This window comes from Phascolarctos cinereus, unplaced genomic scaffold (assembly GCF_003287225.1).
Source record: "Phascolarctos cinereus isolate Bilbo 61053 unplaced genomic scaffold, phaCin_HiC Scaffold_8;HRSCAF=390, whole genome shotgun sequence".
NCBI lineage: Eukaryota > Metazoa > Chordata > Mammalia > Diprotodontia > Phascolarctidae > Phascolarctos > Phascolarctos cinereus.
The window spans coordinates 53,157,097-53,229,185 of NW_027556291.1; the positions used below are offsets into that span (position 1 = coordinate 53,157,097).

General features: G+C 40.8%; 1 protein-coding gene across 2 annotated transcripts; it reads left to right on the forward strand.

Moving 5' to 3' along the window:
* Positions 1-1,202: 1,202 nt before the first annotated feature.
* CUL4B (cullin 4B) lies at positions 1,203-46,918 on the forward strand. Of its 2 annotated transcripts, XM_020975110.2 has the most exons (21): positions 1,203-1,293; positions 1,982-2,575; positions 5,848-5,963; positions 15,821-15,924; positions 16,406-16,475; positions 18,015-18,088; positions 18,782-18,944; positions 19,424-19,513; positions 19,807-19,889; positions 20,485-20,552; positions 21,827-21,945; positions 22,888-23,080; positions 31,313-31,417; positions 32,265-32,375; positions 32,827-32,912; positions 33,773-33,880; positions 34,495-34,608; positions 35,454-35,559; positions 40,301-40,473; positions 41,806-41,958; positions 43,731-46,918. In XM_020975110.2, the coding sequence occupies exons 1-21, from the start codon at positions 1,266-1,268 to the stop codon at positions 43,824-43,826; spliced, it is 2,754 nt and encodes a 917-aa protein (XP_020830769.1). In that variant the 5' UTR covers positions 1,203-1,265; the 3' UTR covers positions 43,827-46,918. The 2 variants fall into 2 exon arrangements, with proteins under 2 accessions (XP_020830769.1, XP_078004072.1); XM_078147946.1 differs by lacking the exons at positions 18,782-18,944; positions 19,424-19,513; positions 19,807-19,889; ... (10 more) ...; positions 41,806-41,958; positions 43,731-46,918 and adding an exon at positions 18,509-18,748.
* The last annotated feature ends 25,171 nt before the right edge of the window (positions 46,919-72,089 follow it).

The following is a 72,089-nucleotide window of genomic DNA, read 5'->3' on the forward strand; positions in this document are numbered from 1 at the left end:
GTGGAATTCAAATAGTTCAACCCCCACATTTTACAGATGAGGAAATGGAGACCCACTGCGGTGACTTGCTCAAGGTCATGCGTGTAGTTGAGATCTTCAATCTTGAGCTGAGAGGGACTTCGGAGGTCATCTAATCTATCTTTCCCCCCTCCCCCCCATCCTACCATTTTACAGATCCTTCACTCCCATTCTCTTAAAATGGCTGTCATAGGAATGAATTATGAGCCAAGTGAGAGTTAGTGAGAACAGGGAGGGGCTTAAATATTAAGTATCTTCTAGGTTTCTAGCCTGGCTGTAATTCCAGTGGTTTAAGTGCTGTCAAAAAACTATGCAATTCAACAAACATTTATTTGCTAATGATATCAGCCTTAGATTACTTCCTTGTGTAGGCTTGTTGCCCTGTGACTGATGAGTGGGTGACTTTGGAGGGGATCAATACAGACCCATTCTCATCTTTCATTATTTCAGCGAATCTGTGATTTCAAGCTTCTGATTGTACCTTCAGTGCTTAATATATTTATTTTCCTTCCTTCCTTTCTTTATTGATAGGAATACAGTCCCCAACCTATGTTCTGTCTGCCCCTCCTTATGTGATTGCTACATGATGAATTGTCATTGAGTTCCCATCCAGAGGTCCTATTCCCAGATCTGGGAATGTCTCTCACACTGTATCCATCTGCATTCCCCGCACAGCCACTTATTAAAGCCTTGTGCAAAGAATCAAGGCAATGAATGATGCTCTGTGGGAAAAACCTTAAACCAGGGGTCTGTGCACAGCAGTATGCTAGGTGATGTTAGTTTTAACTTGAAGAACTTGAGAGGAAAAATATATTCTCTCTCCTATGCCAAATCCCTTTATCTCAGCTTCCTTCCTTCCTTCTCCCTATCTTCCCTTCCGCCATCCTGGTCTCTCCTCATTGTAGAGCCTATTCATAACTATTGTATTTTGATGCATCCTTGACCGACAGCTTTAACCTCTTTCGCTCTTGCAAAGTTTCTAGACTTCTGATCCTCCTTCAACCCAGGTCCGCTCCTACTCCCCGCCCTCTAGTGCCTCGCTGCAGATGTTGTCCCCGCCCCTTCCACGTTACGCCACCGTATCCCCGCCCCCGGACTTTGGAACGGGCCAATACGAAGGCGTTTCCCGGCCTGGTCGTCCCGCCTCCACGCTAAGTCCGCGCCCTATTTCTCCTCCTCTTCTCCCACTCCGCCCCCTTCTCGCACGCTCGCCCTGCGGACCTCCGGGGTTCCGAGGATCGGGCGCTATGAAAAGTGTTTGCCCTGTCGCTGCCGGTAAGGGGTTACGGCGCCAGCCTCCCCTCGGGGAGACCCAGAGGAGTCTGAACGGTGGGAGGCGTGGAGGGCTACGGGGAGTGAATCTGAGGTTCGGGCGGCCGGCTCTGCCTCTCCTCAGCTCCCCTCCCCCCTCCCCCGCTAGCCCCCCTCCTCCGCCAGCCTGGGCGGGAGTGGCTGCTCCCCCCCCTCCCGGCAGGCCACGGGGCCGGAAGTGCCGCCATTTTTCGCCTTTCGTACTATTGACAATAACAAGCCCCAGTTTTCTCTCTTGAGCCCCCCCTTCCTCCCTCGCTCTCTCCCTCCCCCCTTCCCGGAGCCCAGCGTCTCCCCTCCCGGAGAGAGAAAAGGAGGTGGAGCGGGCGCTCTCCAAGCCTCCCCCCGCCGCTCCTGGAGCCAGGCGGGGAGGGGGAGAGGGAGAGAGAGAAAAGCAGGAGGGGGGACCAGCCGAGAGTCCTGGTCCTCCCTCCCTCTCCCTCCCCTCCTCCCTCCACCCTTCCCCCCCCCTCCCTCCCTCACTCACTGACTGGCTCGCTCCCTTCCCCTCCCTCCTCTGCATCTCTGCTTTTCCCTCCCCCCCATCACCCCGGTCCTGGATGGGTTGCTTTTCCACCTTTTCTTTCTCGCCCACCCGAAGGGCTTCATGTTTCCCAGCCTATTGACCCCAGCATTTTCATGTTTCCAACAGGTTTCTCATCCCCCAACCCCCCAGCTGCTGCTGCTGCTCCTCCTTCCCAGGAGGTCAGACCTGCCACTGATGGTCATAACAGCACTGGCCCTACTTCGGCCACCTCCGCCTCCTGTTCCAAGAAGAGAAAGTTAAACAACAGCGGCAGCAGTAGCAGCAGCAGCAGTAGCAGCAGCAGCAGCAGCAGCAGCAGCAACAACGAAAAAGAAGACTTTGATCCCATCCCTCCTTCCTGCTCCTCCCCTCCCCCGCCCCCTCCCAAGAACTCCTCTACATCCTCTTCTGCTGCCTCCTGCCCAGGGATTTCAGTTGCCACCCCCAACCATCACCACCTCCAGAAGAAACTGCGTTTTGAGGACTCCTTGGATTTTATAGGACTTGATGTGAAGATGGCCGAGGAATCGGCATCTTCTTCTTCACCTGGTCTTGCTGTATCTCAGCAGCAGCAACAACTTAAAAACAAAAGCATATTAATTTCCTCTGTGGCTGCAGGGCACCATGCAAATGGGCTGACCAAAGCTCCCACTACCATCTCTAGCTTCACCAACAGCAAACCTGGTTCAGCCAAGAAATTGGTGATCAAGAACTTTAAAGGTAACACCAGCTAAAATCTGGAGTATTTGGGGGGGATTTATGTTGGGATAAAAAACCAACAGAGAGTTAGTTTAACACTTTGTGAGCAGCTGTACGTAGTTTGCCCTTGGGGGCAGACTCACAAAGTTCTCTCTTTTCGGGGGAAGGGAATTCTTTTGGGTGGGTGGTTGAGATATTGTTTGCATTAATTGCTTTATGTCTCCTTGTGCTGAAAGATAGACTGTGCATTTCTCTAAAATATTTAATATTCTTTCTTCACAATTACTGCTAATGTTTGTTTTTACACTTAATCCGAGGTGGTTACTACTGTGTATTATATCTTAACGGGATCCTTAGTTATTGCCTCTTTTTTTACAATCGAAGAAAACTAAAACTTAAAAAAAGGTTGATTTGTTCCAAAAGTCATACGTAGTCTTGGTAACTCTTTCTGCTCGGGTCACATTTTGCTTTACTTCTGAAATGGTAATGCATTGATGCAGTTTTCTTTCTTTTCTTTGGTGGGCAGGTAGCAGGCTTTTGCTCTAACAAAATTGTTTAGTTTCTTGAGCGTGAAGGACATGTGTTATAGAGAGTCCACAGTTTAGTGCTCCCAGGAGATCAGGTGTTTTGAACTTAGCATTAAATCCTTTTATAAGTTGATATAAATCTGTGTGTAATGATGTAGTCTTGGATTTACAAGATTTAGCTTAGTTATAAGCTAAAAACCCCAATTTTCTTGAAGATAATTACATTTGTTTGGGGAGGAAGAAGGACTGTGTTTGTGTTTTAAGTACTGTATCCTTGAATTTGAAGTATACATGGGGAAAGGAGATTTTCTAGTTCTTAATTCCATCCCAAACATCTTTCCTAGGCTTGAAATTTGTGGTGTTGCAAGTGTTAGTTGTCTTAAGAAATGGAGTTTCTATAGTTTCTTTCCTTGTATCCTTAATAAAAATCTTTAGGAGATGTAGAGTTTTTTTTTTTAATTTTAGTAAGCCCATTTCTCTCTTTTCTTTGTCATGTGTTAGTGGATTTGCTAAACATGCATGAATCTCAGTCAACTGCCCTCTGCTAATGGTGCTTATTTTCAAGGGTGAACACTTGAGATGTTTTGTACCTCTTCATCATTTTATAGCCGAGCCAGCCATATACAACTCAATTAGTCACCCCTCTTAAGGCAATCCTCTTAGTCATTTTGGTTGCTTTTTCCCAGACTATCTCTAACATGAGCACAGCTTCATAGCATTGGAGTGCTCTGAACCAGACATGCAGCATTATTCTTCCCTCCCCATAGAACTGCAGAGTGCATCACATTATATACTTCACATAGAGGGTGCATAAAAAACACTGCTGAGTGTTTCTCTTTGAACATATCCAGTGTCTTGTCCCTATCACTTTTGCTCCTAGAAATGCAGGTAGCAAAGTGAGGCTTTCACACCTAAATGAACTGTAATTATTTATGATGTATGACTGTGCCTGTAGATTAGGCTCCCTGTTCCAGCCCTGAAATAATCTGCTTATTTTTCTTTTTATGTAAGGAATTTATTAAATGAGAACAGCTCCCAACATGTCATACAGTGTTAAAACTGGTAGTAACCTTCCAGTTCACCTCGTCCAACCCCCTATCCTGGCACATTACAGTTTTAGCTCAGTCACCTGTATCTATAGCTATATGGCAGTGCCAGATGCTGTGGTCACTGGTACTTAGCATCTGCTTACTTTTGAAACTTTGCCTTCCAAACAATATTTTGAGGGACCATAACCTTATCCCTACCTGCAGCTTTTTTCGGTACACTTGGTTTTAGAGGCATAAAATGGTTTATATTCACAGCAGTAGTGACTGCCCCACTAGTCTTAATACAAGTCAGGTCATCATATCTACTTTCCCATCTGTAAAATGTGGTTTATGGTACTGATCTATACCTGTTTGTACTCTTGAGACCTCTGCACTGAATGTGCGAATGTATTGTTCTAAAAATGAAAATCACTTGAATAAATTTCTTCAGATGCATGTAATTGAACTAAGCATTTTTAATATTAAAACTTGTTGGGTTCTTCACAAATTTTCTATATAGTGTAACAAGTTTTCATAGATAACATCATAAATACTTGATCTTTTCATTTCTCTGGTTATCAGTTAATCCATCTATAAAATGAGGGCATTAGCTGATCTATCTGGGAGGTCTCTCTTCTGACTTGTCAAAAGACTCATTCTAGAAAGTTAAGTTTAATGGAAAATTTTCTAAGTTTCTTGTGCTAGTTAATATTAAGGAGATTAGACTTTCCTCATGTTTATGTAGTTAGTGTTAGTGTAGAAATGAGGAATTCACTATTTCACGGCAAGATTTCTTTTTCTCAAACCTACATTTGTATTTTCTCTCATGCCTTTTCCACCCCCAAAACCTTTCATTTTTGCTGTAATATTTTTGCCTTAGGCAAGGAGAGTGACCTGTATAGTGTGTGTGTGGGGGGGGGAGAGCGGGGAACGTGGGGGGGTAGGTTTGACGAGTCTTAATGGTTTGTCATTTTCCTAAAAAAAAAGTCTTAGGCATGCACAAAATGATCTGTGAGTACTATGATTACTTTTGGTGTTTGCTCATTTGTTTAAGAAATAGGTTGTATTTGTTGTGGCTCTTTTTTTTTTTAAGGTGTCCATGAAGACTTTTGTTTTGAAAAAAAAAATTTTTTTTCCTCTGAAAATATAGTTTGACCTGGATTAAGGCCCTTTCCTACTACTGATAAATATCCGTATAGAAACTCATGTTGCTATTAAGGCTGTATATGTGATGGAATGAAATTAGGATTCTCATTTTGATTTTGGAGCTGGCTCATCCATACCTTGAATCTCACTTTAAGGATTATTGGAACTCTGTAGGAGGAAAAGATTTGCTGGGTGTCTGGAAATCGGGGAGGAACAGAAGAGAGTTGGTTCTAATACTTCTATACTGTATGCAAGGTTTGTAGACAATATCTAAAAGGTCTTGATTTGAGGTGATTTTTAAAAAGTTTTTGCTTGCTCTATATACTAAGCTTAAAGAGAATGGTTACTTTAATGTTTAAATAGGTATAACAGTATAGTTGGTGTTTACTTGGCATGATTAACTGGCCCCTAAACATAACATTTTTGCCCAGTTGGTTTACTAAATCTCTGTTACATTTGAGAACCACTGGATGAACAGTTAATTTGATTGCAGACCCTTCTTTAAAACATAAGCTGCTTGATGTGCTTTTTGGAAACTTGTAACCATGTCTCCTGCATAAAAATCTGATATCAACCTTTATTTATCTTCTAGAGAAACCTAAATTGCCAGAAAACTACACGGATGAAACATGGCAGAAACTGAAAGAAGCCGTAGAAGCCATTCAGAACAGTACTTCAATTAAATACAATTTAGAAGAACTCTATCAGGTATGTCTGAGTTTGAATCTGTAGATCACATTACCTCAAATAGAGTGGGGGTGCCTGTGAGTTTACTTCTCTGAAGTGGTTTTAAAGTAGATTTTTGTTGGTCTTCCAATGCCATTGCCTTTGCTTCTTACATGATTTTGTTCTAATTGTCAAGTATGAGGTTCTCTCACACACTAGATGTATCTGCAAGCCTTTGTGCACATGTGCCCATTCCTCACCTACACAAGGACATGGTTACTGAAGTCTTCATATGATAAGACTTGCTGTAGGCTTGGCAGATAGAGCATGAAGCAAATCCTCTGTGGACCCATTTCAAGGAAGTGCTTGTGAGGACTTTGACGTCACCCAGTTTCACTGTAGCATGTCCTGAAGCTACTAGGTTCTAGTGTCTTCAAAAATGGACATTTGCTTGAGGCTGTGCCTGAGTGTTTAGAAAGACTGGAGCAAATACATGATCTGTTTTGTTAGTTCTTCCTATCTGCTGATGCTCGCAGGACCTATAATGGCGTCTTAGAAACTCTTCTCTGCCTTACCCCCTAGAACGGGCGCCTGTCTTTCTTAGATTATAGCCCCCCGCCTAGTTTATTCTTACTTCTTTCCTGCCCCTTTGCTTCAAGTCTGTCTTAGTGAATTGTAGTACCTTTGAAAGGATTTTTTTTTTATTAAAAGTGTTTTCCTTTTATCATGAATTTGATGAATATGAACAAATATGACCATTTCCCCATACAGAGAAGCCCAGAAAGAAGACTGCATATGAAACTGTGAATCTCCACTACAATTCAGTGGCTTGTCTCTTTGAAGACTCAGCTTGTTAATTCTATACTGCTCTGCTTGTCTATCAGTTGTAGTACTTTGAGAGATTAATTCAAAATGCCACTTTTTGGGCATGAATTGATTTCATGTTCTTAGCTGACTAAAGAAGACTTAAGCTGGAGAGAAACAGCTTTTGTAATTAAAAACTTGTGAACAATTAGAACTATCTAAAAGTGGATTGGGCTGCCCCTCATTAGAAACCTTTTAGTCCGGGCTGGATAACTACTTGTCTATTATTTTGTAGATTTCATTCTTCTGATACCAGCTAGCCTCGAGGTCCCCTCTACCTCTTGAGATTGTGATTCTGCCAAAGTACTTTATGGTGCAGTAATTGATGGTGTTACTCTTGCACCAAACTGCTTTAGTGACTTAATATATAACTATTATAATTGGAGGAGAAAAATCCTCAAATTTAATATTAGTAGAATCCAAGGAGGAAATTTTTTTTAAAAATCAATATTTGTAGCATTCACCGGCACATTTTAATACTTGGATGGTTGATTCTCAAGTGACAAAATAGTTTTTTTTTTCGTACACAGCCTGTGGCTTTTCAAAATTTCTATGTTCGACTATTGTGTTATACCAGACTCTCTTAAGCACATAGGAGCTGTGTGGCTTTTTTGCCTAGTGGTGCTCTCACATGTTTCTCTCGTCGAATATATAATTGACGACTATTCCATCATAGTGTCTGAAGCATGTTATAAATTTCACTTTGGGGGAAGAAAAGATTCTTCCATTTACTCTTTTAAAAGTATATAACTTTAATATATCTTGACTTTTTCCCTCATCATCTTCGTTTTTTCAAATCCTTTTAACATTTTTACTTGGATATTATTGTACATGGGATATAGCCTAGAAATATGCATTCAGAAATTAGGCTTTTTATAACAAATGTAGACTGTTATCAATGAACCTAATGTACTTGGTCTCAAATATTTTTCTAAGCTTTTGAATTGAAATGTTTTTTTCCTACTACCTTAGTATACACACATTTGAAGAGATGTACTTGTTGATTCTAATTGCTTTGCTGTTTGAGGCCTAAATTTAAAACTTAATTTTTTGGATTGTTTTCACAGAAAGATTGTTTTGAGTTATTCAAGTGTTGAAAAGAGGAGGGCCAAAGCTTGGGTACAGTGTTTCACACCACCTGGCTTTCAGGTCCCTGTTTTGTACTCAAGGCAAATTTGTTGTGTTTTTGTTTGTTTGTTTAAAGATGAGCCTTTGGCATAGGTTGTTTGTGTGCTTTGCCCACTGAAGTTTTCAGTTTCTAGAAGAGTGTGTGCATAGAAGTTTTGTTTCTCTTAGCACCAGGAATACATATCAAATTAGCACATAGATTTTGAGAACTTGAGCTTAAGTAAGCACAATTCCATTTCTTTGTGTTCCAAGATGTTTTATGTGTTTAACTTTAGTATGTCAAAGCACTGTAGTTTTGGGTGGGCAATTCTTCTGCAGCTTGAAAACCATTAGCCATAGACAGTGGTTGGCTCTAGTTTTTGTTTGTCTTATTGAATATAAATTGTATGAGTGTTGTTTCGCTTGGCTATTGCATTTTTTAAAGGGCCCTCTTCTCTTCCTTTTAAACATAATAGCAATTGATTCTGTGGGTACAGTTTTCCCGCTTGGCTTCAGAATAGCTGGATGGTAAATGGATGGCAATTGAACAAATGCTTGTTAAGCACCTGTGTGCTAGGTTCTCGGTGAGATACACAGATCACTCGGTCCTGCCGCCGGGAAGCTTCACATTCCAAATATGCTTCAGTAGACACCATTAACCAGGCTGAGAGAGAGCAGTTCTGTTCCTTACTCTACAGAAGAGTACGGGCTGTGATTGTATGTGTATGACTCAAATTGCCTTAGCAAAGATTTAATTTCTTGTGTGTCAAGGTCTATTCTAGGTTTAATAAGGGGGATGACCTCTCCTTTTTCTGGTTATGTACCAGTTACATAAAAATATAAATATGAGTAGTAACAGGAGGAATAGTAGTAGTTGTGGTGGTGGTGGTGGTAGTGGTAGTAGTAGTAGTAGTAGTAGTAGTTGATGATGATGATGATGATGATGTTGTTTAGCTTTCTCGTTGGCTTGTTAGCTGGAAATAGACCAGAGAATATTACTCTTATTTTCTTTCTGGGAGTCTTTCTGTTCTCTGAAGGAAGAGAAGTTGAGCAGTCTAAGAGGGGGACATATAATCAGTCCATTCCACTGCCAGTCTTTTTGAGAAGGCCATAAAAGCAGGCATCTTGTTGGGGCATTTCTGTGTGAAATAACTTGTAACTACTGGGCCTTTTGGCTAGTGATAGTATTTCTGTAGTAAATAGAAGGAGTTGACTAGCAACAGTGCAGAGTATCTTTCCCTGGGTGGGGGAGGCCATGATCCCTTTTAGTTAAGGAAAGACTTTGGTGACTTCCTTGGTCCTGCGTAGGCACTGCCTATTGGACTCAGCTAAGATTGCTTAACTCTCATATGCAGGTGACTGAGGTCAGACATGAGGCTCTTTGTAAGTGTAGGCAAAGTTAGGTTTTTTAAAAACTTAGACACTTAGCAATGTTAAACATTGCAAAGTCCTTCCTCGGTCGTAATCATAGTGTAATTCTTGGAAAAATTACCTACAACTCGGTATTCTTATTTTTTAATGATTTCAATATGTTACGTGGGCCTGTTTTAAAACCATTAAGAGTTGTGTAAAAACTAGCTAGCTAATGAGAGAGTTCTGGTTGGCAGTGTGGAATTGTTCTTAGGTACATAAAGTCTGCAAAAAAAGATATTGCAGTAAGCAGGTATTGAATCAGAGAGAGACAACGATAAGGGTCAGTGCTTCGGAGAGGAAACAACAAAATTCTGTCTCTCCTCTGTTTCCTAGGTCTTCAGGTAGAGAAGTTCTGGGTTTCCTTCTACTGTGTTACTTTTATTTTAATCCTCCTCATTTTCCTTTCTCTTCTTCCCAACGAATCCCACTCCTTACCCCCTTTTTCTCCTGCTCCCACACAATAGACAATATATTTTGGGAGCACAAGATTTGAATTTTAGCTATAAAGCCAAGACATGACCTATAGTTCTTCCTACACTCCATTTGCTGCATGCTTCTGTTTTCACTGGTGAGTGAGTTTTTCAGGCAAGTAAGTGTTTGGGGTGGGTATACTTTGGAGAGGAGAGGCCCGAAATGGGATGAGTAAATCTAATAATTTTTCTTGTCATTAGCTTATATGAAAGAAATCAACACCTATACATTTTATGTAAAATCTTTTATGTAAAAGATTTGCAACTTTGAAAAATTTGTATTCAGCTTAAGAATAATTGCCAAGTGGTGAAAATCGATGGCTAGCATTGTAATTGAGAATGATTGGTAGTGTGAGGCAGCCAATAGGGTGCCAGTCAGACATGCAGTCAGGAAGACCTGAGTTCAGATCCTCTCTCAAACACCTGCTAGATGTGAGACCAGAGACAAGTCACTTTCTCTCTAAGCCTCAGTTTCCTCACCTGTAAAATAGGAATAATAAGAACACTGATCTTACAGGGTTGTTGTAAGGTTAAATCAAATGAGATAGTATATGTGAAGTTCAGTGAGAACCTTAAAGCCCTATGGAGATAGTATTAATTTTGTGTAAGTAAAGGGCTTTGTGAACTGTGAAGTACACAATAAATGGTAACCATTATTACCATTTATACAGTTAAAAAAATAGGATGTTATACCAAACTCTATGGGCTCTGCAAGTTGTTTTGTTTTAGTGGAATTTATGAGTAGAGAAAACAATGCTAAAATCCCAAAGCTGAGCCTAGCTCTAGCTTCGCTTTTCTTCTTTCACCAACCTGACAAATGTCAGCCAATGTGAACATTTCTCTATACGAAGAACAGAAAAGGAGGAATCCATATGAAGCTGTGAATCTGCTCTACTGCATGCAGCTTGGGTTTTTAAAAAGACTGTATTTCAGATTTAACATGGTGATTCCACCCTTGCCCTTCTTGTCTGTGTCCCTTTTTGAGCTGCCTTCTGCTGTCTTCAGTATTTTTCAAAATGATGCCTTGATGCTTTTCTCTTTTTTAGTATCTGTCAATAGCACTGGTACCTATGCCCCACCCCTTGCTTCAGTACATTGAATTGTATTGAATGAACACGTTTTATACAGGTGAGCTTGCTATTGTGATATTTTTGTTGTTGTTATTCAGCATTTTCTGGTTACAAAGCAGTTCTGATATCTTACTTATCTTCACAATGACCCTTTGCTAATGTTATTATCCCCATTTTTCTGGTGAAGTCACATCTTAGTGACATAGGTTTCTTTTCTACCTTAGTAGCTATGGAGCTATGGACAAGTCACTTGGCCTTTTCTGAGCTTTAGGCCTCCCTTAGGGCTTTGCAGGGAGTTTCTGATGAAATCTGAGGTCCTTGATCCCAGAAGAAGCCAAAGTTGTCCCATATCTCCCTTGGAGCCCATCTCTTTCTGGACATTGCCATTCTCATTTCTGTCACCACTATTGTGCTTTTAAAAAAAATTGTTGAGGTCTTTGGGGTTTTATTTTTTATTTTTATTTTTTTGGGTTTTTAAAAATTCCCTTGTAACAATGAAAAACAGCCAAGTCAACTGATAGTTGATGGGAGAGCTTTATAGGATAACTGCTACTTGATGGCTGAACAAAAAAACAGCAACAAGCATTAATTGTTGAATGTACTATCAAAACTAAGACCTTTCTTTTGTCTTAAATGTTTTCTGTCATCTATTGTAACTAAAATATGGAAAAAATTATCTGTGTCCCTACATTCATAGTTTTGAAGATCTGCGAAGAGGGAAGGGACATGTTTTCTAATCTCTTCTTTTTTTGTTTTGTTTTGTTTTTTGGTGAGGCAGTCGAGGTTAAGTGACTTGCCTAGGGTCACACAGCTAGTAAATGTCAGGTGTCTGAGGCCGAATTTGAACTCAGGTCCTCCTGACTCCAAGGCTGGAACTTTATCTACTGCCCATCTAGCTGCCCCTAATCTCTCTTCTTTACTAGCCCTCCCTCACCCTCCTTTTAAAATTTCTTATCTCTCTTCTTTGAGTCTAAGCTTGGTCATTATAATTATACAGCATTCAATTTCAATGAAAATCCAGATTTTTTTTAAATTAAAAAAAATTTTCACTTATCAGGCATTTATTTTTTCCCTCTTCTACCTCCGTCTACCCAGAATAAAATGAAAAACAAAACCCTTTACCAGATAGTCAAGCAAAACATTCTCATTTGCCGTGTCCATCACCTCTCTGCCACGAAATGGATCGTATTCTCAATCGTCAGCCTTCTGGGGTTGTTGATCATTGCCTTCAACAGCATTCTTAAGTGTTTCAGAGTTATTTGTCTTTGTAATATTGTTGTCTTTGTAGACATTGTTATACTGGTTTTGCCCACTTTACTCTGCACAAGACTTCCCAGGTTTCTCCAGAACTGTCCCTTTTATTATTTCATGTGGCATGATTCTGGCATGATATGGCAATGAATGTGGTATTCCATTACATTGATATAACATAATTTGTTTAGCCATTCCTCAGTTGATGGGTACCCCCTGAGTTTTATTTCAGTCACTTTTCAGTGGCACCAGTTATGTCTTTTCACAAATTCCCTAAATTTCAGTAAGGTTTCAAGGGACTTTATAATGTTCTTCCCTTTTAAGTCATTAAAACTTTGCCTCTACATTTAGAATTGATACCATGAATGTCTGAGTGATAGTTTAAAATGTAAATGATTGTCATCAAGTGCCTTTCTTGTGCACAGCATTACAATATCAGGGACATGAAAATTTCCAGAGCTCTGTGATGAAATGACATTAAATCTTTGATAATAGAAGGCTGAGATCTTAGGCATGCTGGGAATATCAGATGGTAAAGTGAAGTAGAGACTGATTTGACCCATTTCTTTGCTGTCCAAAGATATAAAACCTGGACCTTTCAGAAGCAGTGTGACTAACAGGGTCAGGGTCCAGAGACTTCAGCTATTTGCTAAGATTATTCATTGTAGAAAATTTGCTGCATCTAAGCCTTCAGCTTTCTGATATGAGAGTCTTTATAGTAATAGTATTTATTGTAATGGGATTTTACCATCTCAAGTATCCTGTTTGCATTGAAAGGACAGCTAAGATTAGAGTCCTTTCATCAAATCGCAATTATCCTTCAACTTTACTTATTCTTCTAAGTCTGCTTAATGACCCCTTCATAGAAAAACTCCAACTCCCAAGTCATTCACAGAAGCCATGGAACCAGACATACTGAGATATCCAGGGCCTGGGAGAAAGACAGAGGTGAAGCATGTATTTCATCATCAGTGGGCATGCATTGAATATGTACTTAGAACAGGGTACTAGACTAGGGCGCTGGGGATCCTAAGGTCCAAATACAAAAGAGCACGAGACAAAAAGGCCGAGTCCTATGAGGGGATTAGAATCAGTTTGGAGAGGCAGGACATTATCTCTCTCCCTTTTTCTCTCTCTCTCTATCTGTGATCACACATCTTACCAAATGAATGGTAGAGATAAGTGCTATAGGAATAGAGGGAGTGATGATTGCCAGCTGGGGTAGTGTGGGAGTGCTTTGTGGAGTCTCTGGAAGGCTTGAATACGAGGTGTGGACGGCTTAGACCAGAAGAGATGAGTGGGGAGGGTAGTCTAACCTTTTTGAATCGGTGAGGGAATTGCCAGGGGTTGGCTGCTGTAGGACTCTTAGAGGAAGCTTGTTTCTTCACTTTCTTTTCCAGGGAGATGAGAAAGAAGGTTTCAGTCTCGATGGTAGATGGGGTAGTTGCCTGAAAAACTTTTCTCAGCCTGGTTTGATCTCTAGACCGTGAAGATTAGAATGTGGTTTACAGTATATTCCTTTCACTTTAGCCAGTGGATTTGGTTGCCCCTTGGAGTCCAGCAGATATTTAGTGATCCCCTATGGTGTGCCTAGGTCTCTTCTAGGAGACTGAAAGAAAAAAAGATGGATAAGATAAGATCCCTGATTTCAAGGGACTTGGAATCTAGATGGGGAGATTAGCCATGCACCTAAATAAAATAGAGAATAGGGTGACTCCTCTGGCTGAGGGAATTGGGGAAAGCCAGGGGGAGGAAGGGGTAAAGAGCATTTCTGGGACAGAGAAGTCAGCAGCCAGGCAGCTAAGCTTGGGACATGTTCTGGCATTAGCCCGGAGTATAGAATGGGTAAAAAGAAGTGCTAGGAGATAAGGCAGCTATAAGCCAGATAGCAATTCTCCACTGCCATACTGTCTGGAATAGGCATTGGGGAGTCAGTGAAGGCTTTGGAGCAGGGGAATATTGTGATGAAGATTGCCACTCTTCTGTGATAAGGCCCTGAGCTAGACCACTGGACCTGGTTATGGAGAGAGGGCAGGGCTAGCAGATTCTTAGGAGGTAGGAATAACAAAGCTTGCTGTTTCAGTCTGGGGGTACTGGTAGGAGAAACCAAAGGTGGCACTATATTGACCCTGGGCAGAATGGTGATGCCATTACCAGAAAAGGGGAATTGAGGATCAGGTTTGAGAGGAAAGAGAAGTTCTGTTGAGGACTTGCTGTTTGAGTTGTCCACGGGCCCTTGATTTGGAAACGTTCATCTAGAGAATAAGAAAAGAGACTGAAGGGTAAAAGATGCAGGTTCATGAGCAGGGATATTAGAGAGGAGAGAAAGAGGGACTAGGGACTTCTTTTGCTGTTAATCGTGGCCTATAAAAGAATATTTTTTATATTCGTCACTACATCTGAATTCTTATCAAATTTTTTCAAACTCCTTTTACTCTCTGTGCCAGCTGTTTTACATTTGAAACGCATTTGGTGTACATAACCATGATACTCCTTGGGTGCACGAACGCATGCAGCTTAGAGGTTGTCCCTTTGTCGTCTAGTCCAGGCAGTTAGAGGAGAACGATTTAGCTTCTATAGGACATGAAATTGCAATCATTTGTCTTAGGATTATCAGTTGTACTGTTTTGCAAATTTATATTTGGTTAAATATTCTTAAACTGAAACCTTATGTGGGAGAAATTCCTCATAATTACATACTGTACCTCTTGTTAGAAAAGTCCTGGTGACATTCTCTACTTTTTTCAGTTGAGAAAAAATTTTTTTTAAATTATAGGAAGCAAACTTTTAGCCCGATGTAGGTATTAATCTTTTGATGGAGGTAACAACAGTACCCAAAGAGTTATGCCTGCGCGTGCTGAAGAAAAAGAAATTGGGATTTGTAACAAATCAGTGTGTAAGTAGATAGCTTTTGTATGTCACAGTTACTGAGAATTGAATCTCCTCAGGGCAGTGTCTTAATCTTATCTACAGATGTGTTCATTTCAGTAGAATACTTGACTGAATCTAGTGACTTTTATCTTGATGTGTAACTATTCTCAAGTATGCTAGTTAGCTTTTAAAATAAATATAAAAGGATATTTTGATGTTAATCATTGATAATATGTTCCTTCTTTTCTTTAAGATGGTATTTGTATTTTTAATTATTGTTTTTCCAATTAATAAATATTTCCTTTCTCCTCCACATCACTCACCAACTTGAAAAAGAAAAACAGAACCCTTGTAATAAATACGCATAGTCAAGCAAAACATCCCCATGTTGGCCATGACCAAAAATGTTTCTTTTTCTGCGGATTAGTCCATCACCTCTCCGTTAGGAGGCAAGGAACATTCATCATCCCTGGAATCATTGTTGATCAGAATTCTGAACTCTTTCAAAGAAGAACTTTTGGCCGAACAAAGGGTAGAGAAAATCATGGAAGAGAAAATGGGCAGTTTTGATTACATAACATTTGAAGTTTTTCCACAAACAAATCTACTATAGTGAAAATTAGAAGGGAAACGGTTAACTAGGAAAAAAAAAATCTTTGCAGCAATTTTAATAGTTTTATTTCTAAGATATATGAAGAACTGATTCATCTTTATAAGAATAAGAGCCATCTCCCAATTGATAAAAGGCCAGAGGGTATGAGCAGGCAATGAAAAATCCAAGCCATCTAGAGCCCTCTGAAAAAATGCTCCAACTCACTAATAATGAGAGATGTATATCTGTTTAATCTTACAGGCTGTTGAAAACCTCTGTTCCTACAAGATCTCTGCAAACTTATACAAACAGCTGAGACAGATTTGCGAAGAGCACATCAGATCCCAAATTCACCAATTCCGAGAATATCCTTTTTAAAGCACGAACAACATGTAGCACATTTGCGTTTATTTGCTTTTCCATTCTCTCTCTGCATTTTCAGCCCAGTTCCATTTACCCCTCTGGAAAGAGACGTAGAAGGTTTTTGGTTTTGGAACTGTATGTTTCTAATCTAATTTTACAGTGTGTGAGGTTAGTACCAATAAAATGCACTTTCAGCCTTGGCCTGTTCCGCTAACAAACTTCCCTTGGAGATGGGGCAGGGAGAATGAATCTTAAATTAGAAACTGGAAATATGGGACTTGGTGAATGGAAGTTCTGAGGGGGCTTCAACTCTGCCTTTAGGGCGGCGCCCTTGAGAGGAAACACTTGACATTGTCGAGTACCATCCTTTGGGGTTGTATTGTGTAGCTTCACTGTATGGGACATTCTCCATGTTTATTTTAAAAACTGCTTTCATGTATTACTTTGCATTAGACTGTTAATATTTTCTTAACATCCCTTCATGGATTCATTGGACAGTGTTCTGTTTCTAAAGAAGATAGATAAATGCTGGCAGAATCACTGCAGACAGATGGTAAGCTCCAAGAAGTCTTTATAGTTAAGCCAAAAATACTGGAGTAGAAACATCATTGAATGAGGCCAAGGAAGGAAAAAATGACAATTAGATTTTATTCAAAGATAATTTTAAAATCTTAGTAGGTATTTTTTCAATATTTGTTTTTGTTCTTAAATAGATGTTTTTGATGTTTTAAAATCTTAAACAGATAGTTGTTCATTTTAGATTAATTTGCATTCTTAGTTCAAAACCTCCACCAAAGTCCTACTTTGATACCCTATCTCATGGCGTGGAGGCGACCCTGGCTTCTAGAAGGCTGTGCCAGTGGAGGGTAAATTCTGGCAGGCCCTGATAGGCTCTGATGATGGGCCTGGTGACTGAGGGGATATTTGTTGGTCGAGACTTAGCCAGCTACATCTGGAAAGGCTCAACATCATGATGATCGCAGGGTGATGACTCTTTCAGCCACAGCAACTCCTGAAGACAGTCTTCTGATTTATAGAAGACTCGTGTTCAGTGTAGATGGAAGAAGTATCCACACCAATGAAATTAGAGATTCTTTTTTTTTTTTTTAAGTGGGGTAGTCGGGGTTAAGTGACTTGCCCAGGGTCACACAGCTAGTGTCAAGTGTCTGAGGCTGGATTTGAACTCTGGTCCTCCTGACTCCGAGGCCAGAGTGCTATCTACTGCACTACCTAGCTGCCCCAAAATTAGAGATTCTTAAAGAGCTGGGTTTTAGTGTCTTTTACCCAGTTGTTTTCTTAAAGCTCAGCATTTTGTCCCATCATAGAATTGGTAGATGTTCGCTATATAAAATCCTGTTTGTGTTTCAGTTGTGAGGCCTACCAGTGGTGTCTGGGTTTAAGCCTGGTCAGAGTCTAACCTTTCTGTCATCCTTTTGGATCCCAGTAGAGCTGGTTTTCTGTTAAATCAGCCTGGCAGCACGTGGTAGCCTTAGCCTGGTGTGTTAGAGCCCCAGCTTTGCCACTGACTGTAACCAAGGGCAAGTCACTTGCCTCTCTGGTACTTATATCCCCAAGCTGTAAGAAGAGGATTTGATTAGATGATCTCTGATGTATTTCTGATCTATCACAGATCCACGGTTTTAGAACTTTTTTTTTTTTTGGCTAGGCAATGGGGTTAAGTGACTTGCCCAGGGTCACACAGCTAGTGTTATGTGTCTGAGACTGGATTTGAACTCGGGTCCTCCTGAATCCAGGGCCGGTGCTGTGTCCACTGCACCACCTAGCTGCCCCCAGAACCTTCTTTACCTATGCCTTTGGCCACCAACCCACTTCCATTGAGAAAGAGTATTGTGTGTGTTGAGTGTTTGTTTCTGAATAAGGAATTAATAGGGTTATTCTATAAAGTTTCCCTTTTTGAAAAATGCTTATGAATAAGAGTAATGAATTGTTGATTTCATGTGTGTGTGTGTGTGTACTGCACATACTTCCTGTTTGCTTTTCATTCTCTTTAGGTCTTTTTATGAGCCAATGATATTTCTTTCAGTCTTTAAAAAATACAAAAATCAGTATGATTTATTTTCTTTCCTGGCAGATCATGATCAGGAGCATTTTTTTGTTCCTGGATCGAACTTATGTTCTTCAGAATTCAATGCTGCCTTCCATTTGGTAAGAATGCCCTCAAATAGAGAACTAGGCTTATCTGGTACAACTATTAGCACTGACTTTTGATGATCTGCATTGACGTTCTATTCTCCAGCCATTTCTGTTTGGCTTTGAACTCTAGTTAGCAATGTAACTTTCTTAATGTCATGGCTTGCGCATAGTAAAATCGTTTTGTAGTCCCTTAGCTCATATCAGTGGACACAGTTAACGTAGAACTGTGTGTTGGAGGAAGCTAGCCTTGTGTTAAAGTGTTTGCTTTGGAATAACCAGAGTATATAATTTCCACACTAAATAATCAATACTGACATCATCTGTACTTGGAGAAAGCACTGAAAATTCAATACCAAAAAATAGTTGTTTGAAAAAAATTAGACTTTAATTTGGGCCAGTTTTTATTGATCACTCCCTTTTATTTATTAATAGTTTGCTTTGAAACTGTGCCAGAGACAGCACCATAAGAAGACTTAGGTATGGAGAAAACCTGAAGTTTAGGTTTGTTTCTGGTTAACAACAAGAGGTATAAATGCATTCTAGTAGAATATGTTTTAAAAAATAAATTTGTTATTTCATTCTGCCCATGCACAAACTTTGTAAAGTAACTGATTCAAAACTAAGAATCATAATTATAATTTGTGGGAAAAATTAACATATTCAAAAGTTGCTGATTATTTAGGAAATTGTTTGGTTGACTTTCAGGGACATGGGTCTAGAATTGTTTAGGACCCATATAATTAGTGATCAGAAAGTCCAGAGCAAGACTATTGAAGGCATTCTCCTTTTGATTGAGAGGGAAAGGAATGGTGAAGCAATTGATAGAAGTTTGCTTCGAAGCCTTCTGAGTATGCTTTCCGATTTGCAGGTGAGTGTTTTTTCTACTTCCTCCACTAAAAGTCCTTTTCTGATGCCTCATCATAGTGTAGAGTTGATCCTAGGTTCTCAAAAGCTATGCCAGCAAAGTGTAATTTCTGAGCTGGAAAGGCTCCATCCGTATACAGGCCTAGTGACTAGATGGATGTCTGTGTTCTGTGGACCAACCCATCAAAATTCAAGGAACTTCATTCATCACCAGGTTGGCTGCACTCTCAAGGCTATCTCCTTGGGCTGAAAGGGGGTGGTGTCTGATCTGCCTTTGTGGAGGCAAAGTACTTGCCCTGGCAAAATGAATCCCAGACCCTTGAAGTAGAGAATGTTATGAGAATGTTACTACTAACCAAATAGAAAATGATTTTTTGTTGGGTACTTCATAAGCCAAATTTGTAATATGCACGTGGCAGTTTTTTCATAAATTATTGAGTCAATGAATGGATGAGTTGACTTGTTTTCTCCTTTATTTCTTAGATTTATCAAGATTCTTTTGAACAGAAATTTTTGGAAGAAACCAACCGGCTCTATGCGGCAGAGGGTCAGCGTTTAATGCAAGAAAGAGAGGTACTTGAAAAACATGGTTGCTCGTCAGACTCCTGCCTCTGACAATTGACTAGCACCTAGTGGAGCCCGTGTAGTCCTTGGAATCATCCCCTTCCTCCCCCCCCGTGTTCTTGTGACACATTTCTTCTCTGTGATGCTTGCTGAGTTCCCAAAGGCCATCATTCCAGATCATCCACCACTTGCAGTGTTATATAGCTAATGCTGCCTGTCAGCTCTGTCAGGGGTAGGCCAGGCTGGGCAGTCTTCTGGAATGTTCAGGGGGAAAATAGAGAGTGACAAATTTGTCTTTGCAGGTTCCTGAATACCTTCATCATGTCAACAAGCGTCTAGAAGAAGAAGCAGATAGATTGATCACCTATCTAGATCTGAGTACGCAGTAAGTATTGCTGCATGCTTCAGCCTAATAGTTTTACCATCTGCATTTGATTTCTCCAAGGCTTTTTGAGGCATAAAAATGTGCCAGGCGTTTGATTTTGAGGCTTTTTTCATTGGTTTGTATAGTAAAGTAACACAAGCCGCCAAGTGCTTTAATTTGGTCTAGTTGAGTGTTGGATCGGTTTGTGCGTCCAACGGCAGAAACTGTGATAAGAGACTGCCTTGATCTTTGAGACCTTTAGGCTAAAGTTCAGTGGACATTGCTCAGAGAAAGCCTGCTCCCATGATCCTCCAGTTCCTACCTACTGCCAATGAGTGCAGCACAGGCAGCTTCTTTGGTTGCCTTCCTGACAGCAGGGAAGGGCCAAGCACAGTGAGGCCACAGAATTGGTTACTTTACAGTGCAAGTGCACGTACCCAAGGCTGCGAGCTCTTCCCTCTTCTAGACTCCAGAAGACCAGGGCATTTCTGCTGGTTGTGATTTTAAAAAGTTGGGACTAACAGAAAATAGCTTATTTTACAGTTCTTTTCAGGAGAGGCTTTAAATCCCCAGTGTTGGGGAATGTCAATAATTCTAAACATATTTTTTTCTATAGGAAGCCACTAATTGCTACTGTAGAAAAGCAACTTCTAGGTGAACACTTAACAGCCATTCTTCAGAAAGGTAATTGTTCCAATATAAACAAGAAAGATTGTATTTATTAAAATGTTTGCAGCAAGTGGGAAATCTGGAAAAGATTTCTCTGTTGAGCCTAATACCATGGCCTTGTCTCTAAGGAGATACATGTAGGGGGAGGGCCCAAGTTGTATAACTATTTTTTTCTCCCCCTCAAGGCTGCATGTCCTACCATCCTTGCCAAAAGTCAGGAGTCAAAATGAGTTATAATCATGTAGAACAGAAATGCAAAATGGGAATTCTCGATAAGATATATCGGACCCCAGTGGAAAAGGCAAATGCTGGGTGGTTGGCACTTGCTGTGAAGCCTGTAAAGTTTGGAGCCTTGCCTGGGTCCTCATTTTACTTTCAGTACCCCCTGTAAATTTCATCTGATCACTGAGATTCCCTGGGCTTTTCAGATTTTTCACCTAGACAAAAAAAAAGCAAATGTTATTTGCCCACCTCTCCTAGGTGTTAAGGATCTGAAGCAGTGTTTGGAGTATGTTTAAAGACTGACAAGCAGTAAAAGTAGAAAGTTGTAGTTATGGAAAGTCTCTTTAATTGGCACCTTTGGGATCAGAGCCAGCTGCCGGGGAGGGGAGGAGGAATCTTCACTGGAAATCACACAAATCATAGAATAGGCTCTTAGTAGGTTTGAATGAGATTCCCTACAAAGCATTATTGCATAAGAAGTCTGTCTGGTTCACTAGTCACCAGTTCATACAAGAAGTCTTTTCTCAGCTTTTTGTCTTAACATTGTACGAGTGGAAAAGCTCCCAAGGAAGCGTGTTAAACTGACAAATCCTGAAACTGAGTGTACTCTGGTGTATTTGTGTATGTCACATGTGACTCTCGAACTTCTAAGCCTTGGTACTTGGTGTACCTCCTGGCTTTCAGTGTGCTAGAGCCACTGATTTGTGGGCCCCAAGCTTTAGCTCATGTTTCCCTCAAGTAATAGAAGAGGGTTTTAGTCTCTTTGGCAAGGGTTAAGCCTAGCCTCTGGCACCAGCGTTTAAGAGGATGCACTCTACAACGTCAAGAGAGAAACTGCCATTTGGAATTACTTATACCTAGTGATGCTCCTCAGTCCAACTAGGGTTAAGCCCATTTTTACTTGTCAAAGTGACTATTTTTTTAATACAAAGCAAATGTCCACCCTGATAGGGAGATGGTGTACACACCAATGTGTAGCTCATGAAACTGTCTGGTGATTCTTGTGTTTAAAATAAACTTAGTGGTTTTGTTCACTTTTTTAATGCTTGAATGTTTCAAATGTTTAGGTTTAAATCACCTTCTTGATGAAAATCGGATTCAAGATTTGTCCCTACTCTATCAGCTGTTTAGTAGAGTCCGCAGTGGAGTTCAGGTTCTCTTGCAGCACTGGATTGAATACATCAAGGTACTAACACGCTCAACTTGAATTTTCTTTTCATCTCATGTAGTAAAAGCAGCCAGTGAAGACCTCTTTATATATAGGTCTTCAGTACATTCCATATCTAAAACATTAGGAACTCTAGGAACTAGAAAGTTGGAAATGACAATGTGTTGCTTTGGCTATCCCTGAACCAAAGCAGCACCAAAGCTGTTACTCTCCTCTCGTCTCCTGGCTGGAGCAGCTGTGGTAGTGAATGTGGAGAGGGAAAGAAAACAGTTTCTTTTGCTACAAATGATTATGAATTGTGCTGTACCGCCCCCCCAATTTTCCCAGTCTTTTCCTGAAGGCTCTAAATGCTAATGCCTACTTCTTTAAAAAGCTACTAAGGAGATTAACTCTCTGACCTTTAATACAAAAGAGGCAATCTTGTAAAACATGCCCCAATCAATACCTTATACACTGTGAGTATGCTGTGGGTTAATATGTGGTAATGGGTTTGGGGCTACTAGCTTCAGCTTCTTCCTTTTTGGTTGCCTCATCATGGCATGGAGGGGATCCTGGCTCCCCAAAGGTTCTCATTCTGGCAGTTCTTCTAAAAGCTGAAAAAAAGAGAGACCTAGGGCCACACTTGGTACCTCCCACCACCCAGCTTTAAGGTCCTAGAGCCTAGGGACTGCAATATTGGCATCTAATAAGACATACTGCTCTGAGGCCTAGAGGGGCTGGGATCTGCCAGGAGAGAGCCCTGTCTGGGTGACATTATGTCTTCAGGGGGATTGAAGTGAAGAGAATGGCTAGATGGGGATACCATGTATTTTTTTTGAGATTTAAAAAAGTTGATTTGAAAATGGCTATGTTATATGTGTGCACAAAATTTTAAAGGAACAAAAACCTAGTGAAAATTCTTTTTTAAGAAGATAAATGTTCAGGTCCAGTGATTTCTTACTTTGAATTTTTGTTTTCTAGGGATTTGGTAGCACTATTGTCATTAATCCTGAAAAAGATAAGACCATGGTGCAGGAATTGCTGGATTTTAAAGATAAAGTTGACCACATTATCGATATCTGCTTCATGAAAAATGAAAAATTTGTCAATGCCATGAAAGAAGCATTTGAAACCTTCATTAACAAAAGACCAAACAAGCCTGCTGAACTCATAGGTATTTTTCTGCTCCTTTTTGCACCCTTCTTTTTTCAGGTCTCCTTGGTTTTCATGTTATTTCCATTGATTTCCTGCTGAAAAACTACATGTACATAGACTAGACAGTGGGACTCAGCACCTAATTATGAAAGACTGTTTCTTGTACCAGATACTTTGAACAGTTTGTGAAAGGCCCTAACATAGTGACTGGCCTCTCTCTGGGGCTCACTTCTTCAACCACAGTTATCTGGAAAATTGCCAAGAATTTGAGATTTAAAAAAAAACCAAAACAACAAAAAGGTTTTTGGAACTTTAGTCAAAGGAGAGTCCTCTTAGGCCTTCATTCAGAGGGTGTTTATTCTTATTTTTGTACGATCTTACTGTGTCTAGTATCTTTGCAGCCAGCATAATTGCAATCTTGGATCATTAAGCAAAGGGACAAACAGCCCTATACACCCCAGGAGTCCATGAGGGCAAGGGCTTTATCAGTACTCAATAACTCCGCATTTGTCCAGCATTATCAACGACTGAGGCATTTTTACAGAAGTGAATTGTCTCGGTAACTAAAGTGTTAACTGGGCACAATATTAGCTCTTCAGAACAGTTGACCAAAATCCATTGCCTACATCCCTGTCGTCTTAATCATGATAAATTGAACTAAATTGGGGTTGTCATGGAAATTTTAGAGCTGATAAGTGCACACTTAGATGATGATCATCCTGCCTTAGATTTGCCCAGTGGTGGAGAGTTTTTAAAGGGTTTGTGCATGCGTCATTTAGCTCTCAAAGCCATGGGAAAGAGGCTGGCGAGAGAATTGTGATTATCTCCACTCTACCCTGAAGGTTACGTGTTTAACAAGGGCCACGCGAAGCTGAAACTAGAATCCACTTTCCCTGACACAAAATTTTCCATTGCGCCATTCCTCTTTATTTTGATTAATAGTTATTGTGCTCAAAAGATGGAGTGGGAACATCCATGTAAAGTAAGAAAAGGGGATGGAAATCTTGATGATTGTCTGTGAGCGATAGAGGGGAGGAATATATGAAATAGCAACATGGAGCTCTCTGGATGAAAAGAATATGTGGGTGTAATTATGAAAAATATATGCGGGTATAGACATACACAGAATAGATTGGAGATAGAGGAAAAATTAAAGATGGATAGCAAGATAAAACTAATAGATTTGTGTGGATGGAGAGATAAGACATAGGGATGTGTGTTTTTATACATATATACATACCTCCCTATATATACACATGTAGACACGTTTTTGTATATACCTAATATGTATTCATTATAGATATTATCTATATATATTTTTACATGTGTTCATTCATATATATTTGAGAGATATATAGCTATGTATCTCTGAGTCCCCATTTGTATTTTCCAATAATTGTGACTCTCCGCATTTGTGTATGTGTACATGCTGTTTTTCAGTGATTCATTCCTACACACACACACACACACACACAGACACCCCTTTATATTTTGCACGCATAATCTATGAGAGGCAGCACAGTAGAGCGGATACCGAGTCAGCCTTGAAGTCTTATCCCCAGCTTTCAGAGAAGGTGCCAGCCCCACCTTGGTAGATAGGGATTGTTCATGCTACACTGATGATATCACAGATCTGGGCCCTATCCCTGTATAGCTAGATCTATTTCATATATGTAACCAGGCCTTTTATTTTAAATTTGTATCCTTATTTCTTATCTATAACCATTCATATATACATTTGTCATGTGTGCATTTATTTATATACAGTAAACATGTCCATTTGTATATCTGATACAGGCATATGTATCTCTTAGTATATGCATTTCACACATACACACATACTTGTTCCTATAGATATAGTTTGTATTTCATCACAGATAATGTTTTAAATGTAAAGATAAATATTTATGTACATGTTTCTATTTAACATGTATATATTAGCTGTTCCCATGTGTTTCACAGGCACATCCCATCCATCCAACACAGAACCATGTTTCAGATATAGTTCTGTTCGTTCATATGTGTTTCCTCTATCTATATCTCTATACCCTGATGCCTCCCCTTCTCTCTCTGTCTCTCTGTCTTTACAGTCATATGCATTTCACATATATAGATATAGATTTTAAATGTCTATGTAGATATACTCTAGATTTTGTGTGTGCAAATAACTTGATATAAATATATACTTATATTCTCCATTCATGTTTTCTCTATTCAGCTGTTAATGTTATAGATATCTGTGTAAATGCCCATTAATTTTTATGCATCTTATATGTATATGTTTGCCTTGTTCATTTATACACATTTCATAAATACCTGTACACATACATCTCCATATGTTTTTCATCTTTATACAGTATACATCTCCATTCACGTGAGTTTCATATAGAGAAAAGAGGGGGAAGGGATTTATTTTGTGTTCATTTTATTCTTTTTTTCTATTCATTATATGAATTTCTATTTTCTATTTCTATTCATTTTATGAATTTTATATGTATGTGTGTATATATCTCTGTTCATCCACATTTCATATGTAAAGATTCAGAGGTGTTTATCTACATTTATTCATATGTGTTTCATATGTATGTAGTTCTGTAATTCTTCATTCATGCATGTTTAATGATATGCAGAAGCCCTCATCTTCGTACTGTTTTACATACATACGTATTTTTTTATTCATATGTATTGTCTCTATTGACTTCTATGTAGAGATGTCTATATCTCCATTTGTACTTATCTCACGTTCATGTATGTAGATTATGCACCTGTTCATACACGTTTCACCTGTAATATCTAGGTATAGCCATCTCCATTAGTGCATGTTTTATCTACCTAGATTTTGATGTCTGTATCTCCATTCTTAGTACTTGTTAAATTGTTTTAGATATTGATGTTTATATGCAGGCAGATATCTATTTTGTTAAAAACTCACCCGCATTTCACCTGCTTGTGTATTGATAGCCATCTGTATTCTCTGTGTGTGTGTCTTTATCTCCATTTGTACTAATCTTATTTGGTACCTGTAGGTACCGTAGATGTATACCTCTCCATTCAGATGCCTTGTATTTCTATGTAGGTGCTTCTGTGTTTAGATGCTTTATTCTCCATTCATACACATTTTATGTATCTAGATATTGATGTCTGCATGTATATGTTTAGATCTCCCTTCACATGTATTTCATATATTTAGATATGAATGTCTTTGTGGCCATTCATTCATGCATGTTTTATCTTTATATATAGATGTCTCTCTATAGATAGGTAGCTGCATACATCTCCATTTATACATGTTTGTCATATAGTAGACTGCGTAACTTGTTTTTATTCAAACAAGCACACATATGTATTTGGTTATATATAGTACCTTCACACATACATATGCAGATAGTGAAGTCTCTAGCTCTTTCTATGAATTTCATGTATAGATTAATGTATGTAACTTCTTTCATGTACATTTCCTATATAGTATATGTAGATATATACAGTTTTATATGCATTAATGTGTTGATACACACATCACCTTTCATAAACATTTCTTTTGTGTGTGTGCATGTATGTAGGCATTTTCATTCATTTAGTTTTCATAGTTTTGTGTATTCAGGGAGCACTATTATCTCTCTTTGTGTACTTTTTAGTTATGTAAATTTTGATGTTTATCTATAATATAGATGTCTCATTTATTTCCATAAATCCTTTTATATAGATCTGAATTTCTATTTGTTTCACCTATATACACACATATAGCTATATCTCTGTGCATAGAGATATATAGATGTAGATATGTCCATCTCCATTCCTTCATGTATATTTTATCTCTCTGTAGATGTTCATATATATAGTTTATTTATGTACATTTTATCTTTCTAGGTAAATATGTCTCTATATAGGTATCTGTATCTTCATCTATATGTTTTATCCACTTATGTGTAGATATATACATCTCTGTTAATATCTCTAATATCAATATATTTGTCTCCATTCGTAGGCATTTCACATATCTATCTATAAGTGCATTTATATACACACATGATATGTACACATGTATGCATGTGTCTTCATTTATTTTCATTTTGTACATATATAGTTGTATATATATCTATATGTTCTTCATATCTATATGTAGATATATACATTCATATGTGTACGTCTCCTTTACACTCTATTCCATTTATCTGGATTTTAATGTCTACCTATTGGTAGATGTCCATATCTCCATTCGTCTATATGTATTGCATATCTATGCAGTTGTACAAATCTCCATGTGTTTTATAAACCTGTATGATGATGAATGTGCATATATGTGCATTTTTTCTCTCATACACATTTCCTCTATCTGTTGATGTGTGTGTGTGTATATTTCTCCATTCATAGACATTTCTCATACACTCAAACATAGTTGTATACATACATCTCCATACATATTTCATATGTATGAAGTTATATAATTCCATTAATATGCGTTATTATGTACCTCCATGCATATATCTCCATAAGCTTTTCTTATATGTTGTTTGAATGTCTCAGAATATCCATTTGTATGTTTTACATAATATGTATATCCATTTACCCATGTTTCTGATATGTTTCACACATTTTTACACCCACACACACCCCTTCCTGTGTTAATAGTAACGCTAAAATAACCATACTAATGGCAAACATTTGTTTTAACACTTTAAAATTTGCAGAACCCTTTATGTATGTTATCTCATTTGATTGGCACAACAACCTTGTGAATTAGGTACTATTATCATCCTCATTTTAGAAATGAAACTGAGACTGAGAGGTTTGACTTTCTCAGGCTCATACAGTCAGTAAGTGACAAGATTTGAACTCGGGCCTTATTCCCACTCCAGCAGCAGCTCTTCACTCCCTCTGCTACCCAGGTGTCCTTATCGATGTTTCCTCACATGCCTGCATGGATTTTCATTTGTGTACATGTTATATATTATTAACACATATTCATCAGATTGTTTCATATTTATATATCTATTAATGTTTCTCTTATATGTGGAACACATGTTTTCATGTATGTGATATAGCAGTTCATATTAATTTCACATATATTCATTTGCATTTATTTATCACTCAAAAAATTGTGTTTTATCTGTCATACATATATTTAGTTTTCATCTATATTTCACATGTATATATTCTCATTCCCTCATAATTCACCTGTATGCACTTCTTCGTATTTCACATTTATCTTTGTATATTTACCTATGTATCTATGCCTAGGGGTTGGTTCTCACGTTTCCCATGTGTGTAGCCATTCATTCGTTAGGTCTCCATTCATATGTGTGTTTCATATATTACCATTCTCGTTACATATTTCCATTTTTACATATATTTAATACATGTATCTGTCCCTCATTTGTATGTTAAACTATATCTCACTTGTCTCTGTGTATGAAATATCTAAGTGGATGTATAACTGAAAAATATGTATAGCCATAGCTTGAATTTCTGTTGCATTCTAAGGTTTTCAAGTCATTTTACTTGTGTTAATTCCTTTGATCCTCAGAACAATACTGAGGTTAGATGCTTTAAAAATGTAGCTATGTATACAGAGAGTTGAAAAATATTTATTTTACTTCTTTATAGATAGGAAAAATGTGTTTATATATAAGTGGATTTATTTATATGTACACATTTATGTTTATATATACACATGTTGATAGATATATTTTCCTGTGTAAGAGAAAGGGTTAAAATAGCTATGAGACAGCAGCTAGATGACCAGTGAATAGATAGCTGATCACGGAGTCAGAGAGGCCCGAGTTTACATCCTACTTCAGATTGGCTTTGTGACCCTGGGCAGGCCACTTAACCTCTCTCATCCTCGGTTTACCCAGCTGTTGAATGAGGACAATAATACTTCGCTATTTCCCTGGGTTGTGGTGAAGTTCAAATGAGATATGTGCAAAGTATTTTACAAATATATAAATGTTAGTTTAGCAGTGTTCCTTATTGTTATCATCATATGCTGTCTCTCTAGCCAACACACCACACTGTTCCCATGTGGTGGTTAGAGACCCACTTTTGAAAGTCCTTGGTTCAAGTCATACTTCTGCCCTGTGCTGCCTTTGGTTCCTGGGCCAAGTTACTTCTTCTCAGTTTAAGACTGTTAACTGCCTGGCAGGTAGAGCAAGTACATGCACATACACACATGCACACATACATACATACACACGTACACAGAATTATCTTTGTATCAGTGTTTGATTTTTATTCCAAATTTGGTTTTTCAGTAGTTTCAGGAATTCCTGGTTTGAAAACTCTCTCTGTTGGTGCAGATCAGTAAGTCTTTTCTAAGTGATAGTGGGGTGGTGAGAGGTTAAGTGACTTACTCAGGGCCACACAGCCCAGATGAGGCTTGACCCTAGTTGCATCTGGCTCTAAGGCCAGCCTATAGCTACTGAATTACACTTTTCTCTCGAAATATTTGTATACATCTCATTGTATGTATAGAACAATGAATAGAACAATGAAGCTTTCTCGAATAACATGTAGGACCATTTGTTCCCATACCAAATGGCCCCAGACTTCATGCTTCTGTCCTCTCTATTGCTTTCAGCTGTTATTTGTTTCTGATGTCAACCCGCCTGCTCTCCCTGAGCTGTGCTAAGTACTTCCAGCCCCTATTTCCAGTGTTCTGCTCTAATCTGTTGAGGACTAATCACAACCTGTGACTAGGCATGTTAGAATTATGACTAAAGTAAGAGGAAGTAAGCACTGAGTGTTAGCCTGAGGAGTTCTTATGAATGCCTGAGTTGTGATACTTTTGAATACTCACTCAGAGCCTTTTGTTGCTTCCTGTTTCTTAGCTAAAGGCAGCTAGGTGGCGCTGCAGCGGATAGAGTTCAGAACCTGGAGTCAGGAAAACTCATCTTTCTGAGTTCAAATCCAGTCTCAGACACTTACTGGCTGTGTGACCGTGAGCAGGTCACTCCACCCTGTCTGCCTCATTTTCCTCATCTGTAAAATAGAAATAATAATAACACTTTCCAAGGTCCTTGTGAGGATCAAATGAGATAATGTTGACAAAGCAACTAGCATAGTGCCTGGCACACAGAAGGCACTTAATAAGAAGTCTACTTTCCCCCTTCTCCCCAACACCTCTTCAGGAAAAGTATTCTAGGATGAGTCATGTGGCTCAACATTGGGCATTGCATTTGGCCTTAAGTCTCTTACCTTCATTTATTTCACCATTGTCACTGCTTATGTTTTCCTGGGTCTGTTTTCTTTGATCTGCACTAGTTTATGTAGATCTTGACTTGTTTCTCAGACTTCCTTATATATGTCATTTCTTTGGCACAACTTATTCAGTCGTTCCCGTGTACTTTGTCTCTAATTTTTTTGCTACTACTATTTGTAAATATCCCTTTGTTCTAACATCCTAATTAAATTTTTTGAAAGTTTGGGTACCTGAGTGATGCTGAAAATTCGCAGTGCATTTCTCCACAATATCATATAAGCAAGGCATCTCCATAACATTTGGTTCCATCCAGGGCTTGCTTTTTCTGATTTTAGCATTAGGTGAAAGGGATCACCGTTACTTCAGAATTCCTCTATAGCCTCAGACAGCAGCCTAGATCTCATTTCCTGGAAAACCAATAATTACCTCTGTAAGAAGTAACTTCATTTCTTTATTGCTTCCTATTTGGGAGCAGGATTGGAACAAACACACACACACACACACACACACACGCACACACACACGCAGACATACAGTACATACTTGCTCACATTTTGGGGTATGAGCACATATGAAACTTTCTAAAGCCAGATGTTTGCCCACTCACTTCTTCTGTTTCCCATGTTACAGATTTAGTCATCTTAAAACCTCTGTATGTGTTACTGTTATAGGAGAGCCAAAGCATTCTTTTGAAACATGTGATAGAGATCCCCAGATGCTTTAGAAAGACACTGTATCTTGAGTAAAGTTTAGTATTTGTTGTATTTTGTGCTGGTAGAATATGTGAGCCATGGGTAGGTTGGCATCTTGGTTTTGGTTTATTGTGGACCATCTTGAAGTGTAACTAGAAATTAATCATCTGTCTAGCAGTTCTTAGGCACATTGTAGCTTTCTTTAAAAAATCATAAATGGATGTGAATGTTTCTGGGGGCTTTGCAAACCCTGCATGTGCCTTGCCTCTACAGGGGTGAAAGAACTGTGGGGTGAGCCTACTTGGTAGGATGTCTGCCCACTAAGCATCATTAAATAACCCATTTTCCCCTTGTTTTTTAGCAAAGTATGTGGATTCAAAGCTCCGTGCAGGTAACAAAGAAGCTACAGATGAAGAACTTGAGAAAATGTTGGACAAGATTATGATTATATTTCGGTTCATTTACGGTGAGTGATTCTGAACTGTGGGAACTTTTTTCCCTCCAATTAAAGCCAAGCACTCCACAGAGGAGCTATGTGTATTCTGGTGGGAATATTGAGTTGAAGAGACAGAGGTAAGGATCTTATTCCTATAGTTGAATTCATCAGGCTGACTTAGACTCATTATAGAACTGTCTTGTACTTTGGTTTTGACCTTCTAACAAGGATTGTTGGTTGCAAGCTACTTGAAACAAGTAGGGGAGGTTGTTGCTAAATGGCCAATGGGCAATGTTTCTTTGGAGCTTTGACCACTCTTTTCATTTGGATCCTTGTGTTAATGTACCTTATTAGTGGCAGGCACAGTTTAACTATTGTATTAGCCTGAACATAGACCTCACTCTTTCTCTGAATCTGGCTTATATAAAACTTGAGTGTGGCCTATAAATAAGGTTATTTTTTTTTTTTTAGCATATGTCATTGTATTTTTTTTCCTTTTCACATCAGTCTTTTAGCAGTAAGGGTTGTGTTCAGACCAATGTCATATGTCCAGTGGAGTAACTAGACCTTTGGGCCTATAGGATTTAGTGCAAGAAAAGATCTTATTGTTCATCCTGTCCCTGCTTCCTCCTCTTACAGAAGAGAAAGTGAGCCCCAGCCTGGGAAGGGGGCTGGCCCAAGGTCACACACGAAGTATATAGAAAAGCTAAGATTTGAACTCTGGTGCTAGACTTGAAATCCAGTGTTTTTTTCCCTGTTCTATTAAAATAACTTTTGAATAATGTAGTTGTGATACATTGTGGTTGTGTTATTAGTGAACATTTTGTTAGGTTTTCTCATTGCAGGTTCTTGTTTGTTTTGTTTTTAAATGTTGCAGGTAAAGATGTCTTTGAAGCCTTTTATAAGAAGGATTTAGCCAAGAGACTGTTGGTTGGAAAGAGTGCATCAGTAGATGCTGAGAAGTCAATGCTTTCCAAACTCAAGCATGGTATAGTTCTTACTCTCTTGATGTTCCTTTCTGTAATTTCAGTTTTGTACCTTTCTGTAAATTGTCCAGTTTTTCCTGTCATTTCTTAAGCGATTTGGATTAATGAAAAATGAAATGGGACGAACAAGTCTCATGGCATTTTTTGCCAATCTAAGACAAGTATATTCTTGTATTTAAGGCGGGACAGAAGGCATGGATTTTTTTTTGTATTGTAAATTGTTTTAAACTGTCCTACTTTATTTGATTGCCCAGATATGAGATACGGTCACTTTGGGATCGAGAATTTGGACTTTGCATTAGTGGTCAGGGGTACTGGGTTTGAGTTTATTTTTCTTTTAACTTTTAAGAACACATTATGGATATTGTATGGTAATGCACCTTTTCAGCTAGAAATTCTTCATTCTTAAAAGTCTTGTCATACGTTCTGCATAGTATGATGTTTCTCCCATAGAATGTGGAGCTGCATTCACCAGCAAACTGGAAGGGATGTTCAAAGACATGGAGCTGTCGAAAGACATCATGGTTCAGTTCAAACAGGTAGTTGCCACTGGCCCCAAAGCTAAACAGCATCTTCTTCATTCTGTGTGTGGGTCATGGTGGGTATCAGGAGAAGAAAACAGGCTTGAGCCAGGAAGCATTTCAGACTTATTCTGCTCTCATCACAAAAGAGAACAGATGAAGAGGGAAAGCCATTCAGCATGTTTGGAGAGCTTTTAGGGTCATTGCAGATCACCCTGTGTTAGGGGGGAGTGGACCAGAAGCCCTGAAGAGCAGGGCGGGGGGAGGGGGGGAGCAGCTGGAAATGGGAACAGTTGCAAGCCAAGTTTAATTGGTTCTATTGATGTTGCATCTGAGGTTTATAATAATATGACACGAAACATAAAAAAGTGCTTTATAGGATGGCCCCTAAAATGACCATTTATTAAATTGAAAGATCCCAGGGTAAAGGTAAAGCCATGGTTTGATAAACACATGGTAAAGCATCTGATGAAGTTTTGTGATAGTTGGTGCTGCTTCCCTTTGGCATCCTTACACATTGTGTTCATTTGGGCTGTGTTGCATAGGAGACCATATTCATGATTCTATGATAATTGCATATGATTGTTTAAGGTGGGGGGGTAGTAGGTGCTATTTCTAAAGGATTGAGTTGGAATTTCTTTTTGTTGGGGAGGGGAGGCAATTGGGGTTAAGTGACTTGTCCAGGGTCACACAGCTAGGAAGTGTCTGAGGCTAGATTCAAACTCAAGTTCTTCTGACTCCAGGGCTGGTGCTCTATCTACCTGGCTGCCCCTTGGAGTCTCTTAAATGGACTATTGTAACATAAAATATAAATGTACTTTAAGAAAGGATTTACACATCTTTTTCTCATGAGATTTCATTGTGTGTTGATCTTATAGTATATGCAAAACCAAAATTTTCCTGGGAGCATTGAGTTAACCGTGAATATCTTGACAATGGGTTATTGGCCAACCTATGTGCCTATGGAGGTTCACTTACCAGCTGAGGTAAGTCATTGACTGGAACTTAAATGTTAGATGGAATAGCTCAGAATATATAGAATTTGGAGCTAGAAGGAGCTTTGGGGGTCATTGAGTCCAGTCAGTCCATCCCTTTCATTTTATAGTGGAGGAAATTGAGGCCCAAAAAGGTTCCAAGCCCAATTCCTCCGTGTGTGTGTGTGTGTATGTGTGTAGCTATAGCTGTAAGATTTCTTGTTTTTCATTAGAGACACAGGCACCAAATACAAGCTGTATACTCTGACGTTGTCATGTTAATGTGTTTTTGCTTAGTTCATTTCTTTGGAGTATAGCTGATGAGGTCAATTGCATGTCCAGTCCCTTTTAGGCTCCATTCCTTACAGATTATTCCCTTCCTCGGCTGTGTACCCATTTCCATGCAGCTGGTTCACAAAGGTGTGGCATGGTGGTAGCTGAACTGGATAATATTCCATCATAACTTAGAAAACATCTCAAAGTTCATGTTCTTCTAATGGTAGACATACAAACACACAGTGTAACTTTCAGTTATATGTTTTAAGGAATGGTAAATGTAGTATATGAAGACAGGCCTTAATTAAAAGTTGTTTTGATTTTTTTTTTTTGGTTTTGTTTTTCATTAGATGGTAAGACTTCAGGAGATTTTCAAGACTTTTTACTTGGGTAAACACAGTGGGAGGAAGCTTCAGTGGCAATCAACTCTAGGACATTGTGTACTAAAAGCAGAATTTAAAGAGGCAAGTGGATGCTCTCAGAGTTTTGAATCTTCCTCATGTCTACTTAATCATTCTTCTTTCCAGGAGCATTTAAAAAAAAAAATCTAACCCTTTTCTTTTTTGTCCGTTTATCCGAAATAGTTCCATGGTATGGTGATGCCTTTTCACTCTAGCCTTGGCAGGTTTTTGCTCTTTAGGGGGCCCTTTGTAGAATGTGATCTGTAATAACTTGCTGCAGAAACAAAAACATTGCCTCTGCCAATTGGGGCAGAATCCACATGGTGGGATATGGGGGAGCTGTGGGGGTGGGACAGAGTCCACAAGATTATTTAATGCTAAAGGGAGCTTTTTTTCTTTGCTTTTTCTTGATCAATAGACTGGAAGATGAGAGAAACACAGCCCCTTTCCATTTGTTTAATTTGAATTTTGTAGTTAGAAGGGACTTTAAGTGGGGATCCTTTCTCCCTGCATATGCCATGTTACCACTTCAGTTTTTCTAGATAATCCTTATCTGAGTCTTTAAACCCGCCAAAATCAGGCACTGAAAAATGCTTATAAAAAAATTTGTAATTTGATTTATTCTTAAATGTGAATGAATTTATAGTAATGTGGGGTTTTTTTGTTGTTCTAGACCAGTTTCATCTGTGTAGCAGACTCTTTCCACTGGTGCAGGTCAGCAACTGTCTGTAACTGAAGTTTTTCAATAGTTGTTGCCTGGGGCACTGAAAAATTAAACGACTTGGCCCAGGGTTACACACCCCATATGTGTCAGAGGCAGAACTTGAACTCAGGTCCCCTTTAGCCTTCTGTTCACTAGGCCATGCTGCCTCTCATAGTAATGTTTAACCATTGTCTTTATTCATCAGGGGAAAAAGGAACTCCAGGTGTCTCTTTTCCAAACTCTGGTGCTGCTAATGTTTAATGAAGGTGAAGAATTCAGTTTGGAAGACATCAAGCAAGCTACAGGAATAGGTTTGTACTGAATTTGTCAACTTTCAGGTTAATACTCAGTACTATACTGTAGGGCCTGGCTGCCCTCAAGAGTTTCTGAGGCAGAGAGAACAGTGATTTCAGAACAATTACATGTGATACTGCTTCTAAGCACAGCAGGTATCCTTCAATGGATTTGTGATCTCACCAGTGGTACTCATACTACAGTACAGATAATAACCAGCTGTTCTCATATTCCTGTCTGTGTTCTTCCAGAAATCCTTCATGGAGAAGTAAATCAAGGCCTGATAGGCCTTCCTCTTGGGTGTTGAGTGTGTTGTGGCTCCCAGTGCCACAGTCAGATAATCTGCTGTCTTCACCCCTTTTTTTGACTGGCCCCACCTCCTTTTCTTCTCATCTGTGTCCTTGATAATATGTTTTATACCTCTTGTCACGCACGTCATTTTGGTATGAGTAGGCTGCAGGAGAGTAAGGTGGCTCTACATTGTCCTTTGCATCTCCAGTAAGTTTAGTTCTTCTGAGACTGGTGTTCTATGATTTGCAGAAGTCATGTAACAGTAAATGGGAGTATTTTAGCATTGATAAGATGGGCTTTTGTAGTAGGAAACAGCCTGAGATCATGGAAAGCACTCCACATTTTCTCAAATGCCATCCTGCCTGCTCTTCTCATTCTCTTCAGTTCTGGGTCCCATCCAAATAAATGCATGTCATTCTTCATTTGTGTTTTTCACACTGTGTGGTAGCCATGGCTAGTGAGGAGGCATCACTGTTTTTTGGGGCTTAGTGTAGTCAGCAAAGTGTCCTCTGCAGATAAGATATGGAGGCCCTCACAATCTAAAGGGAATTCATCTTTCACTTGTACTTTGTACAGGTCATCTCCTGTGACAGTGGTGAGAAGACTTTTGATAAATGGGTCTCCCTGTTTGGGCTTCTCAGCGTTGCTAACTAGGGGATTCTGGAACAAGGTTATCTCAGTGTTTGTTATCTGTCAAGTAATTTAGTGTGATTTATGGTTATTGGATGGAAGACTTGAAGAATACATAACAAAGTGGGATCTTAGATTTTCTCCATCTTAGTTAAGTCTGTGACCCTGAAGACATTTCTACAGAGAATTGTCTGTGAAGCAGTTTTGTTCCTGTTTACCCCGTTTTCCTTAAAGATACCCATAAGATGTGCAAGGCCTATCCTCAGAGGTTATTATAGAGATGGAAAAGTAAGCTGCTAGTCACTAGTTGCTGATTTCTCCGTTCTCTTTCTTGGAGGTAATGACATCATCTGTATACTTTCCCATTCTTTTGGAAGGAAAAGGGTGAAATTTTGATCCCTTTTGAGTTTTGTCATCTCCCACTTGGATTTCTTTACATATTTTTTTTTCTCTTTACATAGTTGGTTAGTTCCAGCTGCTCTTCTCAGCTTGATTTTGTTGTGTGTCATTTCTGCTTTCTCACATAGCCTGTCAAGTGCTGAAGTGTTCGAGAATTCAAATGTCCTTTCACCGTCATCAGCGATGAGAATAAATCACTATAGAAACACTGGCCGATCTGTCCCATTTTGGGTCTATTTGTTTTGCTCCTTTTACTTTGGCTCATGAGTGTTCTTGAGCTGATTTGGCTTAGTTGGGTCTCAGGGTTGGCTAACTGCATCTTGTGGCTTGTTACAGAGGTGCTATTTGTAGTTTGCAATTTTCCTCCATCATGTTTTGCAGAGGAGCTTTTACTTTCCAGTGTTTGTTGGCTGGGGCACTTTCTGGGCTCTTTTGGCCTCCTCTTTGTGACAATTATTTTACATCATTTAAACTTCTCTAAATGTCGGTCTCAGTACTTTTGTCTATTTTTCAGAGTCATCAGCTTGTTTAAAAAGCTTGTGTTGGAACGGTTGTAGTTGCATGCGTTTTCTTCTCATCATTATCTTTCTAATTCAGTGTTAATATATCTTGTTTTGACACAAACACCTCCCGATGAACGCCGAAATCACACCATTCCCCCACTCCCAATTTTATTCCCTGAGAACATGTAAGGAAAACCACCTACTTAGTGTGGCTGTGACTCACTTTCATCATTCCTCACTTGTTAACAGAAAGAAAGAAATGCACCGTAATGTTGATAGGATGGCACCTGCATTGTCTTATTTTTGTTGCCTGTTAGTGTTGTCCTGCAGGCGCTGGTCTATATTGGTAGAAGGAATTTCTTCACTTGCCTGGGAGTTCTCCATACCAGTGAAATCACAAGTCTGCTCTAAACAAAGCAACGCTCCATTCACATTGTGGTAGTTTGGGTGCTCTTTTCTTTGTTCTCTGTCACTCCACATGTTTACATTTTCACCTGATTCTTGGATTTCTTCACATTTGTCATCGCTTACAACATAGACTGTAGTTTGTTCCCCATTTGTTGGGCACATCTTTTATTTTCAGTTTTTTATCACAAATCATGCTTTTATTGACTATTTTGGTTTGTAAGGGTCTTCTCTTGTTTTGAATCACCTCATTTTGGGTATCATCTAAGCTAGTATTAATTTTGATCTTTGAAGCAAATGATCGGACTTGACTGTATACAGAAGCTGATTCTGAGTCCCACATTAGTCACCACATATTCCTTAACAGTTGAGATATGTTCCGTTTCATTTTCTGTTATTGAAGGATCTTATGATGTTCTTGGTAGAATCGCTCTACTTTTTCATCCTCTGCATCAGATGTGGTCTATAAGATGCACCTGTCTTCAAGGTACTGCAAGGCCAAATGACCCAAATCTAATCCAAGTGTGCTCCTTGGCCAGCTGCTGATCTGACCTGAGGATTTGCTCCTGGAAAGCACCAAGCAAAGCAGGGAGGGGATTTTGTTCATGTCCAGGAGTTGGTTGGACCAACATTATGGCTAGGCTGTCTGTAGTTGAGAAATAGCGTTGGGTAAGTAGATAGATAAGCAAGGGAATGTTTTGACTTGCTATGGTAGGCATTTGGCGTTTGAAATGCCAACACTTTGAAACAAAAAGATGGCAAATTAGTTTCACTGAGGAGAAGAGAAAAGGCAGAGATACAAACTAGTAAGATGGTGTTTTCAGGTCTAAGGTGACAAGGGTCTGTACCAAAGTGTACACGTGCAGATATTGTAGAACTTATGAAGAAGGGGCATTTTGAAGGAAGACAACTCAGTGCTTGTTGACAGATTGTAATAGGATTGTAAAAGAAGAAGGAAGAGGTTAAGGTCATTGGAAACAGGGCTGGAGGATAGAATTTTATGGTACTGGGCAAGATTCAGTTCAAGTGGCTCAGTGCAAGGCACTGAGTGTACATACAGAGACAAGGAGAAACAGTCTTATATGGTGATGCATATTTCCAGGCAGCAGCAAAGTAACCAGGAGAAGGAGATAAGGAAGTTGGTAAGGGAGTGATTGAAGGGCTAGATTGCAGAGGAGGGGAGAGAGGGGATGGAATTGGGGTTTGAGTGGAAAGGCTATCCTTGACAAGAAGAGGCTCCTCTTTCTCAGAGCCTGGAATAAGTGAGGAGGGAATGGAAGAATGATGAGAGGGGCTTGAAGTGGAAAATAGGAAATGGATAGGGTTTTTTTCCCTCCCAATTGGATAAGAGAACTCTTCACCTGAGAGTGAGGCTTGAGAAGAGGTTTAGAGTAGCCTTTTTCAATGAGGGAAAAATAGAAAGATTACCTTGCATTAATTAAGACCAGCTGAGATTAGAAAAGGTAAATTTGTAGTGGATCTGGTCATCTCAGTTGCCATTTCCTCTCATAGTGCTTAGCAGCCTTTGAGTAAAAGCTGAGATGGTAGCTAGGCTTGGCCTTTGGCAAGGTGTGATCCGTAGGAAGATAGAGAGACGAGATTCAAAGCTTGAGGACAACATCTAGTTAAATGGGGTGACTGTGAGGTCTAGACTGCAAAGGGAGGTGAGGGGAGGCTGGAGTAGCAGGGAGGGGTAAGGGGTAGGAGGGCTGGTCATCATCGAAGAGAGGTGGAATGGCTAGCTGTCACAGGAAGGAGGCCGAAAACAGATTTCAGAGAAACGAGGCAGGAGACAGCAGGTTAGCAAGTTGTAGGCAGATGGTTTCTCTCTGAAGTTAGGATGTGAACTGTTGAGTTGACAGTCATCTACACTGAGCTGTTCACTGAAGCTACAAGAACAGGAGGAAGACTTAAGAACAGGCCCTTCGTTGGCTATGCCCAAAGAGGACATCATTTGATAACATCCAAGAGCAATTGCAGTAATGATCATAATTCATTTCTATAGTGCTTTAAGGTTTAGAAACTGCTTTCCTTGCAACAACCCTGTGAGGTAAGTAGTGAGAGTATTCTTATCCCTCTTGTTCAGATTAGCCAGTTTTAAGTAATGTGCCCTTGGTCCATCTAACAGCTAGTAAGTATCAGAGCCAGAATTTAAATTGAGCTCTTTCCTGATTCCATATTCAGGGTTCTCTGCACAACATCCCTAGTGGAGGGATGGGGACAGGAGCCAGATCCCAAATTAAACATTGCTCTCCTTTTGGTTGGAGATGTGGGGGAACTCTGGGTGTGGCATATTGTGCCCACCAGATAGCGCCAATATCTAGGGTGATTTTGCTGAACTGGTTTTTTTGTTTTGTTTCATTTTGACCTTTGTTGCAAGGGAAGGCTGGGAATTGGGGTAGAGGGTATGTGAGGTGGAAGAAAATGGCATTAGGAAACATCTCCCCCAGCCCCCTTTTAAAAAATTTCTCTTACTTGTTTGTGTCTGGGAGGAAAGGACCTACATCCTAAACCATTGTTTCTTCTTCAGAGGATGGAGAATTAAGGAGAACACTGCAGTCATTAGCCTGTGGCAAAGCTAGAGTTCTGGCTAAAAATCCAAAGGGCAAAGATGTGGAAGATGGTGATAAATTTATTTGCAATGATGACTTCAGACACAAGCTCTTCAGGATAAAAATCAATCAGATCCAGATGAAAGAAACGGTATTTTCTTTTCTCCATTTTGTAATGCCTCTTGCCTCTCCTTGATGCTTTTAAGATGAACTCTCTGTCCTACTACTCTTTTACTGAGATCATGTCTTGCTTGATCTGTTAGAGTGAGGAGTACTTTGAAGAAGAATCTCCCAAGTTAGATGAGCTTCAGTTGTGATCATCTTTGTGTACAAAGAAAAACTCATAATCATAGCATCAATTTGGAACTCTCAGAAGCTTTTAGTTTAGAATGTCAATTTTCTACTTAAATTACTGTCTTTGGGATTAGGCAAGCGTTGTCTCCAAAAGGGTTCCTTTGGATATGGGTGTTGGGATATATGACACATCTTGGAAATAATTCTGTCTTCATTTTATCCTTTCTGGAGCTCTCCCGGAAACCTTGTACTCCTCAGCCCGGGTTCTGTCTGTAAAATGTTTAGGAATCAAACCAATCTAAGTACTGACAGCTCTTGGTCCTTCCAAATCTAAGTCTGGAATCACTACAGTGAGTTTGTGCTGGGGTCTAAGAAGGGTGTTCCTGACATAAACAAAGATCACAGGTGCAAACCATAGCCAGATGACTCAACTTTACTCAGTTGGGGGGAACCCCACCCTTAGGCCCTGCCATCTCCCAGACAAATGCTATAGTCACTAAAAGCCCATGGGTGTGTTAGCATGAGTCCATTTCCAACATTGGATAAAACAGCTCCAAGAATGAGAGAGGGGGCAGAACTTGGAAAAGAGCACAGACTTTTTTCTCCCTTCATTTGGTTTAATTTGATGAGGCAATTGGCCTGCTGTGCTGGTGGGGCCCAGGATTTGGAATCCAAGTGTTGGAGTGAACACTTGGGCTATTTATGTGGCCATTTCTAGGCCTCCTATTCTGCCTGTACAATGGTCGGGGGAAGGGAGGCCCAATTTAGATTGATCTGCAGGTCCCCTTTCCATTCTCACCCTGTGCCCCTGAGCTCCAATGTGGCACGGTTTATAAAGTGCTTTCTTCGCCATGGCCTGATGAGATGTAGTTTGTGGAAGTACTTGTATTTTTCTCATTTTATACTTGAGAAGCCCAATGCTTTTGAGAGCTTCAGTGCCAAACCCACAGCTAATGGGAAAAATGCAACGTCAAGTCCAATTTGGAGTCAATCCAAATCCAAGGCCCAATCCACTGGACAGATGGCAATGCCTTTTGCTTTATAAAGGTTCCTTTAGAGAAGTCCTAGATGATTTAAAGAATAATCATACCATGTCCATCAAATGTGAACATTTGGTAGGCAGCCCAGGAACAGTTGAGTTTTGATAGTAATACTTCAACCCCCTTTTTTTTCCCCCCTGACCTTCCAGGTAGAGGAACAAGCAAGCACTACAGAAAGGGTCTTTCAGGATCGACAGTATCAAATTGATGCTGCAATTGTGAGAATCATGAAGATGAGAAAGGCCCTTGGCCACAATCTGCTGGTTTCTGAAGTGTATAACCAGCTGAAGTTCCCGGTTAAGGTGAGTGATCAAGCACCTGCCTTTGCTTGTAGAAACTGCTTCTAGTTTAAAAGAGGGTAGAGGGAGTGTCATTGTGAACATTTGAGTCTTGGCCCTTTTTCTTTTGGAGAGAAAAAAAGGATTTGATTTCCCATTGACCCCTTAGATTGGTTTTTAGGTTCTCATAGCATTATTAGATAGCAACGCTCTTTTAAAAGACAGGTTTCAGGGGAAGAACAGTTTTATTAAAAGGCCTTTACGGCTCAAGGGTACCTGTGAGATTTTGCAGAAAATTTTCGAGTTGATTCTTTTCAAATCATCTCCTTTTTATTTTCACTATGTCACCTGTAAGTCCATAAAATCAGCTCTCAACTTCTCTATTGTAATGAAATTAGAATTGATATTATTGATAGGAAGCCCAGTAACTAAACCTATCTAATTATGAGCTGAGAAAAAAATCACCTACAGAGCCAGAGCAGCTAGCTGCCCTAACCATCACCGAATGGTATGCCTTGAAATAGCAGAGTGTAATTCTGGTAAATTATAGGGTTAGCAATTTTGCAGTTGTTCAATTCGATTCAGCAAAACCAAGCTAATGAATATTTATTAAACCCCTCTTTTGTGTGAGGCATGAAAGCAAAACAGTGCCTACCTTCAGGGAGCATCCCACTCTGAAATGTTCCGAATCAGTGGGTAGTGGCCGATGGAAATGCTCATTCACATAATATCCAGGACTCCTGAATTCTGATGTCTGCCTTGCTTTAAGAGACATTGGCAATGCAGAGAGTTGGACTGATCCTTTTTTAGGGGCAGGAGATACAGGGGATGGTTAATATGAAAGGACTTTTTTACTTTGCCAGAATAGATCCTTTAAATGGTCGGTTCCCTAGTCACATGTTTAAAATACGTTGTTATTATTATTATTATTATTATATTATTATTATTATTATTATTATTATTATAAAATTCAACTCACAAATTTTTCAGGGGAAAAAATGCATAGCTCTTACCTAAAGAGTACAGTAATATTGTCCAACTGTCTGCAGGGAGTCAGTATCCTTAATTTCCTGAGAACTGGATAAATGTAAAGAAAAGCTCTTCCCTCTTACAATGAGAGGTGACCACAGAGGGAATGGGCCAGTTGGTAGGCAGTGAATAGGTTCCATCTCACTGGAGATCTCAAAGCATTTTTAGATATAGGGGTTGAGCCACTTAGCCCCCAAGGTTCTTTCCAGCTCTGACTTTTCTGCGATTCTTTGAGAATGCTGAAAGAAATGTACTGAATAAGTTCTATTCTAACTTTATATGTATTAATCCTTCGTTACCAAAGCATTCAGGAGTGCTCAGCTCTGAAATGTCCCCTCTAAATAGTATGGAGACTAGAAGGAGCAGGAAGTTCTGAATGATGCCAGGGCAGAGAAGGTACATAGCACTCATACATAATATAGATCAAGGTACAGAAGTGAATAGAGGTGAGGGCACAGGCCTCACTCCCACTGTATATCTGATGCAGCCAGACCCTCTTCTACTATTACTACTTCTGCTTATTTGAAAATGAAGGAAGCAGAATATTGGAAATATACTGTGGCATGGCAGTGTCCCTAAAGACATGATAATGGATTTCCCCTCCTATTTTATTTAGTTTTTGGTATAGTTCAACAAGTCCCTGTGACTTAGAGAGTGCCCAGTACAGAATGGAAGGTAGCTCGCCCTCAGCCTGGTCTTCTGAGGGAAGGGGGTTTGGAACTCATCTGAGGCCTCTCCTTCAGGTTTTCCTTTGCCTTCTTTTCCAGCCTGCTGATCTCAAGAAGAGAATAGAATCCTTAATTGACAGGGATTACATGGAAAGAGACAAAGAGAATCCCAACCAGTACAACTACATTGCCTAAAACGTTCGCCTTTGAGCACTTGTTATATCATACACAGTTGCCAGTGGATAAACTAGCCTGTTATTCCAATTAATTGACTTCTTTTCTACTTCCGATGACTCAATGAGTGAAAGCCATTTCATGGAAAAGTATAATAAAATGGACTTTTTCAGTGGTTAATATGCCCATTTAAGAGCACGGTTTACATTTAAGAAGAATGCTGTTGAACTCTTTGCATGTTTAGTTGATGGCAACAAATTCTGAATAATTTGATCTTTCATGCTTCCCTTGATGTGGGGTCTGTGAAGGGTCCCTGTGGTTGGTTGGGGGGGCGGGGGGGAGTGTGGATTCCTTTATATGCACCGTGACTAGGAGGCAGTATTCGAGTTGTTATACAGGAGGCTTTACCCAGGATGCCTGAAGTGCATGCAAATGTGACATACCGTACAGAGAAAAACCACCCTGAGCTTTGGTTACTTACCCATGTTTTGTGCTTTCCCTTGCAAAGAGAACTAAGTGGTCAAGTGTATTGACATTTGCTTCATAATGTTCTACTTCACTGAAAGGATGTTTTTAAAACAAATCTTATGCAGAAAAAAACCGTCTTTAAGTTTTTGGAGCAGCTGCTCCTTAAAGATTGAGCAGGTGAAGCAAGAATCACACTGTTTTGTGAAAACAAGCCCCCGTGAAGCTACAAGTGACATTTGCCCCTCACCCAGCTGTGCTCACCCTCCTAGCACAGCGATGGCCTCTTTTCTAGGCTAAGGTTTCTGAAAGCATCCCAGATTTCTTTTCCATTTGAAGGCAAACTTATTTTCTCCCATCCTTATTCTAATTCCTTGAAAAGTCCTAGAATAGAAAATCCTTCAGAATCTGGGGATTTTCAAGGAGAGGACATGCTGGTCCCTCTCTGCCTCTCAAAATCACTTGCGGTGTAAAGAGTTGACACACAGTCACAACACAGATGCCACCCACTGTGCAAGAGAATGTCCCAAGCTGGAATGACTGACCACAGAAAAGGGTAGTAAGGCCATTGAGCTTTCCAATTTCGGAGGAGTCTGGAGAATAAAAAGGCTGCTTTTCTCCCACTGTGCACATGTGCTTTGGTGAGATTTATGCTATAGCCCACAGTGCATCAGATCCATGTTGCAGTGCAAGCAGGAAATAAGTGGCCTCTAAAAACCCCAAACTAGCATAATATTTTGGAACGTTGCACCCATGTCACCACCATTTTGAAGCCACAAGGAAGGGAAGATGTTAATCCTAACCTTCAGCCAAGGAGCCTTTTTTTTTGCCTTTTCTGTTTGCCGATTAAATTCCCTTAAGCCTTTCCTCTTAGTGGTCTTCTGAGGCCAGCTCTAGGAAATGCTCCTCTCTTCTGGCACCTTTTCATATGAATGTGGTTATCTTAACAAGAGGTTGCCTTGACAGGCCTTCCCAACCCTTTCTTAAGCCTCAGCTTTTCAGTATCCTAGATGTCCTCTCCTTCTCTCCTTTCTTGCCCAGTGCTTTTCTGACAAGGAAATTGCCATGAGTTATCACCCTCTCAGGTGGGCTTGGCCTTGCCTGAGCCTTACCACTCCACCCACCATTAGAAGGTAGGTAGGTCCCTTCCTCAAAGAAATTCCCCTCCCCCTGCCATGCAAACCACCCTTATAAAACTGGAGGCTGCATCAATTGAAACAAGAGCAGTTACTCAGAAAATAGGAAGTGTCAGGAGAAACAATCAAAATTGAAAAATCTTTGTAAATTATAAAGGATTTTCTTTTAGAGCTGTTCTTCCCTAGTTGGGTAAGTTCTGGGCCACTTTTCCTCCCTCTGTCCCTATTTTTCTCCAATAAAAATTTTTATTAAAAAATTTCTGAAAAAGAGATCCTTAAAATAATCGAGTATTGGCTTCAAAATTCCCTGCTTTAAAGAATTTTATAATTTGCCACCATAGACCTGTTTAAAGGGTAAACCCTATGAAGGTCCAAATTGAGTTTTCTGATCTTGCCATGTGCCCTTCTCAAATGAGAGGTGGAGCTTCATGGCTTGTCAGGCCAGCAAACAAAACATACCCCAGCAAAACCAAGCTAGGTCTCTGGAGAGGAGAGGAAGACTTTTCCATCGTTATCCTCCTTGTATCCTGTGTGTCTTGCCTGGTTCTTCTGAAGCTCTTGTAGCTTGGGCATCAGTCCTTATGTCATAGCAATCTCCTTCAGGAGATCCTCAAGCCAGGCTGTGGTTATGCCAGTCTCAGGGCACCCAGGCCAGCTCCACAACTGACACATCTGTGTCAGCATCTAGCCATAGATTACAAAGAGAATACCTCTTGCATGCAATTCACAGCAGCCGACTTCATGAGAAATTACATTTTATTCTATTTATCTGTAGGTTAAAGATTTTAAATATATATATATATATATACCCATGAACTTTGCCTTTCACTTTTTATCAATTCAATTTTGGATAGTTAAGTAAAAAAAAAATGACCACTCTTGAATAATCATTTGCAGAAACGTGATAAATATGTTCTGTTCACTGGTTTACATGGATGTGCCAAAGCCCATCATTCATGAGAAAACAAGACCATAGCAAATGAGGGAGCTGCATAGCTCGGTGCGATTTTCATTTGTATTCTGCTGGTCCTTGTGAATTTTTATTTTTTTCAGTCCCTTGACTATCAACATTTATTTAACATTAAGCTGAGATGTCACCTGTCCATCTGGAAGCATCTAATTGGACACTTTGTTCAATGTTATTTTGATTGTTTTTAAGTTGCAAGAGTCCAGCAGCATTCCATCCCAAATGGAATAGGCTTTTGTAGAACAACTCTCCACGAGTTGTATCTGAAGGATGCGTGTGGGGAGGGGGTGGAACTAGCCTAGGAAGCCTTTGCAAAGCTTGGCTGATAGAATACGGGAACGTGCTCTTTCACTGCAGAGTCCTCAAAGGGCTTGTGACTTGCTTTTACCCTTAAGCACACATGAAATCTTTGCCATGTTTCCTAACAGTTTCACAGTGGGTACTGAGGCTTTCCGAAGTTGGTAAATAATGTAAATACGTGTCCTTTCAAAGAGTGAGTCTTTGGGTATTTTGTGTTCTTTATTAAAAAGTTTCGTGTTGATTAAGCCACTCGTCTGTGTGTTTAAAATGCCTTTTTATTTTCTTCACCTTGCATGCTAGCTCTTCATCACCATAATATGTCACATGCTCAAAGAATTTAGTGTAGACACCAAGGACTTCAAAGATACTCTAGCCTGTGGGGAAGGACAGCAGACTGGGCTTGGAGTCCAGAGACTAGAGGTTGAACACTTTCAATGCTTAACCAGCTGCATATCGATAAGCAATAAATTTCACCTTTGAGGCTCAGCTTCCCCATCCATGAAATGGGCATAATACTCGTACTGCTATTTTCCCAGTGTTGTTCAATTCAAGAAACACCTAATATGTGCCAAGGTTCTATGTTAGACACTGAGTATAAAAAGACCCCAAATGAATCAGTCCCTACCTTCAGGGAGCTTATGTTCTGCTGAATCATTGAGAGAAAAGTGCTTTGCAAACCTGAAAGCACAAAATATAGCAGTTGATAGTTAGTTTTGTTAAGCAATGAAAACATCTGAGTACTTCAGCATCCTGGTTTTTGCTAAATGATCATATGATGAACAGTATTTTTTAAAGATCCTTAAGGTAAATAGTAATCTAGCAGCTTTTCAAAATGACCAGTTTTTATTTTAAACACCAAATCTGTGGATTTATTAGTGAAATTGAACTGTGGATGAAGAAACTCCTTCCACCCATGTGGATGGGCGGCCCCTAAATGTCTGGGAACACTGAGAGCATGATTTGCTCAGGGTCAGGGGGCCACTAAGCGTGACACACAGCGGTTGTCAGAGATGGGGTGTGGAGACTACCAGGTTGGCGTCCACAATGCCCTTCATGGTTAAAATGACAATAAAATGTCCATCTAGCGCTGGCTGCCTTTTGAAGTCCCACAAAGCAATGGTAGGTTTTCCTAGACTGACACATGGTTAGGCTTCTATCCTAAAAAGGCCAAGGGCAATTGCGTCTGTCAAGTTGGCAGAGTATTTCAGAAGTTTGTCTTTATCACTTTGTGAAGCAATGCCAGGGGGCTGACTGAAGCAGAATCCCAATGTCAAATAGAAAGTCAAGGTATGTTGCCCATGTCAGCATGCTGCCATCTGATGTAATGACCAACTGGCCTTAGGAATCAGAAGCATCTGAGTTTGCCATTGTGTTTTTCAAACAAGGAATAACTGATATCTTGAGCGATTTCATGGGCTTTTGAATTCCACTGATAAGGAGCCATTCATTCCAAGCCTTTCTCATCCCATCAGCCTCTTACCTGTGTTTGACCATAAATCACCTAATTAAGGATCTCCCTTCTTCCAGAGGCCGTAATCAGGTTATTTTTCCTTTTTTTTTTTTTGCATCAATAAATTTGATTCAGTAAATCATTTATTAAGCACCTAGTATGTGTAAAGCATTGTGTAATGGTGTGAAAGAAAGTTTAACAGACATAATCCTGGGGAGGGCCGGAATGTCTAGTGGAATAAGATAGAAACAACCATAATATGTAAGTGCACAAGGGAGGGAATGAAGTGCTGTGTGCTTTATTGGGGGGTGGGGTACCGAAGTGAGGGTCTGTAGGAGTTTACTTGAAGAGATGCCAAGTGAGTTGGGCTTTAAAGGAATTCAGTAGCTGTAGAGGGAGAGGGAGGGAATGAAGTAAGCAAAGTCCCAGAGGTGGGGAAAGCACAGAGCATGAAAGGATTGTACAGAGCAATCCCATCTGGTCGTATGATGGGATGAGACAAAACCAGGAAGATAAGATGGAGAACTGCAGAATGCCTTAAATGCCTGGAAAAGGTGTTTGAATTTTCCTCAGGAGGCAATAAAGAGGGAGCACTGAATGTCTTTGAGAGGAATGATACGACCAGATTTCCATAAGCCAATTGGTAGTGATATTAAGGAGAGATTGGGAAGGTAAGAGTGGAGTCAGACCTGTTAAGCTATTGCAATGGTTCACGTGGATATTAAGGAAGGAAGGCCTTAGCAGGAATAATGTGGGACAGTGGCAAGAACACTGGGTTTGGAGTTCAAATCACAGCTCTGACACTACCTGAATGACCTGGCCTAAGTCACTGAACATCTCCGGGTGGTGTTCAGCTCCTCATCAGTAAAATGAGGGGATTCGACTTGGTTTCTGGGGTCCTTTCCAACTCTACATCTATGATTGGGCCTATGACTGGGCAAGTTACTTCTCTCACCTTCCTCATCTACGAAAGGAGGAGAAGAGCTTGGTTGTGAGAATCCAATGAGATAATTTAAATAAAATCCTGTGTGTAACCCTCGAAGCTAGTATAAAGATGAATGAATAATACCTAATAACGATTTACTGTTAGAAAAATGGGCCATGCGGGGCCATCCTAAATACCCATCAAGGCCTATAAAATTGGATATAAATGGTGGCCCCTTTAAAGGAAAAACCAGACTGACTCAGAGATGGATAAAGAGAATATTCAGCTCTCTTCTGTACTAGGATGGCCCCCTTGGGAATATCATGTCCCTTTATACTTTGAGAACACTCAGTTAATCTAATCTCATTTGTTGTCACTAATATGCCATTAGACAGTGATGCTCTTGAGGAGAAAATGGAGATGTGTACATTAATCAAAATAATAATTCCTAGCGTGCCCTGCTTCCACGTCCCCATGTGATTCCTTGTTCTACATGTTGGGGCAGGGGTGCAGATTGTTACAATGTTCTTACCTAGCCATCTCTGTATACTGGTATAGTGATGGGGACTGGACCTGGGATTTCATTGGAATAGGGCAGTTTCTCACTGCTGCAAGGGACCGTGAAGGCCACCCCCCACCCCCAACTTGGTGAGTTTTTTTTCTTTTTTAAAAAATGAATCTTGTTTGTTAATAGACACTAAAAGAAATCATTTCAGAGGGTTTCACTACAAGAATTCTGCCGAAGATTTGTTTAAACTGAAGGGCTCTATCACAGTGCACAAAATGAGAGCATGAATGGTACAGGCAACTTCCCAGTGAGGAAGCTCTCTCCAGCGATATAGGTTGGCACCTTCTCTCCAACATAGTCTTAAGGTTGTTTAGAGCACAGAGGTTAAAAGAACTTGCCCAGGGTCCCACATAGGAGGGCAGATTTCTCGCTATTGCTCTCTGTCCTGGGTTTCCTTCAATGACAGGATTGCTGGTGACTTTGCACAGCGCCCCCCTCACCTAAATCCAATTCACTTGCATGTCACGGCATCACCTTCCTGATGTTGTGGTCCTCTTTGAGAACAAAGGACGAATGACTCAGCTAATTTTTCTAGGTTTTTACTATTACGAATGTGGTTTCTATGAGCATTTCTGCACAAATAGATCTTTATTTCCCCCTCCTTCACCTCCCTGCTCCTCCCCTCGGGTAATAACATTCTTTTAATGGAGATAATGGAAGCATCTGATCAGCTTTGTATCTTCATTAGAGATGATTGTACTTACCTTCCCAGGGTTATTGAGAGGATCGATGTTCTTTGCAGCCTTTTAAAGAGGTATGTGTGTCAAATCAACAGTCAATTAAGTGCCTACTATGAGCCAAGTACTGTGTTAGGCACTGGGGATAAAGAGATAGCAGAAAGTCCGTCCTCAAGGAAACAATATGTACCCTTAGAAGTATAGATAAAGCAAATAAAAGGTAATGGAGGAATGTGGGGCCCTAACAACCAGAATTTTATCCCAGGTTATAGGTTCACAGGATCCTTGTTCTAGAGCTCGAAGTGGCCTCAGGGGCCCTCTAATCCAACCTTTTCATTTTACAGAGAAGGAAACAGGCCCAGGGAGGGGAAAGGATTTATCCAGAATCTTACAGGTAATAAACAGAGATGGGATTAGAAACCAGGCTCTCAGACTCCAGAGTTCTTGGCTCTGCTCCAGAATAGCTCCTATGTCCATAGCACTTCCATCCCAATAACCCTGCCAGGATTGAGTACAGATATGATAGGAGACCATTCAGGCTCTCTAGAGTGAGGGCAATAACTTTTCCCAAGATCCAGTGGCTAGCGCAGTGATCTTTCCCAAAGGGCTACAAAATTTCTCCTTGTAACTTTGTAGAATTGCTGTCCAAAGGTAGTTGAAGCACCTCAGGCTAACAGATTGGCCAGGAAAACTTAGCAGGTTTGACTCCCTGCCATTCCCTCCCCCCAAGTTTTTGCCTCCTTTGTAGGAAGTGTGGTATTGGGTGACCTTATCTCAGCCCAGGCGATTTTCATCTCCACATAAAGTATAGCTGCCGCTTTCACTTTCAAATTACTCACCTGCAAACCCTCTTTGTCCTAGCTAAACTCACTAGAACATCTTGGACCATGTAAATTGATGGAGGCTAAAGTGGACAGACTCAAATGCTCAAATAAGCTCTAATTTGGCATGTGGACTACTCCCCAAGCTTAGACCAGATGAGGTTCACTTCAGGCTTCTGCAATCTGTGTGACCTTGTTCAAGTCGCATCATTTCCACATGCCTCAGTTTCTTCCTCTAGAAAATGAGGGTATTGGATTAGTGGTTAGACTGCCGGACCTGGAGTCAGGAAGGTCTGGATTCAAATCTCCCCCCTGATGAGTTGCTACTTGTATAGCTCTGGACAGGTCACTTAACTCCTCTCAACCTCAGTTTCCTCACGTGTAAAATTAAGAGGTTAGCGTCCCAGGGGTGGAGAACCTACGGCCTCAAGGTCATACGTGGCCCTCTGGGTCCTCTTTGAAACCAAACAACAGAACAAATCCTTTTTTAAAATTGTCTTTTTATTAATTTATTTTGAATTTATCAACAATCACTTCCATATGCTTTTGAGTTTAAAATTTTTCTCCCCCTTCCTCCCCACCACCCTCCCCAAGATGGCACACAATCTGATATAGGCTATACATACACATTCCTATTAAACATTTTAGTGATGTAAGTAAAAATTAAAACCAATAGAAGGAACCATCAGAAAGAGGAAACAAAACTCAACAGAAGAGAAAAAAATAGCAATTCAACTTCCATAGAACAAATCCTTTTATTAAGGGGATTTGTTCTGTGAAACTTGGACTCAAAGGGTCACATTTGAGGACCTAGAGGGCCACATGTGGCCTCAAGGCTGCAGGTTCTCCATCCCTTTAGATGACCTCTGAAGTCCCTCCCAATTCTACATTTATGAGCCTATGAATTTGGGTACCATTCTGAGACTTCAATCACCCTTTCCTCCTGTTTACCTCTTCCTTCACAGACTAGCTCAGCTGCTGCTTCTTGGAAGGCTTCTTTCTTTTCAACCAAAGGGCCCTCTCAGTCAAATTTTCCCAGGGCACTTTGGCTCTCCCCTCTGCTCCTATCACACTATTCTTTGTATCATGTACATAGCACATCTCCTTTAGTAGACTATGAGACCCTTGACACCAGGGACCATATCATTTTTCATCTTGACATCCTTGGGGGCAAGCATAGGCCAAATTGAATTCATCCTCCTACTCATAATATGGACCACCCAATACCAGAGGTCTTTGACCTGCATGTTCTTTTTTTCAGGCTCTCAAAACAACTAGATTCCCAGTAGCTGGGAAGTCACTAGTGATGTTTATGTTTCTTATTATTGTTGTTGAATCATTTAGTTGTGTCCTGTATGGCTTTTCTTGGCAAAGATCCAGGAGGGATTTGCCATTTCCTTCTCCAGTGGATTAAGGCAAAGAGGTTAAGTGACTCACCCAGAGTCACGTATCTAGTGAGTTTCTGAGACCAGATTTGAATCTGGGTCTTCCTGACTGAAGGCCCAGTGCTTTAGCCACTGAGCCATCTTGCTGCCAACTGTTTCAATCAATTTAGTTGTTCATATCCCTTGCCATCCAGAAACTATCAACTCCAGGTTTTTTTGTATCACTGGTATGTGCCTTGTTGATTCACCTCTATTGATGTCATTCTTCTAGAAAAGCCTTTAATAGGTGATAAAAAGAAATGTAATGGGGGGAGGGAGGGAAATGGGAATCCAATGATTCCACTAGTGTAGGGAAACACAATCTGGAATGCACTCCTGTTCTCACCTCTGTCAAGTCAAGTCAACAAGCATCTATTAAGCTCTCATATGTGCCAAACCCTATGCTAGAGGGCTCTAAGGCACCTTGCCTCTCAGAATCCCTGGCTTCCTTCATGACTCACCTCCAATATCACCTTCTTCAGGAGCCTTTCCCAGTCTGCTAGCTATTAGTGCTGTCCCTTCTAACATTACCTTCCTTCCACAGTGTTGTTGCTTTTTCCTTGTTCGTCCTTCCTTTTCCAAGTGGACCAATGATATCGCGGGTGATGTCTTGTCTCGTTTGTGAATTGGATTTAAGCGAGGCAGACTCACACAAAGTTGTCAGCCTCATTTTCTCTCCCAGAGTCATCGAAGTCCAGTGGCAGAACAGAAGTTAGGACAACTGGTCATGGCCTGGGATGCAGTGGATGACCTTGGGGTCTTTGATGTCTGACCAAGCCCTAAGCGCTCCACAGCACCTGCTTCAGCCACCTTCACAGTCATTGGAAAAAATTCTTCTCATCTGCCCATTCCACTGGGGCAAGTCTTCACATGTTTGAGGTAGACATCCCCCTAACTCACTGATGCGTTTGAGGACTCAACCTGATTTAGCCTGTCTGCCAAGACTGGCATGTGGCTGCTATACATGCTATAGCTTCTTGAAGCCACAGGTGGGAGTTGGGTGACAGGTGGACACCAAAGGTGGGTGAGCAGCCCTGAAAAGGGGTTTTCTCGGCAGAGATACTGGAGTGGTTTGCCATTTCCTTGTCATTTTACAGATGAGGAAACTGAAGCAGACAGGGTGACGTGACTTGCCTGGGATCACACAGTTAGTGTCTGAGGTTGGATTTGAACTCAGGTTCTCCTTTCTCCAGGGTTAGCAGTCTATCTATCTACTGTGCCACCTCGTTGCCCTCTTTATATTTGATACTGGACATGGTAGAAACCTGCTAGAATTTATTGAATATCAGAGTGACATAGCTAGACCTACACTTTAGAAAGATGACTTTGTCTGCTGAATGGAGGATGGCATGGAGTGGGGAGGGACTTGAGGTACAGAGTGTAAGCCTGAGGTGACGAGGGCCTATATCAAGATGGTGGCATTATGGTTAGGGCTAGAAAAGTTGATCTGACAATTATCTAATTGGATCCATGGCAGCTGATGAGATCACCAAGTTATGGCTCAGTAGCCATTTTAAAAGCTCTTCATCACCATGAGTCAAACTGGTTGAAAATATTCAGAGGATATCTACGGTGCTCTGAATCCCAACCATCACACACATTCTGGAGCAAACCCTTAATTTATAGTCCAGTTTATGGCTCAGTCCCCCCTCCAGAGCTGAATAAAAGGGTTTTCAGTCATGAACTAGGTTCATACAACACTGATCTTTCCTGGTTCTATTTCACTCAGGCAAAGAAGTATTTGTTAAGCACTGTGCTATGTTCTGGCGATTTCAAAGACAGATATGAATTGGTCCCCAACCTTGACAAATACATTCTAACAAGAGACAATATGTTCACAGAAGTATGTAGGATAAAAACAAGTGTATGCAAAATAGTTAAATCCAAGGCAGTTTGAGAGGGAAAGCAGTTGGGTAGATCAGTAAAGGCTTCATATCGAAGGTGATGCTTGGTCTGAATCCTTTTTTGTGTGTTTTAAAATTTTATTTATTTGTTTGTTTTTAGTTTTAGACATTCACTACCATAAGATTTTGAGTTCTAAATTTTCTCCCCCCTTCCTCTGCTCTCTCCTCCCCAGGAGGACGTGCAATCTGATATAGGCTATGTACACACATGTACTATATATGTACTGTGCACATACATGTATGATCATATTAAACATATTTCCATTTAGTCATGTTGTAAAGAAGAATTAGAACCAAAGGGGAAAACCATGAGAAAGAAGAAACAAAAAAAAGTAGTATTCTTCGATCTGCATTCAGACTCCATAGTTCTTTCTCTGGATGTGGATAGCATTTTCTTTTTCTTTTTTTTTAAATTTTATTAATTTATTTAGATTTATCAACAATCACTTCCATATGCTTTTGAGTTGAAAATTCTTCTCCCTTTTCCTCCCCCCCACCCTCCCCAAGACGGTGCACAATCTGATATAGGCTTTACATTTACATACCCATTAAATATATTTTCACATTAGTGAAGTTGTAAGTAAAAATTAAAACCAGTAGGAGGAACCATCAGAAAGATGAAACAAAACTCAACAGAAGGTAAAAGTAAGTGATAGCGATTCGACTTCCATAGTTCTTTCTTTGGATGTGGACAGCATTTTCCATCCTGAGGCCTCTGGAGATGTCTTAGATCCTCGTAATGCTGAGAAGGGTTCAGTTTAACAATATTAGTCACCACATAACATGGCTGTTATTGTGTACAAAGTCCTCTCGGTTCTGCTCACTTCACTCAGCATCAGACCATATAAGTCTTTCCAGGTTTTTCTGAAGTCAGCCTGTTCATCATTTCCTATAGCACAATAGTATTCCATTACATTCATATACCACAACTTGCTCAGCCATTCCCCAATGGATGGGCATCCTCTCAATTTCCAATTCTTTGCCACCACAAAAAGAGCTGCTATAAATATTTTTGTATATGTGGGTCCTTTTCCCATTTGTTTGATCTCTTTGGGATATATGGATAGCATTTTCTAGCGTGAGCCTTTTAGGATCGTCTTAGATCCTTGTATTGCTGAGAAGAGCTAAGTCTATCATAGTTGGTCATCGCACAATGTTGCTGTTTTTTGTGGAGTTTTTCAAGTTATATTAATATCTTTTGTTTTTCCCGATATAGGTGAGAGCCAGGTTGTGAAGGGCTTTGAATACCTAAGGGAAGAGGTTACCTTCCCTGGAGAAGCCAATAGGGAGCTCCCTGGGCTTCTGGAGCAGTGCTATGGCCAACCCTGGGCTTTAGGCACTGTGGCAGCTGTGTGCAGGAGAAATTGGAGATGTGAGAGACTTGAGCTTGATTTCCAGTCAGAGGATCTGGTTTGGAATTCCAGCTCTGCTATTCACTATGTGTGTGACCTTAGACATGTCCCTTAACTTTTCTGGATCTCAGTTCCTTATTTACGTAATGAGGGGATTAATATTATATGGCCTCTGTGCTCCCTTCTAGCTCTAGCTCTGTGATCTTATTGTGACTTTGGACAGTCATTCAACTAGCATTTCCCATGTGCCAGGCACATGTGTCAAGGATACAAAAAGAGACAAGAATATGGTCCCTGACCTCAAGGGGTATCACATTCCAACGGGGGAAAGAAAATGCAAGCTTATGTACCAGGAACAAGAAGAAGGCCAATGTAGCTGGACCATAGAGTGAGTGGAGGAGAGTCAAGTATAAGAACATTGGAAAGGCAGGAAGAGGCTAAGTTGTGAAGGGCTTTACATGCCAAAAAGAGGAATTGATATTTTGTCCTGGAGGCAAGGAAGCCACTGGAGTTATTATTGAGTAGGGCAGTGATATGGCCAGATCTGTGCTTTAGGAAGATCATTTTGTTGTTTCTTGTTTGTTCGTTTTTTAAATTTTATTTTATTTGTTATTTATTGGATATTTTGGTTTTTCCCCAATTATATGTGAAAACTATTTTTACCATTCATTTTTTTTAAAAAAAAATTTGCATTACAAATTCTCTCCCTCCCCTCCTCACTTATTGAGAAGGCAAACAATTTGATATAAGCTATACATGTGCAGTCATGCGAAACATACAGGAAAATCATTTTGATAGCTCAATGGAGGATGAACTGGAGTGGGAGAGACTTAAAGCAGAGAGACCAACCAGAAGGCTATTGGAATAATACAGGTACGAGATGATAAAGGCCTGACCTAGGGTGGTGGCAGTGTGGGTGGAGAAAAGGGTACGTAGGATGTTAGGAATGGTAGGAAGGGTAGACGTGGCAAGACTTTGTAACAAATTGGAGATGGGGGTTGAGTGTGAGAAATTAAGGATGACACCAGAATAACAAGCCTGGGTGACAAAGAGAATGGTGGTGTCTTCACCAGTAATAGAGAATTTAAGAAGAGCAAAGGATTTGTGGGGAAAGACAATGCTGAGTTTGAGATATCTATAGGGCATCCAATTCGAGGTGTAAAAAAGATAATTGGTCTTACTAGCTGTGTGACCCTGGGCAAGTCACTTAACCCCAATTGCCTCACCAAAAAAAGCAAAAAAAAAAAAAAGATAGTTGGTGATTCAGGACTGGAAGTTAGAAGTTAGGGGAGAGGTCAGGGATGGATATGTGGATGCAAGAATCGTGTACATAGAGATAATTTTGCGATTCCTACAGGACAGGAGAGAAACACAAGAAAACTTCTACAAGTCCCAGATACAGATCCCAAAGTGAAATGAGCTATCTCAAGAGGTTGCAGGTCTATTCCTTCTACAGGTATCGTGAACAGATGTAGAATAAAGTAAAAAGAACCAGGAAAACACTACAAAATTACTATAATAATATAAATGGAAAGATCACTAATGGAAACCATATTTGGAGTAATTATAACAACCAATCTGGGACCCAGAGGACGACAAATGGCCAAATGGCTCTCTCCTCTTCTCAGTTTAGGGGTGGAAGGCTATGGGTACAGAATGTTACATATACCATCAGAGGTGATCGCTGTGTCCTTTGGTTTTGCTTAACTGTTTTTCTTAGGAGGGAGAGTTCAATGGTGAGGGTGGGTGGGTGGAGACTATTTGAAATGATTGCAGAAAGTAAAGATATCAATATAACTTATTTTAAAATGAATGAATGAAGCAACAACAAAACCATGCAGTAAGTGTTTATAATATGCCAAGCCTGTGCTAAGCCCTGGGGACACAGATACAAAGTTAAAGTCAGTTCCTGTCCTTGAGGACCTTACATTCTAATAGGAGGCAACAACACAGAGAAGGTAACGCAGGGGTTGTGGATGGGGCCAGAGGGGAGTGAATTTGTACACTCATGCCAGGAACAAAGTTAGAGTTATTTGACCGAGGTCAAAATGAAGGCAGTTAGGCTAGATAATATCTAAGATGCCTTCTGGTTCTAAGTATTACCTTCCTACCTTATCCCAGGTAATACATACTATCAATCTTGCCACTTGGACAGCAGCCACATGTAGTGCACTAAGCAGGTTGTCCTGTTGTGACCATGGATAGTTCCCCGAGGGCAGGAGCCATGTCTTAACCCAAACTTTGTCCCTTTCCTGGTGCCAAGCACAGGGTTAGGTACCACCCAGGAGGTTTGCTGACAGATAGAATGCTGGCCAGCCTCACCTGCTTGCTCTTCTCCATATACAACGAGCCAAAGTTGCACAGTAAAGTAATGCAAAGCCAAGACTAGAACCCGGTCCTCCAGAGTCCCAATGCCAGGGCTCAAGGCCTGTGTGACCTTGGGTAAGTCCCTTCTCCTAGGTGAGTTTTGGTTTCCACTTCTGCAAAATGAAGGAGATGGGAAATTAAACTCTGTGGAAATATAAGAACCAGGCTAGACCCTGGGGAAGAACTGAGGAAATGAACCTTTCTCCCCTGTTTGCAGAGGTGAGGAGCTATGCATATGGAATAATACATATACTATGAGACATAGCAGGATTCAGGAGGAGAAAAATGAGAAAGATACTGGCCCACTGGATGGCTCAGCCTTGAGGAGATGGGACCAGATCAAAGAAAATGGAATCCTTCTGCAGATGGAGAAAGCCCAGAAGGATTTGTGACTCTCCTACACATTGTCTAGATTTCATTCATGTCAAAATAGGAGGGTGTTCATTCCATCTTTTGGGAAACCCTTCTGCATCCCCCTCTCTGGCTAATAAAGGCAGCCACACTTCCTGCTTTCATTTTCCAGCTGTAGATATGGTTCCCCTTTTCCATTTTTTGTTTTTAGGCAATTGGGGTTAAGTGGCTTGCCCAGGGTCACACAGCTAGTAAGTGTCAAGTGTTTGGTCTGAGGCCAGATTTGAACTCAGGTCCTCCTGACTTCAGGACCGGTGCTCTATCCACTGTGCCACCTAGCTGCCCCCAAGTCATTTTTTTTTTTGGTGAGGCAGTTGGGGTTAAGTGACTTGCCCAGGGTCACACAGTTAGTGAGTGTTATGTGTCTGAGGTCGAATTTGAACTCAGGACCTCCTGACTCCAGGGCCAGTGCTTTATCCACTGCGCCACCTAGCTGCTCCTTGGTTCCCCTTTTCTAACTGGATCAAGCTCCCTTAATTTCCTGAGTTTCATTTTTTTTTAACTTCACATGTTTCAGCAGATCCAGGATTTCCTCAATGTGCTTACTTCCTCCACAGATACAGTCTATAGCCTCTCCATGCTTTAGGACAATCTTTAATTTACAAAATAGAATCCCACCTATGGCCTGGTAGCCAACCCTTTTGGTTGGTGAGATTCTCTGATCTTCTCTTAGAGTAGGGTGGTAGAGGTGATACATGAGGTTTGGATATTCGGAGTTTGAATGCTGATTCTTATTTGCTGTGTGACCTTAGGCAAGTCACAGCTTCTGTGAGCCTCAGTTCCTTAGGTGCCAAATGGGGACAATAACATCTGTAGTATCTATTTCCCAACATTGTTGAGAAGAGGGTAATGCATATTCAGTGTGTAAATGCTATATAGATGATGCCAGCTGGGTATTTAGTTCTAAAAGGCAGTCTGGTAGAGTAGATGGAGAGCCAGCCCCAGAGTCAGTAAGGCCTGGGTTCAAATCTTGACTCTGGCACATCCTGGCTGGTTGACTCTAGGTAAGTCACTTCCCCTCTCACTACTCCAGACAATTCTCTCAGGCTAGAAGTTGCAGAGTAGATGCTGATCAGCATTGGTAGAGGGAGATCCTCCACTGGGAGTTCCGCACAAAGTTCTGGACCACCCCTTCCCCCAAAAAGTGACATCTATAGTAACTCGGCCTTGGAATCAGGAAGACTTGGTTCAAGCTCCGCCTTTAGCCCAGAACCTGGGGCAAGTCTTTTAACTTGTCAACGGCTGAGACAACTCTTTTTTACATTTTATTATTATTTTTTAAAATTTTGAACTTAACTAACACCAAACAAAATTGGCATTTCTATATAAAAAGTAGAACCAAAAAAAAAAGGATTGTAATGAAACTATATAACTGTAAATATCCATAATAATTTTCCAGATGAGGAAACTGAAGTAGACAGAAACTAAGTGACTTGTGCAGGGTCACATAGCTAGTTTAAGTGTCCTAGGCTGGACTTGAACTCAGATCTTCCTGACTCTAGGCCCTGTGCTCTCTGTGCTGCACCAGCTAACAGCTAGGGGCCTTCAGCATTCATGCTGATACTCTCTCAAGTACCTGAAGTTTCCAGTTCCTCAGTTTCCTCATTTCCACTGACCTTCTCCTCCACCCTATTGCAGCAGTCCACAGAGATACTTACAGCCTTGATCTTGTCATCACCACAAGTGTCCTGCTGCCATATTTATAAGCTCTGAAATTCTTTTGTCTGATCCTCATTTTCCATCATTCCATGTCTGCTGCCTTACAACCCCAACCCTGCTTCCTTATCCTCTCTGTGACCTCAGATCCCTCACCCCTCAGTTCTTTCCCAGGCCATCACCCGGACACTGGCTAAATTCTCCTTCCTTCCCTATCTTGACCCCTTGGTGAACCAGTTCAACTCTATAACACTGTCCTATATACTGTGGTCCCTTGTCCTTTCCCTTTCCGAACCCCTACCTTGGATTACTCTCACCATGTACCACTTCACTCCTATCCAAAGGCTGCTGAACAAAGCTGGAAACAGTCACAAAATTGCTGATGGGTTCCTCTATAAATGTATATTATATAAGCTCACCTGGGCCCTTACTACAGCAAGGCAATGCTTCTTATACTCCCTAAGCAATTTATTCCTCCATTTACTACAGTGGTTCTTCCAAATCTTTCATCCCTCCTCAGATCTCTCATGGTTCTCCCTCCCTTCCCCATTCCCCCACCCTCCAACCTTGAGGACCTTGCTTCATACTTCATTGAAAAAAATGGAGGCCACTTTCTGAGAGCATCATCTTCCTTCCTCCTCCTTATCTCCTATCACTTGGATGCTTTCTGCCACCATCTCCTCCTTCACCCCTGTCTCCCATGAAGAGGTGGCCCTTTTCCTCTCCAAGACTGACCCCTGTACATGCACAAGGGAGCCATCCTTTCTTCTTCAGCAGATTGCCTCCTCCATCGCTCTCTTACTAGTTCTCAATCTCTTCCTGTCTGCAGACTGCTTGCCTGCTGCCTACAAATATATCCATGTCTCCCCCATTCTCAGAAACCCTCACTTGACTCTACTATCCTTACTAGCTACTGTCCTATATCTTTCCTCCTCTTCTCAGTTGAACTCCTAGAAATGGTTGTCTACTTTTTCCCTTTCTTCTTGACCATGGCTCCTGACCTCTTCATTGAAAAAGAAAATGCTTTCTTTTTTATTTAATAATTTATTCTTAGTTTTCAACATTCACTTCCATAAGATTTTGAGTTTTAAATTTTTTCCCCCTCCCTCTCCTCCCCCCTCCCCAAGACGGTGTGCAATCTGGTATACGCTCCACTTATACATTCATATTGAGTATATTTTCACATTAGTCATGATGTAAAGAAGAATTAGAACCAATGAGAGGAACCATGAGAAAGAAGAAACAAAACAACAAAAGAAAATGAGAGCAAATAGTATGCTTCCATCTGCATTCAGACTCCTAAGTTCTTTCTCTGGATGTGGGTAACATTTTCCGTCATGAGTCTTTTGGAATTGTCTTAGATCCTTGCATTGCTAAGAAGAGCTAAGTCTATCAAAGTCAGTCATCACACAATGTGACTGTTACTATATTCAATGTTCTCCTGGTTCTGCTCACTTCACTTTGCATCAGTTCATATAAGTCTTTCCAGGTTTTTCTGAAATCTGCCTGCTCATCATTTCTTATAGTGCAATAGTATTCTATTACATTCATATACCACAACTTGTTTAGCCATTCCCCTATTGATGGGCATTCCCTCAATTTCCAATTCTTGGCCACCACAAAAAGAGCTGCCATAAATATTTTTGTATATGTGGGTCCTTTTCCCATTTTTATGATCTCTTTGGGATATAGCCCTAGAAGTGGTATTGCTGGGTCAAAGGATATGCACAAGTAAGGTGGCACATTTAATAGAACACCGGCCCTGGAGTCAGGAGGACCTGAGTTCAAATCTGGTATCAGACCAGACACTTGACACTTACTAGCTGCGCAAGTCACTTAACCCCAGTTGCCTTGATAAAAAAAAAATTTTAAAAATCAAAATGTATGCACAGTTTTATAGCCCTTTGGGCATAGAATAAACATGCTTTCTACAAAGTTACTAGTTCTCTGTCTCTGTCTCTCTCTCCCCTCTCCCTCCCTCTTTCTCTGTCGTGTTTTTAAAGAATATTTTTCTTTTTATTTTTTTGGTGACATTTAAAGTTCTGAGCTGTCTCCCTTCCTCCCAACCCTGCACCAGAGAAGGCCTGCATTTGAGATAGATATATATGTGGAACCATACAATACATACTTCCATATATCATTTCTTTCTCTGGGGGTGGATAGCATCTCCCTTCACAAGTCCTGCATAGTTGATTTGAATATTCACATAACTCAGGGTGGCTAGGTAGTGCAGTGGATAGAGCACTGACCCTGGAGTCAAGAGGACCTGAGCTCAAATCCAGCCTCAGACACTTGACACTTCCTAGCTGTGTGACCCTGGGCAAGTCATGTAACCCCAACTGCCTCACCAAAAAAAAAAAAAATTCACGTAACTCAGAATTGCTTAGTCATTCACAGTTAGTCTTCAAACAATATTACTGTATCCAGAGAGACTAGTGATCTCTTAACTGTTAAATCTAATGACCTTTTCTCAATCCTTATCCTTGCTGCCCTCTGCAGCCTTGATCACAGAAGAGCAAGCGCCCTCTTTTCCCAACTATTCTGGCCTTTCTGGACTTTCATGACACTGCCCTCTTCTGGTCCTCCTCCCTGAGTGCTTCTTCCCAGTCTCCTTTGCTGGTTCTTCAGCCAAGTCACTCCCAGTAATCATGAGCGTTTCCCAAAGCTCTGTCCTAGGCCCTCTACAAGTCTTCCTCTACACTATTTTACCTGCTGATCTCATCAGATCCCATAGATTCAATTATTATCTCTATGTAGATGATTCTCAGATTTATTTATCCAGCCCTAACCTCTCTCCTGATCTCTAGACCAATTATCTCCAACTGCCTTTTGGAAGTCTCCAGCTAGATGTCCCGCAGACATTTCCTTCCCCATAGACTCACCCCTCTTCCCTTGAAGATTCAAAGAAGTGAAATGATTGCTCAAAGTCATAGATGTTCGAGGTGAGATATGAACCTAGATCTTCCTGACTCTCTCTCTTTATCATGCTCCAGTGCTCCTAGCTTTTTCCTTGTTCTGCCCTCTAGAACCAAGCAGAATGAGTCCAATCCAGATGCTAGACCTTTAAATTCTAGAAGGCAGCTATGATACTCCTTTAGAGTCATAGGATAATGATAGCTAGCATTTATATGGTGCTTGAAAGTTTCCAAAGCTCTGTATACACACACACTCACAAGCACACACATATACATGCACACATGCATACACTCACACACGTATTTTTTTATTTGATCCTCACAACAACCCTGCAAGGTAGGTGCTATTCTTATCCTCATTTTACAGATGAGGAAACTGAAGCAAGCAGAGGTTAAGTGGTCAGGGTCAACAGCTGTTAAATTCCTAAGGCAGAATCTGGACTCAGGTTGTCCTGACTCCAGGCCTGAAGCTCTGTCCACTGTGTCATGTGGGATTGTAGGATTATAGGATTACATATTTAGGGCTGAAAGGGACCTCAGAGGCCATCTGGTCCAACCTACCATCATTTTTACAGATGAGGAAACTGAGGCCCAAGGAGGTGAAGGGTTGCACCAGGGTCACACCAATCCTAAGTGGCAGAGGTAGTATGTGAATCCTGGTCTTTTTTTTTGGGGGGGGGGGTTTGAGGCAATCAGGGTTAAGTGACTTGCCCAGGGTCACACAGCTAATCCTGGTCTTCCTAACTCCTGATCCAGTCACTACGCTCCTGTGCCTCCTAACAGATCACATGTCACAGTAATGACAAATTATAGCCCAAATGAGTGCCTACTAAATTAGTCATGAGTTTTGAACTCGTGTGTAATGTACCACAAGAACATGTCTCTGTATGTTTATGCTTCTATATTACATAGCACATTTGTGTGTACACACATAGATTAAAACGTTTTTGCTTGACTCATGTATTCCTAAAGGGGCCTTGGTTTTATGCTTTCGAGTTATGTGATAATTACCTCCTGAAAGGTCATGCAAAGGGGCCACTTTCACATATGATAAATGGTAGGAAAAACAGAAGCCTGGCCAGCTCTGTCTTTGTTGCCTCAACTAACTGTAATGGCCAACGACATCAAGGTGTCCATTGAGATAGGAAGAGAAGAGGTAGCTCCTTGCCACCTCACTAGTTAAAACCCTGGAAAGTCCAAAGTGGAGAGTGAGAAGCAGGGGTCCAGAGATAGCCTCTCACCTTCTCCCCAAGTTAGACCCCCTAACATATAAAGGCATTAATGTTGGTACAGTATGTGTGTTCTCCCCCACAGTGCTTTGTGTGGGTATGGGTATGGGATGGCATTGACCTATGGAAAATGTGGCCTCCCCTGGTGGCAATTACAAAATTGTTACATCACTGGGCCAAAGACAGATGCATCTTACCTGCATTCAAGGTCAGTTAACTGAGAAGCAGGAACACTCCATATGTGAACGAAAGTAACCCAAGGACAGCTCTGTGTGTGTGTGTGTGTGTGTGTGTGTGTGTGTGTGTGTATTACTTTTATTTCTATACCGAAGGATACATAACATTTATACTGAGCTGTAGACCTTGGAGTTGGGAGGCACCTGCAGGTATACTGCCCACTCCCTACCATGAAGTAGCATCTCATCTCTCTAAGCGATCCATATCTCCAGAGGGAAATATCTCCCACAGAGACCAAAGGAGAGCTAGAACAGGACAGGTCGTTCATATGGAATACTTGGCCTAATCACAAGTTAATGGCCCAGTCCACATAGCATAGCCAGTAATGCTGGCAAGGAGCCCTGGATGGCTGTGGCTCATTGGAATGAGAAGACAAGTGGCCTCTGACCAGTTAGTCAGGGAAGTATCACTCTTGTCCCCCTTCTCCTCAGGCTTTAGGATCAGAACTGACTCCTTCCCCTCATTTTTCAGAGAATCCAACTACACCATTCTGACAACAATTCATTGAGTCATAGACCAGGTTCCTCCCCTAGAATCAGTGCATCCCTGACCAGCCTCTCTATGCCTCGATGGTCTTCCTGTGCCACCCGCACCCGCACTGCTTTCCACTTCCATTTCCGGAATCTCCCCCATCTGCCATCACCATCTTCTCATTCAAAGTCCACACCAATGACCCTATCCACATCTTGGTAACAATCATCTCATGCTCTCCTTTCTCAAGGAGTTTAGTGTCTGGCTGCCAGACTTCCCTTCCATCCCAACCCCTGTTCAGGATCAAATGGCCTGGAGGCCTGAGATTTCACTGGTTAAGGGAACTTCTGGTAAGAAAACTTCTACTGAGGGGCAGCTAGGTGGTGCAGTAGATAGAGCACCGGCCCTGAAGTCAGGAGGGACCTGAGTTCGGATCTTACCTCAGACCAAACACTTCACACTTACTAGCTGTGTGACCCTGGGCAAGTCACTTAACTTGTCTAAAAAATTGCCAAAAAAAAAAAAGAAAGAAAATTTCTACCAATACAGATCACTTTCTCTGCCATTTATATCAGAGGGTCCCCAAAGCTTTAAATATCAGTAAGATTTTATATGTGTATATATATATACATACATATATATATACATATTTATTTATAAATATATATTCACACATATATATGTATATTTTTGGGGGGAGGTGGGGATTAGACTGGTGATTTCATTGCTATAAGGAGCTCCTGGTGAGGAACTCCCTCTACCAAGGAAAATAGGCATTTTCTCTGCAGATGGGAGTCTTAGTGAATCAGAGAATAAGCCTCATGCAGAGTCTTAGAGAATTCTGGAGCCAGTGAGAGTTCAAGAGATTTGTACAGGGTCACCCAGTTAGCATGAGGCAGAGGCATCTAATAATTATATTAGCTAGCATGTCTATAGTGCTTACTATGTGCCAGGCACTGTGTTCAGTGCTTCACAGATCTTGTCTCATTTGACCCTCACAACAACCTTGGGAGGGAGGTACTATTATTATCTCTGTATTACAGTTTTGGAAACCGAGTCAGACAGGTAAAATGACTTGCCCAGGGTCACATAGCTAGTAAGTGTCTAGGGCTGGATTTGAACTCAGGTCTTCTGGATTCCAGGCCCAACACTCTATGCACTGCCCCACGTAACTGTAATCTGAATGCACACTCATATTCAAAAACTGAACCCTCCACTGGATCAGTGGTCTCATCAATGTGAGGATTTTCTCTGATGACGCATTGTCCCTGGCCACCCAGGCTGTGATACTTGTGCCCAGATTCTTCTATAGGCTCTTCACAGGGGGTCTGTCCCAAGGCTGGGAGCCTGCCTCATTGTCTCTTGATGCTGAGATGATACCAGTGGAATGCAGGGGTTGTCCAACTGGTCTCCTTTACTGCTGCTGCATGACCAGTGCATCTTTTTTTTTTTTAATTTGTGCTTTCTAAGTTGACATTCTTTACTCTGTTTCTCCTTTGAAATTCCATGTTGGCAATTTTTTGAAACACACCATTTCCTTTTGAGTGATTTTCTTTCTTTTTTTTTTTTTTTGGTGAGGGCAACTGGGGTTAAGTGACTTGCCCAGAGTCACACAGCTAGTGAGTGTTATGTGTCTGAGGCTGGATTTGAACTCAGGTTAGCTCCTGACTCCGGGGCCAGTGCTCTCTCTATCCACTGCACCACCTAGCTCCCCCTTGGGTGATTTTCAGTTGTAATTAGGACTATGAGACCATAGATTTAGAATTGTAAGGGATGTTAAAGGCCACCTATTTGAATCCCCTCCATTTGACAGAGGGGGAAACTGAGGCCCAGGGAAGGGAAGAGGTTTGTCCAAGGTCACACAAATAGTAAGCATAAGAAGTGGCATTTGAACCCAGGTTCTCTTACTACGGGGCCAATGGTCTTTCCATAGTACTGCCATCATGTTTCCTCCCATTTCTTTCTTTCCTTTTTTTTTTTTTAAAGGCAATTGGGGTTAAGTAAGTTTCCTAGGGTCACACAGCTAGTGTCAAGTGTTTGGTCTGAGGCTGGACTTGAACTCAGGTCTTCCTGACTTCAGGGCTGATGCTCTATCCACTGCGCCACCTAGCTGCCTCTTTTTCTCCTATTTCTTCAGACTATATATAGTGTTCCATGCCTTGTGGCCATATTACCCACACTGGAAGAATATTTCCATTTAAAATGGGCCTTTGTTTTAGGGAAAGGGACTTCTTTTTTTCCTTTTTTTCTTTACTTAGAACAAATTCTTTTCAATGATTATGGATCTCATTTAAGTCCTGTGCAGTGTCCTGGTATTTGGAACATCTAGAGAATGCTGTCATTCCTAGAGACTCCTCCTGCAAGTTGGACTGTGGGCTCTGTGCTGGATCTCCTAGGAGACATTGCCAATTACCTTTTGTGTGTATAAGCCTCGCTGCCTGATATTAATGATGAGAGGGTTCTCCCTTATAGATCTTTCAAGGAGCCTGGGATCATTTTGTTACATATGCAGGTGAGACACTTCATTGGAGGACAGCCTTGAAGGATGGCATTTTGTTTTACCAAATCAAAAATTTTTTTATAGTCAGTAAAAATATGTGCAATAGGATTTTCTATTCTCTACATCTTGCAGTCAATTGTGTTATAAGAAAGATGCACTTTAAAAATATGTATATTTATTTATTTTGTTATTTCCCAATTGCATTTTAAAAAATGTTTAATATTCATTTTTTAAAAATTTTGAGGTCCAAATTCTCTTTCTCCCTCCTCCCCCTCCCCTATTCCTTGAGAAAGTAAGCAATATTATATTCATTGTACAGTTATCCCTTTCACATTGCAAAGGTTATACACAATCTGGAAAATCTGCATAAAATTTTTTGGCCTTCCCTTCATACCAGAGAAGATGTCTGAATTTTTTCTGTTTCTTTTATGGGATGTTTACAGTACCTTATTGTAACATTTGGGTTACATATTTGGTCATAGGCTCTGTGTTGTCTGCGCCTTCCGCAAAACTCCCCCCAAATTCCCATTTAATTACTTATGCTGACCCGCGATATATCGAAACAGCAACGGAGAAAGTCACGATGTGGAAGGGATAACTGTACAAGTGAAGTCATGCAAAGCATATTTCCATGTTAGCCATGTTGCAAAAGAAAGCACACACACACACACACACACACACACACACACACACACACACAAACACAGGTAAAACCAAGAAAAATAGAGAAAGTTAAAAAATATGCTTCGGTCTACACTCAGACTCCATCGGATCTCTCTCTGAAGGTGGATAGCATTTTGCATCATGGGTCCTTTGGAATTGTCATGGATCATTTTCTTTATTGGAGTAACTAAGTCAGAAAGATGCACTCTACTGTGAAATATCATTTTAAAAAGCCTGCCTTTTCTCATCTGTACTAGATCCTTGATCTCGGAGGTCCTTGTTGTGTGCAGATTATTCTAATAAAGTTGTGTATTTATTGGGGAATGAGAAGCAGCATGACCTAGTGGATAGAGTGCCCATCTCAAAGGCAGGAAGGCCTGATTTCAGATCTTGACTCTGACCCATCCTGGCTGTGTGACCATGGGCAAGTCATTTAACTTCACAATGCTCTAGACCACTCTCTAAGGCTGGAATTTGCAGAGAAGCTGTTTACCTACATCAGCAGAGGGAGTTTCTTCATTGGACGGATCCCCAAACCTATGAAATCCCAGATCTGCTCCCTAGTCTGTTGATGTACAAGTAAGCATATGGGTCAGTAACATCAGTTACTAATGTTCTCTCCATTGCCTTTTTGGGAAGTAACAATAATGATGATACCTAGCATTTATAAAGCACTTACGTGCCACACACTTTGCTATATGCTTTACAATTATTATCTCATTTGATTCTCACCACAACCCTGGGAGGTAGGTATTATTATTGCCCTTATTTTACAAATAGAGAAACAGAGGCAAACAGGTGTTAAGTGATAAGCTCAGGGTCACACAGTGGAGGAAACTGAGGCAGATAGAAGTTAAGTGACTTGCACAGGGTCACATGGCCAGTAACTGTCTGAGGCTGGATTTGAACTCAGGTCTTCCTGACTCTGAGCCTAGACTCTGTCTACTCTGCCACCTAGGGGCATCATGCAGTTTGGTTACTAAGGTCTAAGATTCTTTTCCATGTCTTTGGTCACTCCCTCCTCCCCCATATCTCTTGAGATTTGATCCCTTGATGCCCTCAGAATTGTGCCTTCTCTATGTACACTGCATGTATGCATGCATGCATGCATGTGTATATAACTGTACACGTGCACACACATGTACATATACATGTGTATGTCACAGGGAAAGCTGCTAACAGTCTCTGAGCCCCATGATCAGAGAATGACATTTGAAAGGCAGCTAGCAATAAGTTAATGCTTCAGTGGACAGTTATATTGCCATTAAAAATGACAAATATGAAGCCTCAATGGAAATATGAAAAAGGTCTATATGAAATAATAAAAAGTAAAAAAGTAGAACTGGGGCTAATAATAATAATGGATGCATGGTAAGGTTTGCAAAATTAGTTACATTCATTATCTCATTTGATCCTTATGACTACCCTGTGAGGTAATTACTATAGGTATTATGATTCCCATTTTACAGATGAGAAAACTGAAATGGAGACCTTTAGTGGTTTTCCATGATCACATAACTATTGTGGTTTGTCCTTCGTTCTTGAAGAGGACCATGACATCAGGAAGGTGATACCATGACTTGTAAGTGAACTGGATTTAAGTGAGGGAGGATTGTGAAAAGTCACCAGCCTCACTCTTTCCTCCGGAGCCATCTGGGTCCAGTGGCCAGATATAGATCAGGACAACTGGAGATGGCCCAGGATGCGGTGGGAGACCTTGGCCTTTTCAAGCTAAGGTCTTTCCCATGTCTCAGTTTGTCTGAGGCAACACCCATTCAGTGATTAAGGCTAGGTAAAAAATAAGGTCACACAGCTACTGAGAGCCACTGTCCAGTGGGGTGACTGTGCAGAGATTGCACTAAATGTACCACTCTATAAAACATTTTTGTTCAATCATAAGCATTGGAGTTATTTGTTAGTTGCTAGTGGTAGATGTGTTTATTTTCATTATGGAGCAGATTAAATATATAACATTTTAATTTAAACAGTTTAGTGAGTAGAGGGGGTTTCCTTGTCAGGAGTTCCCTATGCCAATGAAATCAGATTTGTGGGTGCCATTGGCTAACAAAAGCAGCATCCAAACATGTGCCAACAATTTAGAATGATGCATCTAAACTACAATGTAATTTGTTGTTGTTCAGTCATTTCTGTCATGTCCGACTTTTCAGGACCCCCTTTGGGGTTTTCTAGGCAAAGATACTGAAATGGTTTGCCGTTTCCTTCTCCAGCTTATTTTACAGATGAGGAACTGAGGCAAACAGGGTTAAGTGACTTGCCCAGGGTCACACAGCTAATAAGTGTCTGAGGCTGCATCTGAACTCAGGAAGAGGAGTCTTTCTGACTTCAGGCCTGGCACTGAGGCACTATCTAGCTGCCTACAACATAATTTAGTAGAGTTAAATGTCACCTTGGAAGGAGGTCTCTAGTAGAGTGCCCTAGGGATCTTTGTTGGACCCTGTGCTGTTTAACAGTTTTATCAGTAACTTGGATAGAGGCATCCTGAAATTTGCAGATGATACAATGTTGGGAAGGACCACTGACCCCATTGGATGACAGTCAAGATCTGGAAAGATCTTTGCAAACCAGAGCACAGGGCTGAATCTAGTGGGATGTCATTCAATATGGATAAATATAAAGTCAAACACGAATTCAGATGATCAACTAGTTTGTCCGTGACAAAGAAGAGTACATGTGGTCTTGGGCTATATTAAGGGAGGTCTGGCTTCTCAGCGGTGGCTCAGTAGATAGAGTGCTGGGCAGGGAATCAAGACAACCTGAGTTCAAATCCTGCCTCAGACACTTACTAGCTGTGGGTCCCTGGGCAAGTCACTTTACCCTGTTTGCCTCAGTTTCTTCTTCTGTAAAATGAGCTGGAGAAGGAAATGGCAAACCACTCCAATATCCTTGCCAAGAAACCTCAAATGGGGTCACAAGGAGTTGAGAAGTCGGACGGAACTGAATAACAAGAACAATGAGCTTCCTGGAATAAGGAAATGATAGTCCCTTTGCCTCGGTGGGACCATACCTTAAAAAGGGTTAATTGACCAATTAACCCTTCACCATTGCTAAGTTAGACAGCAACCAGAGGGGGGTAATATGGATGGTAAAGGGCCTTGAGTCCCACTCATATGAGGAATGGTTGAAGAAATTGGGGATGTTGAGTCTGGAGAAGAGCAGATTCTGGGGGAACATGAGAACTGTGTTCAAGGCTTTGTTCTATTTGGCCCCACAAGGCAGAACTGGGAGTAATGGGGGCAGGGCGAGGAAGGAATTATAAAGAGGAGAATCCAGGCTGTCCGTTCTAACTCTCAAGTGTCCTAAAGTGGAACGGGCTGGGGAGGGAGTGATCTCCCCATCACGGGAGGCCTTCAAGCAGAGGCTGACGAACCACTTGTCAGTAGGGATACCTTTCAACTAGGAATTAGACTAACTAGCTTCTGAGGTCCTTTCCATCTCTAAAACTCTCTGTTTCTTTGAGCCTGGGTGGGAAAGGCAAATTTTCCAGAAGATGTTGTAGTTGTTGTTGTTGTTTTTGTTTGTTTTCACACAACTGTAGGTGGGAAGCTTTAACCTTGGCTCCTGCTAGCCTTCAAAGAGTTAACTTAGGCATGTCTTGCCTTAAGCCCTTCAATGCTTCAGTGGATCTGTGGTCTCCTTGATGGTGCAGATTGCCACCCATCCATGCCTGCTCGTGCTGTGGGATTCTTGTCTATGTCTTCCATCAAGGAGGAAGCCCTCCTTTAGGTTTTGTGCCACTTTGTAAGCACTAGGGCAACACTGGGGCTGTCCACTTGCCATTCCGACTGATGCTACTGATCCACTATGGAGTGAGCATTCCCTTGGCAA

What these genes read in the sequence shown, in the direction of transcription:
- CUL4B (XM_020975110.2), top strand. Translation starts at nt 1,266, where the DNA reads ATGAAAAGTGTTTGCCCTGTCGCTGCCG. An exon ending in TGTTTGCCCTGTCGCTGCCG is followed by an intron (nt 1,294 to 1,981) that starts GTAAGGGGTTAC and finishes TGTTTCCAACAG; the next exon opens with GTTTCTCATCCCCCAACCCC. An exon ending in ACTGGATTGAATACATCAAG is followed by an intron (nt 21,946 to 22,887) that starts GTACTAACACGC and finishes TTTGTTTTCTAG; the next exon opens with GGATTTGGTAGCACTATTGT.